The sequence below is a fragment of the Malus sylvestris genome, chromosome 3 (genome assembly GCF_916048215.2).
Source record: "Malus sylvestris chromosome 3, drMalSylv7.2, whole genome shotgun sequence".
NCBI classification, from domain to species: domain Eukaryota; kingdom Viridiplantae; phylum Streptophyta; class Magnoliopsida; order Rosales; family Rosaceae; genus Malus; species Malus sylvestris.
Window position 1 is genome coordinate 27,543,087 of NC_062262.1, and position 72,089 is coordinate 27,615,175.

General features: G+C 37.7%; 3 protein-coding genes and 1 long non-coding RNA gene across 4 annotated transcripts; 2 read left to right on the forward strand and 2 right to left on the reverse strand.

Moving 5' to 3' along the window:
* Window positions 1-20,014: 20,014 nt before the first annotated feature.
* On the reverse strand, window positions 20,015-27,095 carry LOC126614247 (uncharacterized). Its single transcript, XR_007620332.1, has 2 exons — window positions 26,966-27,095; window positions 20,015-20,127 (listed from the first exon to the last, which is right to left on the reverse strand). It is a non-coding gene; the product is annotated as an uncharacterized LOC126614247 (long non-coding RNA).
* Window positions 27,096-28,579: 1,484 nt separating this feature from the next.
* LOC126614246 (glucose-6-phosphate/phosphate translocator 1, chloroplastic-like) lies at window positions 28,580-33,351 on the forward strand. The gene is made up of 6 exons (XM_050281827.1): window positions 28,580-28,890; window positions 28,976-29,531; window positions 29,956-30,181; window positions 30,594-30,816; window positions 31,739-31,952; window positions 33,019-33,351. The coding sequence occupies exons 2-6, from the start codon at window positions 29,010-29,012 to the stop codon at window positions 33,028-33,030; spliced, it is 1,197 nt and encodes a 398-aa protein (XP_050137784.1). The 5' UTR covers window positions 28,580-28,890; window positions 28,976-29,009; the 3' UTR covers window positions 33,031-33,351.
* Window positions 33,352-35,391: 2,040 nt separating this feature from the next.
* LOC126614243 (uncharacterized) lies at window positions 35,392-43,250 on the forward strand. The gene is made up of 16 exons (XM_050281824.1): window positions 35,392-35,562; window positions 35,731-35,871; window positions 36,669-36,760; window positions 37,611-37,707; window positions 38,269-38,312; window positions 38,791-38,879; window positions 39,439-39,530; window positions 39,621-39,767; window positions 40,178-40,325; window positions 40,411-40,487; window positions 41,116-41,187; window positions 41,579-41,626; window positions 41,711-41,838; window positions 41,943-42,102; window positions 42,300-42,510; window positions 42,977-43,250. Exons 1-16 carry the CDS (start codon window positions 35,464-35,466, stop codon window positions 43,024-43,026), a joined length of 1,695 nt encoding a protein of 564 aa, XP_050137781.1. The 5' UTR covers window positions 35,392-35,463; the 3' UTR covers window positions 43,027-43,250.
* Window positions 43,251-56,498: 13,248 nt separating this feature from the next.
* Window positions 56,499-58,308, reverse strand: LOC126614249 (uncharacterized). Its single transcript, XM_050281828.1, has 4 exons — window positions 58,236-58,308; window positions 57,977-58,113; window positions 57,756-57,798; window positions 56,499-56,987 (listed from the first exon to the last, which is right to left on the reverse strand). Exons 2-4 carry the CDS (start codon window positions 58,105-58,107, stop codon window positions 56,640-56,642), a joined length of 522 nt encoding a protein of 173 aa, XP_050137785.1. The 5' UTR covers window positions 58,108-58,113; window positions 58,236-58,308; the 3' UTR covers window positions 56,499-56,639.
* Window positions 58,309-72,089: the final 13,781 nt, after the last annotated feature.

The following is a 72,089-nucleotide window of genomic DNA, read 5'->3' on the forward strand; positions in this document are numbered from 1 at the left end:
AACCGGTATATCCAACTTAGCATAAAATAAAATAAAAGAATCAATAAAGCAAGAAATATATTCGTGGCAAACAAGCAAGCTGGACCTTACCCCAGTAGTATTTGGTAGAAAAACTTGTCGCAGCCATTCAACATTTATCTCTTCTTAGCTAATAACTGTTTATGTTTAGCTAACTCAAAATTCTCTTTCCTCTTTAAAGTTAATTAACAACCGTCCACAAAACATAATAGAGAATGAGATAGAGAGCACATTATTATGTTTATTATTTAACGGTTAAATATGCAATTCAAAAGAGAGAACATCATATTTATCTATATTATGAATGTATTAAGGGTAAATTACATAAAACTACTTCAATTATGGGTCGAATCACAATCACATATCTCATGTTTTAAACATTGCAATGTCATACCTCAACTTATGAATTCGTTGCAATGACAGACTTCCGTTAAATTTTCTATCAATTTGACTGTTAAATGATGATGTGGCAAGACTACAAGGTAGAGTTACAACTAGGGGTTAACAAGACTCAATGAAGAGTTGAAACTAAGGATTGAAAGTAGCTAAATCGCCTGTATAACAGATCTACGAATAGCCAACGCCTCTAACAACGTATTTTAGGGCGGTTCCTTAGGCACCTTCACATCTACATCTACTTATAACAAGCACGTACACACAAGCAAGCTTGAATCCTGTTATCTTAACGGGGAATGCCGTTACTTATAACCGCAGCTACACATTGGTCGAGACTCACACGACAGTCGATACTCAGGATTTCGTTTAGCCTGTAGACTAGAATAGTAAACCTCACCCTAATTTAACATCTGCTTGAACTCCCGATCACTTGGGGCCCACTCCTTGTTCAACTGGATTAAACTATTGATAAAAAAATCTTAATTTATTAATATTAATATTTCTAAGGGAAAATTATTAATATCAATAAAAAAAAGATTTTTTTATATTAGCACCTCACAAACTGTTGAATGCACCATATATTAAAATTTAATATTAAATGATTTATTTAGGGGTGTGCTATCCACACACCCCAAATTACTTCCCACACACCCCTTGTTAATTTATGTCCGTTGATCTTCTTCAATTCATCCGATCCGACGGCTGAAAATTAGAAGGGTGTGTGAGAAGTAAAATGGGGTGTGTGGATATCACACCCCTTTATTTATCCTACTATGCAATGACAATTTTGACCTTATTAGGTTTTTAAAAAAAAAAATTCTAAATACACCAAAAATCATTTTTTAACGTATTATGTATCTTCTTCAACTATCAAAATTTATTCGAACCTCCATTATTGAATAAAACTCTAACCAATGAAACTACAAACATGTTGATTGAGAAATTATTTTTGAAGAATGAAACACGAAATTGATTTTTTGGAAGCTTCAAATGAGGTAAGACTTCATATTTTTTATTGTTTGAATGATTTTGACGACATCGATAATTATTTAATCTTGCTTTTGCTGCGTTATTCAAGTTTCTATGTTCGTATTCATCTTTTAGGGATCACATGTATTACATGAAGAATTAAACATCTAAAATTACCACCAAATATTAAAAACAGACGACATGAGTTTTAATGGTGGAATTGAAAACAACCCACATATACTTTAAATCTGAGGCGGCATCTTTTGTCAAAATTCCAATCCGCATTTTTTTGCCAAATTAAAAGCTTTATAAGATTTGAGAAATATGGGATGCATTTACAAAATGTAAGGTGTATATTGAGAATGTGAGGTGTGAGGGTATTATGGGGAAGTATGTGGGGGTGTATTAAGATAATTTTTTATTGAAAAAGCAAATATGAGGTGTATTAAGTACGTGTGGTTTATTCAACAATTTGTGGGATGATAATATAATAAGCCTAAAAAAACTGAAAAAATATTTTTTTAATATGGGGCTTGAGACTGCTGGAGAAGGGTGGCTGCTAGGGGTGGGTTCAGTTCGGTTTTTTGCCAAAATCGGAAACCGAATTGAAATTACTGTTTCGTTCGGTTCGGTTCGATTTGTTGTCAGTTTGTATTCGGTTCGGTTTGCATTCGGTTCGGTTTCGGCTCGGTTCAGTTTTTTTCTTTTTTTCTTTTTTTTCAGCAGCAAAAAAAAAAGGTTTCTAAGAAAACAACTTGTAGCCATTTTGTAATACATCTTTCAAAGGAGTATAAATAAAATCAAAGTCAACCAAAGTCTCATTTCAACATAAGCATTCCAAATTTCTAATAGAATCATCAAACAAACTAACAAAGATAATGAAAATAAACATTCCATTCAAAGTTCAATTATAATTAAGTCTTCCAAAGTCCAAGTTAAATAAACATCAAAGTTCAAATCAAAGTCCAAACTTAAAATACACATCAAAGTTCAAGTTTTCCACACCTAAAATAATAAGAGGATAGTAGTTAGTACTACAAACTTATACAAAAGTAAATGTTAATTAAAATATGAAGGGTCAATGATACAAAATCAAGACAAAATATGGAAGGCAAGAATCAAACTCCCTTCACAATATATATAACCTGCAGCCAAACTCCCTTCATTAGGGATATTTTTTCAAACACACACATACACAACTTGCAGCCATTATATATATACAACCTGCAACCATTATATATATATATATATATATATAAAATAAAAACTGAATCACACATACACAACCTGCAGCCATTATATATATATATATATATATCTTTAGCTTTAGCTAAAATATAACATTTGAGTGTTAGAGTTTAATGATATTTCTCAAGAAGTCTAACATATTTTACAATATAATTCTCATTAAACAACGTTTTGTGCGAGATAAATTAAACTCATGTGCAAACACACGGATAATCTATCCTTCCTAACTAATTAATCTAACCTATGTCTATTATATCAACTCTTACTCATCCACACGGTACAGTTTGCATATCAACTCTTACTCATCCACACGGTACAGTTTGCTCACTTAATTTCTGACCTATGTCTGTTATATATCTATAGCTTTAGCTAAAGCCTACAGGGGTTCCAAGAAGCAACCACATAGAGCAAAGACAATGTAATGTGCCCCAGTGACATTCCGAAGCATAAAAATACCCAATCTGAAGCACAATCAATCGTGGGAACTCAATTCAATTACTTTATGAAGCATAAAAACACCCAATCTGTTATTACAACTCAATCAATATATTCACTAAAATACAAATCAAATCTCCAAAATTGTATAAGTAGAACTGAAAATTAAACGTGAAACTAACCTTTTACTGTGATTGAGATTTGAGAGTAAGAAGTCGCCGCTGCTGCGGGACAGATGAGGATGCTGCTGCGAGAGAGACAGAGAGAGAGGATGCTGCTGCGAGAGAGACAGATGAGGTGAGGCTACTGCAAGGGGGAATGAGAAAGACAAAGAGAGGCAGCTGCTGTGAGAGAGAGACAGATGAAAGAGGCTGCGTGCGAAGTGCAACTGCGAACTGGGGAGGGCAAGGGAGTGGGAAAATAAGAGAGAGACCGAGAGAGGAGGAGGGCTAGGGTTGGTTACTTACGGGTTGCAGTTTTAGTTTAGGAATAAAATGGTGCCATTTTAGAATTAGGGTTATTAATTAATAAAATATTATAAAACGACATCGTTTTGAAGATGTTCGGTTTCCGAACCCAAGAAACCGAAACCGAACCAACCAGATTCGGTTTGGTTCGGTTCGGTTCAACAGATTCGGTTCGGTTTTCAGTCCGGTTTTTTTCGGTTTTCGGTTTTTCCAACCCACCCCTGGTGGCCGCTCGTCGAAGAAGCAAAACTTGACGCCGATGAAGAGATCCTGCCATTGGAAGCGGTATAGAACCCTAAATTGAAGTGAAGCGAGGACAGAGAAAAGAAGCGAGGAGAGGGAGAAAGGGAGGAGTCTCCCCAAAGTCGTTTGTGAGAAAAAACACTACCCAGATACAAACCCTAAATTGAAGTAATTTTTGAAAAATCGAGTAAATCAAAGAGTTAAATGAGAAGCTAGACTTTAGGACTGGAGGGTTTTTGGTGCGAAGGCATTTAAATCTTGCTGGTGGATTGGAATCTCACTCTCGCAGGCCATCCGTAATGACTCCATCTTCGTCCACCCGAACTCATCTGGTCAGCTGCCAGCGGAGTACCCGAACCCGAACTACCTTCATTCTTCCGTTGATTTCGTCGCCGCCAATTGGGTCTCTCTTCTTTCCGATTCCTCGCAACTTTGATATGCTGAACTGTGATTCGCAATCCTTTTGATTCAATTGTCGACGTCGGCAGTGATGAGCTAAGTCCCGAGATCCGCGGGCGGAAGACAACTGGGTAGGCATGGATTCGTGGAGCTTGCCTGTGCAACTCACGAATAAAAAAATTATTTTTTTCAGTTTTTTTTAGAAAACTAATGAAAATGGACAATAAGGACAAAATAAAAGGTAAAATGAATAATATTAATATTGGCTTTTTAGTGTAAAAATGTGATTTTTCGTTAAAGTAAACAATACCGCAAATTTTTTGTTATTTTTTTTTAACAATTTTCAAATTTTTATTAATATTTTTTAGGGTTTAGGAATATTAGTATTCCTAAACCCTAAAAAATCATACTGTTTTGCTTCTAAGAGATGGTTTCTGATTTTCACAAAGATGGGTTGAAGCTGTGGTTTTTACATAGTGATAGAAATGGAGTTGCTATGCGAGATTAGAAGAAAAATGGAAGGTTTTGAATGTCAGGAAAAAATGGGGGAGAGAATATGAGAGAAATCCACAATGAGGAGAGACTAACGGACAAAAACTTGTCGTTAGGGATAAAATTGTAAACTCAATATTTGGGCCATTTTAATTAGTCTGATTTAGTATTGGGGTTTGTCCTAACTATTAAATAAAAGGAAAACTAATGAAAATGGCTTGAAAACTTTGAGTTTTAACGATAAGGACAAAATAAAAGGTAAAGTGAATAGTACAAGCATTGACTTTTTAATGTAAAAATGTGGTTGTTCGTTAAAGTGAATAGTACCGGGAGCTTTTCGTTAAAGTTCCCTTAAATAAAGTTGTTACATGGTTTTTGGTTAAAACTCAAAATTTTCAAGTCATTTTCATTAATTTTCCTTTTATTTAATACATGGGTAAATTACACACAATCACCTTAATTATGGGTCGAACCATAATTTCATACTTCATATTTTAAATATTGTAATGTCATACCTCAACTTATTAATTCGTTGCAATATCAGACCTTGGTTAAATTTTCTGTCAATTTAACTGTTAAATGATGATGTGGTAGAATGGAGTCCACTCCTTGCCTAACTAGATTAAAATATTGATAAAAAATTCTTAATTTATTAATACTAATATTCCTAAACCCTAAAAAATATTAATATTAATAAAAAATTGAAAATTGTTAAAAAAAAAGAACTTTAACAAAAAAAACTCCCAGTACCGTTCATTTTAACACTAAAAAGCCAATCATAGTATTATTCATTTTAAGAAAAACTAATGAAAAGGGCTTGAAAACTTTGAGTTTTAACCAAAAATCATGTAATAACATTATTTGATGGTTAGGACAAAGCCCAATACAAAATTAGACTTATTAAAATGGCCCAAATATTGAGTTTATGATTTTATCCCTAACGGCAAGCTTTTGTCCGTTAGTCTCTCTTCATTATGGATCTCTCTCATATTCTCTCCCCCATTTTTTCCTGACATTCAAAACCTTCCATTTTTCTTTCTAATCTCGCATAGCAACTCCATTTCTATCACTATGTAAAAACCACAGCTTCGACCCCAAACTTAATTTTGAGCAGTCTCAATCTCTATGAAAATCGGAAACGATCTCTTACAAGCAAAACGATATGATTTTGTCATACTCTCTCTCCCTCCCTCCCAAAATTTCTCTCTCTCTCTTCTTTGTAAAGATGAGCAAGGGATCTGCACTTTCACCAACATCGACAAAAAAGCCAAAGGTGAATTGTGCCATTCCCTCCTCATTCATCTGATTATTAACCTTTCAATTTTTCATAATGTATTCGAGATACTGTTTTTCAAAATTTTTCTTCTTCAGTGTAGTTCATCGTTTGTTTCTTTAGAAAATAAATTTGAAATCTGTTAGCTTTTTGTTCAGTTTTTTTTCAGATACAATGTAATTTTTTTTTTCCAGATACAGTTTTGCCAACATTTTTTTTTCCAGAAACAATGTTATGTTTTTGTTTTCTAGAAACAGTATTATATTTTGGTTTTTTTTTTCATATACAAACAAAACAATCACTGTATCATATTATTTTTCCAAAAACAGTGTTATGTTTTGGTTTTTCCAAAAACAGTTTTATGTTTTAGTTTTTTTTTTTTCAGAGACAATGTTAGTTTTTTCCAGAAACAGTGTTATTTTTTTGTTTTTCCGGAAACAGTTATATATGTATATTTTTTTTTCAGAGACAATGTTAGTTTTTTCAAAAAACAGTGTTATTTTTTTGTTTTTCCAGAAACAGTTTTATATTTTGGTTTTTTTTTCAGAGACAGTGTTAGTTTTTTTTTCTTCCAGAAACAATGTTAGTTTTTCGCTGGTTTGTTCCGACGGTGTCACTTCCTGAGCCCGCTCCACCACCGTAGCACGATATTGTCTGCTTTGGGCCCAGACCATGCCCTCAATGTTTTGCTTCTGGGAACTCACATGAGAACTTCCTAGTGGGTCACCCATCATGGAAGTGCTCTCGCGCGCTACTCGCTTAACTTCGGATTTCCGATGGAACCCGAAGCTAGTGAGCTCTCAAGAGGCCTCGTGCTAAGTAGAGATGAGAATATACATTTAAGGATCACTCCTCTTGACGATGTGGGATGTTACAATCCACCCCCCTTAGGGGCCCGACGTCCTCATCGGCACACTTTCGGCCAGGGATTGGCTCTAATACCATTTGTCACATCCCGGCCAGGGGCATATCACTTCCCGGGCCCGCTCCACCATTGTAGCACGATATTGTCCGCTTTGGGCTCCGACCACGCACTCACGGTTTTGTTTTTGAGAACTCACACGAGAACTTCCTAGTGAGTTCCCAAAATGCCTCGTGCTAGGTAGGGATGTGAATATACATTTAAGGATCACTCTTCTCGACGATGTGAGATGTTACAGACGGTGGTTCTGATTTTTTTCCATAAACAATTTTAGTTTTCTAGAAACAGTGTTATTTGTTTGTTTCCAGAAACAGCGTTATGTTTTGATTTTTCCGGAAACAGTGTTATGTTTTTCCAAAAAAAGTTTTATATTTTGGTTTTTTTTTTTTCCAGAGACAGTGTTAGTTTTTTTTTCTTCTAGAAACAATGTTAGTTTTTCTTTGATTTGCTTCGACGGTAGTTTTGGTGCGTTTTGCACTTCTTTTTCTCTAGTTTGTTCACATGGAGGTTCTAGCACATTTTCCACATCTTTTTCACCGGTTAGTTCCGACGGAGGTTTTAGTACGTTTTGCACTACTTTTTCGCTGGTTTGTTTCAACGAAGTTTCTGCCATTGAACTTCTTTTGAACTTGTTTTGGCGGCTTTGATCCCATGAATGCTTCCTTTTTCAACTTTGATTTGAACTTTGATTTGGTGATTTTTGAAATGGGGGAATTCAATTTGATAGGAAGACAGGGAGTTATTATGGCGGTTTCGTGCTGGTTTGAGGTTGGTGAAGAGTCAGGAAATATCGAATCATTTAGAGGTATTTACGGAAGTGTAGATTTGTAGTGGGTTGGGCTTGTAAGTTTGGCCCATGAACAATAGTTTTGGATGGTTGTTTTATTAAACTTTGAGCCCTTTTGATTAAATAACATTTTGGGATGATTTTTTATTAAATATTTGTTGGTCCAAGCCCTTTTCATTAAGGCTCCCTTAAATAAATGCATGTATCGTTCCAAAGTTCTTCATTTTAAAGAGGTTTTTGGAGATTCTTCATTGAGCTATTTTACTCCACTACAAATCGTACGTACAGAATGACATGGGAAGGTCTGGTTACTACACCCAACCACACCATATCCTAACCTAGAAGTACATTTTAGTTTACACTGTGCTTATTTGTAGCTATGCTCCTTAAAACTTGATTTTGATCTCACTTTGCTTTCTGAAACTCAAAAGTAGTCACTTTACTTCCTGAAACTCAAAATTTGCTCTATTTTGCCCCTTGAAACTCGATTGATCCCATTTTGCCCCTTGAAATTAAAAAATCGTAATAAATCTCAAAATTCGCTCCACATTACCATCGATCTATTAATTTCTTATGTGAATTTGATTTGGGTGCACTAGGCTAATCAATTTCTTTATTTTCTTCATCTTTTCAATTTATTTTAAACTTAACATTTTCTTATTATTGAATGTTAACTCATAATGAAGATTTATAATCAAAACTATTACATAAATGACATAGTTTTATTAGTGTTGGGTTTCACATATGTTTCGAGAGGACCATGAGTTTCAGGAGAAGAAAGAGTCCACAAGTCAAAATAGAACGAATTTTAAGTTTCAGATAATAAAATTGTAACTTTTAAGTTACTTGGACGAAATAAAATCAAATTCGAATTTCAAAAGCAAAGCTAAAAATAAGCATTTATAGAGAAAGTTGATGGAATACCTTAATGCAAAAAGATGCGGACTCACGTGACTGTTTGGTAGCAAATAGCAATAAGCAAGGCAACCTCATAGGCATTGTTCTCTTCTCTGGTAGAAAGACTTGTCGAAGCCATTCGACATTTCTCTCTTCTTAGTTAACAACTTTTTATGTTTAGCTAACTCAAAATTCTCTTTTCCTCTTTAAAGTTAAGGAACAATTGTCCACAAAACTAAAATAGAGAATGAGATAGAGAGTACCATTTTTGTGCACTTTTAGTTAAACCAGCTAAAGAGCTAAGATTGGCTATCGTACGTGCATTTACTTAATATGTTCATTATTTAACAGTTAGACATGCAATTCAAAAAAGATATGCAATTCAAAAGAGAGAATATAATAGTTACCCATATCTGATTGAATTATTAATGTATTAAAAAAAAATGCATATATTGTAGCAAAGTTCTTCATTTTAAAGAGGTTTTTGGAGATGCTTCTTTGAGCTATTTTCCTCCCCTACATGGGAAGCCCTGATTAGTCAAAGCCACCTTGCACAGTACACCCAACTACACCATATCCTAACCGAGAAAAGTACCTTTTAGTTTATATTAGGATTTTAATCTCATTTTATTTATGTAATTAAAAAATTGTCACTTTACTTCTTAAAACTCAAAATTCGTTTCACTTTGCTCCTAGAACTCGATTTTGATTTTATTTTGTCTCCTGAAATTCAAAAGTCGTTTCTATAAATCTCAAAATCCGCTTCACATTGGCTTAGATCTATTAATTTCTTATGTAGGTTTGAATTAGGTGCACCAGGCTAATCCATTTCTTTTTTATTTTTTTTTCATCTCCTCAATTTATTTTAAACTTAATGTTTGTACCATACTTGACCAATCCTGAAACTACCGAACACCGGTCAATGTTATACCGTCAAGGATCCAGAAGAGTTTCCCTCTAACCAGGAGGCTAATCACAGCACGACACGTGTCAACATCAGAAGCCAATCACAACACGACACGTGTCAACATCAGAGGTCAATCACAACACGACACGTGTCAATGTCAGAACAAAGCTAGAAACTCTCTTCTATAAAAGGAGATCATTCTCCCACAATAATCCCTAATGTCATTTGTACTAAATCATTCACTAGTACTCACTAAAGGAAAGCTTCAACCTATGTACTTGTGTAAACCCTTCACAATTAATGAGAACTCCTCTACTCCATGGACGTAGCCAATCTGGGTGAACCACATACATCTTTTGTTTGCTTCCCTGTTTCTGTCCATTTACATACCTATCTATACTAGTGACCGGAGCAATCTAGTGAAGATCACAAACTTAACATTTTTTATTGTACCAAAATCCACTAATTTTGTGCATCAACATTTGGCGCCGTCTGTGGGAAACGCACTTATTCCTACTCTCTTAAGCTTTGTCAAGCTGGTTTCCACCATTCGTACACTCTCTTTTGACCAAGCATCTTTCTCCAACATGAGGAGCGAAGGAAGCCACAACACACATAACGACACCCCCATCGCGCCTAGTGTGAGGCAGCAAAAGAAGGAACGAAAGAAGTTTGCTCTTCAAGCTAAAATCAAAGAGTTGGAGGCTCAGATCAACAAGATAACAATGAAGAACAAGGTCCTCCAGGAGCAGTATGAGAAGCTCTTCGAGATGTTCCATGAGGCTAGGCATACTCAAACATACGAGTTCATCACCCCTGTGAAAGTCAATCATCAACTGGGTGCCCCCCAACACGAAGGGTCACCTGCCTTCGACATGGGTATTCCTGACGAGGAGCGAGCTATTCATTGAAATGTCAATCAACATGAGACTTTTCTCAACCCAGCTGCTTCAACCCGAAGTAGGAGAGGTGGAGGAAGATACCTTCTTGTAGAAGGAATGGAAAGAAGAAGGTGAAGGAGACTCGGGGGACTTCCAAACAGCACATCTAGAAAGCCAATATGGTGAATCTAAGAAAAAGCCACATGCCTTTGACCAAACTTCCATACTTCCAAGGGATGAGGAAAACTTGCGAATGAGAGTTTTAATGATGCCTGACTCCACTCAGGACCCTCTTATCTTGCATCTCCTCAAAGAGGTGAACAGGCTAAAGGCCAAGCGTCATGCCCAAATCCCTGGCTAGGATCAACCAAAGCCTGGCCCCTCTGACAAAGAGAATCGTTGGCACCCCTCTACAAGGAGAAACGAAACAGAAGCTTAGCATGAAATCTTATACTGGGAAGGAAGATCTGATTAAGCATATATACCTCTTTGAATTTACCATGGCATACCGAAGACACAATGATGAGGAACGATGTCTTATATTCCCCTCAACTCTCTCTAGTGGAGCTCTCAATTGGTATTGTCGTCTTCGACCTAATACTATGGATTCCTTCGCTGAGCTAAAGAGACTTTTTGTGGCTCAACACATCTTCCAAGCTGATCGCTTACACTCCGCTGATGAGCTATACATTATTTGTCAGAAATCAAATGAGTCATTGCGTGAATATGCCGGTCGCTTCTGCTATGAGTACTTTCGTTGTGCTGAGGCAGATGATAAAACAACATTCAAGGCCTTCATGGTAGGCATGCATGAATGCTTCTTCAAGTACATGATGAATGCTAACACTTGGAAGACTTACTCTTAGGTAATGATGCAAACTTACAATCATGCATTTGCCGAGGTAAAGACATACCAAGGGAACCCCCATATGGTTAACCCCTATCAACAAGTGGGAAGTGGAAGTCAAGTTCTACCAAGTGAGGAGATCTTGGTCATTCAGACACCCATTGCATCCTCTCCTGCCTCATTTAGCTGCTTGCTAAGTCACCAAACGTATTCGTCTCTTGGTAAGGGGAAAGATTTTTACTCTCAGCAAGCGCATTACAACAAGAGGGATAAAAGTTCATATCAAGACAACCAGGGGTGAACGTACCGTCGACTATTATGACTATGGGGCCAAGCCTCACTCTTTCAAAGTGGAGGACTAGGTACTGAAGGAAATTTTATTATAAAAAGACATACACATTACAAATGTTTTGACCCTCAACCGTTTGAGATCTTTTGTCACACAAGCTATTCGGCAAATATTTAAAGAAGAGATAATTCAGACAACTTCTTCTGAGTTTTTGCATTCCTAACATTGGAACACTTGGTCTACGCTAACCTACCTCTATACTCTAACTCAGAGCTCTAACAAGCGTACTTTGACACAGAGTTAGTGATACTAAGGGTTACAACTAACATGGTTCACATATCGAAATCATGGATTCCTTCATGCATAGCAAAACATTCATAAGCATCATTCATATCAATCAACATAAACATCATACATTCTAACACATTCATACATAAACATCATACATTCCAACACATTCATACATAAGCCAACTGTTCTTTGAAAGGGTTCAACATACTTTGTTTCATTCGACATTTGCTACAATGTGTCTCGCCACCTTGCCCTTATTCTCACCAACTAGGTGATGAAGGAACTCACCTTCGTGCCACCAACCAGGTGATGAAATGTACAACCTGCACTCTAATATTATTTGGCAACTTGCCATTCTTATCACTAACCAGGTGAAGAAGGAACTCATCTTCATGCTACCAACCAGGTGATGAAATGTACAACTCGTACTCTCATTCATGCCACTAACTAAGTGATGAAATGTGATGAAAAGTGATGAAGAAACTCACCTTTGTACCACCAACCAAGTGATGAAAGCAACTCACCATTCATTCCACCAACTAGAAGACGAGTGGTACAACTTGTACATGTGAACTCATAGCATTTACAAATAATAAAAAACCTTCAAGCTTTACAACTCAACTAAGGGAGCACTTATGCCCAACAAGATTTATAGTCACCAACAAAGTCTTATTGCAAGCCAACAATGGCTTCAGTGCATGGTATACGAAGATCAAACTCTTCAGCCCTCTTGCATCTGCTTCAGACATTTCTCCTCTGTAACAATGCAAATACTACAACTCATAGAAAGCTTCACACACTGTTGATTAAGACTGTTCGAAGCAAATTTAATTTATATAGTTCATCCAAACCTTCGACCACTATAAGGTGTGGCTTGCATCACAATCTCTTGCTCAACAGTGTGGAAGCAAAATTTGTATATGTTGTCTCTCCCACATTTTCAAATTAATTTCCAATTTCCCCCAAAAAAAAAAAGGAAAATTGAAAAATTCAACAACTTCAACAAATGGATGACAACTACAATTCTCAAAAGCTTCACATACTATTGATCAAGATAGTGTGAAGCAAAATCAATTTATGGTGCTAACAAAGCTTCATCAAAGCAGTTCAACCCACAATTCTCAAAAGCCTCACACTCTTGATGAAGATAGTGTGAAGCAAAATCAATTTATGGTGTCAACAAAGCTTTAACCTTCAAAGCTTCACCTATAAAGCTTCAACCTCAAAGCTTCATCACAAAGTTTCAACCCTCAAAGCTTCAACCTTCAAAACTTCACCTACAAAGCTTCACCTACAAAGCTTCAACATCAAAGCTTCACCTACAAAGCTTCAACATCAAAGCTTCTCTTACAAAGCTTCAACCTCAAAGTTTCACTTACAAAGCTTCAACCTCAAAGTTTCACCTACAAAGCTTCACCAACAAAAGCTTCAACAAATGAAGGGCAACTACAAATGCCAAAAGCTTCACACACTTTTGATCAAGATAATGTGAAGCAAAATCAATTCATGGTACCCAACAAAGCTTCAACCTCAAAGCTTCACCTACAAAAGTTCAACACAAAAGCTTCACTTACAAAGCTTCAACATTAAAGCTTCACCTATAAAGCTTCACCAACAAAAGCTTCAACATTAAAGCTTCACTTACAAAGCTTCACCACAAAGTTTCACCAACAAAAGCTTCAACAAATGGAGGACAACTACAAATGCCCAAAGCTTCACACTCTTGATCAAGATAATGTGAAGCAAAATCAATTAATGGTACCCAACAAAGCTTCAACCTCAAAGCTTCATCTACAGAGCTTCAACACAAAAACTTCACCTACAAAGCTTCAACCTCATAGCTTCACCTAAAAAGCTTCATCACATACTAAGCTTCACTACAAAGCTTCAACCTCAAAGCTTCACCAACAAAAGCTTCAACAAATGGAGGGCAACTACAAATGCCAAAAGCTTCACACACTCTTGATCAAGATAGTGTGAACAAAATCAATTCATGGTATCCAACAAAGCTTCAACCTCAAAACTTCACCTACAAAGTTTGAACACAAAAGCTTCACCTACAAAACTTCAACCTTAAAGCTTCACCTAAAAAGCTTCAACACAAAAGCTTCACCTACCAAGCTTCACTACAAAGCCTCACCTACTAAGCTTCACTAAAAACCTTCAACCTCAAAGCTTCACCAACAAAAGCTTCAACAAATTGAGGGCAACTATAAATGCCAAAAGCTTCACACACTCTTGATCAAGATAGTGTGAAGCAAAATTAATTCATGGTACCCAAAAAAGCTTCAACCTCAAAGCTTCACCTACAAAGCTTAAACATAAAAACTTCACCACAAAGCTTCACCAACAAAAGCTTCAACAAATGGAAGGCAACTACAAATGCCAAAAGTTTCACACAATCTTGATCAAGATAGTGTGAAGCAAAATCAATTCATGGTACCTAACAATGCTTCAACCACAAAGCTTCACCTATAAGGCTTCAACACAAAAGCTTCACCTACAAAGCTTCACCAACAAAAGCTTCAACAAATGGAGTGCTTGATCAAGATAGTGTGAAGCAAAATCAATTCATGGTACCCAACAAAGCTTCAACCTCAAAGCTTCACTACAAAGCTTTAATATAAAAGATTCACCACAAAGCTTCACCAACAAAAGCTTCAACAAATGGAGGGTAACTACAAATGTCAAAAGCTTCACACACTCTTGATCAAAATAGTATGAAGTAAAATCAATTCATGGTACCCAACAATGCTTCAACCTCAAAGTTTCACCTATAAGGCTTCAACACAAAAGCTTCACCTACAAAGCTTCACCAACGAAAGCTTCAATAAATGGAGGGCAACTACAAATGCCAAAAGCTTCACACACTCTTGATCAAGATAGCATAAAGCAAAATCAATTCATGGTACCAATATATATATATTTTTTTTTAAATTTGAAAATTCAAAATTCAAAAAAAATTGAAAATTCAAAAAAAAAAAAAAAAAAAAAAAGGGGCCTAGGTCTCCCCATCTTTGGGCCTAACAACTTTCATAACAAATATATATGAATGAGGAGTTTTGGGCTACTACTTAGAAAGGAAAATGGTGAAGTTTTGTTACTTTGGAAACTTGGCTACTAGCAAGACACCTATTTCGTCAACTCTCTCGACCGGAGACTTGGAGGACTCCTACCATATACTACTACACCTCGGTACTTGGAAGTTTCAAGACTGCTCAGTAACTTGGATCTTTCAAGTCTCCAACCGAGAAGTTTTCCTCACTCGGGAAATCAAAGGAGAATTATTTCAACCCAAATGCTTTACCCTTGTAAAAGAAAGGGCAACAGGGATGCTTGTTCAAAAATCGAAGAAGCATTGCTCTTTGAATCTCGAGAGCCATATCTTCCTGGATAAAATTTGTCAACACTACCCACACGCAACATCAGCTTTTCGGGTACCATGGGTAGCTTTCTCAAAGATCGTTGACCAAGCTAAGGCATGTGAATTTTGTAGCCCCAACTACCCTAACTATTACCCACAAGAGGTAAATGAACAGCACCACTACTGGCTAATTGGCAAATCCCTAGATGTGTCGACCTCCATCTTTCGTGAAAACCATACTTACAAGAATGCCTAATTTTTCCTCATATCCAATAGCACACATTCAACATATTTGCTTGTTTAAAAATCAAAGAGGCAACACTCTCCGAATTTCGAGAGTCAGATCTTCAACATATCTTCTTGTTCGAAAATCGAAGAGGCACCACTCTCCAAACTTCGAGAGTCAGCATTTGGAATCAAGCTTCCAGTCAGGAACTAACTGCCTAGAACCCCTTGCCTGATTACTTACCTATCATTTCTCTTTAGTACTCATCTTCAACATCTTGTGCTTCCAGAGAAGATACCACATCTGCTTGAGGAACATATAGGGCAAGTGAAAAGGATACAAGGAAGCATGTGAAGACAATCGCAATAGAACACGTGCTGATTCACCTATTACTTCTTCAAAAGCCAAAGTATCTCATATCATCTTTTCTCTATGTTCTTTTCTTTGTCCTTGTTGATGTTTACAGAACAAGGAGAATGAGAACAATCAGCCGGAACACGAGATCAAACTTTCGATCTGAGACTGACTACTTGGAACTTTAATTGCTTACTTTGTTTGTCATTTCTTTTGGCAAATCTCCTCGCTCAGAGACTTGGGAGACTTTTACTATAGAGTTTGTATAGCGCTTGACCAAGCTCGAAACTACAAGTAAGCTTCAAGTGAAATTGATACATTACCTTGTGCATCTCCATCGGTTAAAGATACCACTCCTGGATGGAGGACAAATACCTCTAGAAAAAGATGCCACTTCTACCTATGAGGTAGAGGCAATGAAAATAATACCACGTTTGTCACAGCCCGTCCCGAATAACTAAGTTTCGTTGATGTGAAATGACAATTTTGCCTTTGGACGTTAAAGTGCGTGATGTGTGATTTGTTTTGAAATGTGATTAATTGAGTTTCCCTAAGTTCTTAGAACCACTTAGGAACTAAGAAACCTTGGTTATGACTAAATGTTGACTAGTTGTGGACCATACACAGCACCTCTCCCTTCTTCCCGTGCTCTTTCTCATCTCTCGGACTCTCTCTCTCCTTCTTCTTGTACGGACAAACACTAATGACCTCTCAAACCTCACTGATCGAGGAAGAAAATGGTACTATTATGTTCGTGAAGCCCAGACGAGTCGATTGGTTCCCATTTCAGGTAAGGATACCTTTGAAACCCCTAGTTTTTCATAACCCCCGATTTGTGCACTGTTCATTGATAGGAGCATATTTATGCGACTTAGTTAGCTTGTTTCTTGGCATTTATGTTGTTAGTTTGTAGTTATTTTATTATTTTAAGCTATTTTCGTGTGTTTGTAGGTCCAAAGGGTTAATGTGGCAAAGAGGTGCATTTTGGAGCATTTTTGGGCATAGAATGGATAGCATATGCTTGGAGCAAAAGGAATGGACGAAATTTGAAGTTTGTGCATTATCCTCTCCCTGTAAATAACCATTTTAGCACACTCATCTCACCCAACACATCCACTCATTACAACCACCCAACACATTCACCTACCACTACATCCACTCATTTCACCCAACACATCCACTCATTACAACCACCCAACACATTCACCTACCACTACATCCACTCTTTTCACCCAACACATCCATTCACCTACCACTACATCCACTCATTTCACCCAACACATCCACTCATTTCAACCACCCAACATATTCACCTACCACTACATCCACTCATTACCACCACCCACTACATCCTCTCCCTAGACTATAAATATATCCATCCAAAGACACATATTGGGGGACAATTTAGGGAGAAGGGAGGAAGACATATTCTGCTGCAAGGCAGAGTCTTTTCTTTTTAACCATTCTACACATTCCCACAACAAAAACACAATTCCATGCACCTTCATTTCCCTTTCCTTGCCGTGACCTCCATCCAACCTAAACACATTCAGCCATTCCCTTCCATATATCCATATGCATCCATCAAACCATACCTTGTGCCGCAACAAAGAGAAGAAGGAGGACCATTGGACGTGCTTGCCATTCAAGTTGGATTGTTGGAGCGTTTTTAGGTGTTTTCATTCTTTTGTTTTCAATGTCTAAATTTGTTTATCTTTGCTTTATGAGTATGAGGAACTAAACCCCCCTTAGCTAGGGGGAATTCAAAGCCATGAACATATTTGCAATATGAATTGATTACCTTCAGTTGTGATTTCATAAGTTGTGAATTCAATTTGTTTAACTGCTTGATTAATAACTTATTCGTGTATGTTTATTAAGAGTGCACACTTAGTTTGCATGCATGAATATGATGCTAGAGTATAAAGGAGTTTCACCTAATAGTTACAAACTTATATTCACAAGTAGTGGAGGTCGCTTATAAACGATCGTGTTAAATGAATTCTTGGCAGGAGTTTCATGCTCATCATAGTAACGAATGCCTCGTCAATACTTATAGTTTTCATAATGCTTAATGATCTTTGATTGTATCTTTATTGTGCTGTTCACGAAAAGGACTTTTGAAGAATGCTTGAATTGTTGTATGCGCTTTCCCATCCAATTCAATAACTTAAGGAGAACTTGAAGGTTAATTTAAGCGGACTTAATTAACTTGGGGTGTTGAGTTTCATGATTTATCGAAAGAACAACTGAAAATTGGTTTATGTGCAAGTGTGTCATGTGTGGAGAAGAACCCTCTAGCTAGCCTATCATCCATAGTTTACCCAAATTCGTCCAAAATCTGTTTTAGTTTACAATCTGTTCGTTTTGTTTTCAAATTCGTCAAAATCAAATCCCCCTTTACTTTAAAGTGTTTTATTAGTCAAAATCTGTTTTGATTTGTGTTTTTAAGTGTCTTGAGTCAAGTTAGAACCTAATTTCGTTCAAAACCATCCCTAGAGTCAGTTTAGTGTCTAATTCATTGTTTTAAGCTGTTTTGAGTCTTTTAAACTAGTTTTGAGTCTTTTTAGTTTGTATTGCATCCTTTGAGTCTAGTTTGGTGTTTTAAACTTAATTTTATGTTTTTAAGTCAGTTTAGAGGTTATTAGCAAGCCCTCCTAATCCCCGGTCCAGAACGATCCATACTTACATTCTTTACTACAATTGATACAAGAGGGTTTAATTTGTGTGTTAAGTAAAATTCGCATCATTCATGCACACGTAATTATGGATGTTTTTGGGAATTTGAAGCTTGTAAGAAGCTTAGTGAGGTCCCAAGGAAGCTCGGAGTGCTTCATTTGAAGGTTTTGAACGTCAGGATCGTGTGGACGAAGTTTGGTCGGTTTTCTTGGAATTCTCCGGTGAGATTCCGTGACTTTTAGAACTTTAAATTAGTATGATTGTGTTCTACAAATTAAGAGCTTCATTTTGGTATAAAATACGTGAAAAATGGTGCAAAAACGAGTGAAAAATGGGCAGTTACAGGTTTGCCTAGAATCCGGCGCTGGTGACACAGTTCTGGCGTCTGGAGGTTGAAGGTGATACGGGTGAGGGCGCGTGAGCCATAGGAAAAATTTTCTAAAAATATCACGATGTTTGTGAGGTTGTGTAGATTACTGTGGTATATTCATATACCCAAATTGAGCAATGTATAAGAAGTTATTAGCTAGTTTTGCCTACGTGCTTTAAAATAACGTTTTTATAGTTAATTCGCATATAGGTGAGACTTATCCCGAGGACGAGCATATCCACGGGCGACTCAGGGGCTACGACCTTTCGACATATTAGTGAGTGGGCTTTTGTTTTCAGTATATATTTATATACTTTATATATTTCCCAGAAATGCATTTTTAAGAAAGTATGCTTTGAAATAAAATGCCAAATGCTTTTATAATTTGAATATGCATTCATGGTTGCATATATAAATAAATGTGGTGCTGTGGAGGCATAGGTAAGTTCAGGTAAGTTACGTTTGGTTATGTGAATCATCAATGATGTGATATATGATTAAACAACGTTGAGCTCATAAAACTGCACCTAGGGTGATTGTGATTTAGCCAGAGATATGAAGTACATGCCTGTTTATTTATGTCACCTCCCGCACTATATGCTCATATTGGATCCAACTTAAGTGCATAGTCTTATCGTACAGACCTTATTCATGGTTCCAACTCGTAGATGACTAGCAATTTATCGCCCGGCTATTATGAGAGAATAGAGTTGAGCATAATTATATCTCACACAATCTTGTCGTACAAACCCTTTCTAGGGGATCCGACTTATGTGCGGTATATTGCCGTATAGGTCATAGTAGTGATTCCGGCTAGATTGAGTTTGAGCTATGAATTCAGCCGTATAGAGTACCACAGAAGTTCCGGCTAACATATCATATTTCCATGAAATCATTCTTACCTGGATTGTTTACTTTGTTATATTTTGGCATGGCATACATATGAATATGATTATATAAAGTATGAACTGAATTGATATGATTTCAGATATATATATATATATATGTATATGCTTATATCTTGATTCTGGGAAAAGTATACATGTTTTACAGCGAATGGTTAGTTATGTTTGTTTGTACCATACTTGACCAATCCCGAAACTACTAAGCACCGGTCAACGTTATACCGTCAAAGACCCAGAAGAGTTTCCCTCCAACCAGGAGGCCAATCACAACTCGACACGTGTCAACATCAGAAGCCAATCATAGCGCGACACGTGTCAACATTAGACGCCAATCACAACACGACATGTGTCAATATCAGAATGAAACTAGAAACTCTCTTTTATAAATAGAGATCATTCTCTCACAATATTTCCTAATATCATTTGTACTAAATCATTCACTAGTACTCATAAAAGGAGAGCTTGAACCTATGTACTTATGTAAACCCTTCACAATTAATGAGAACTCCTCTACTCCGTGGACGTAGCCAATCTGGGTGAACCATATACATCTTGTATTTGCTTCCCTGTCTCTACCCATTTGCATACTTATCTACAATAGTGACCGGAGCAATCTAGCGAATGTCACAAAATTGACACTTTCTGTTGTACCAAAGTCCTCACTGATTTTTTGCATCAACATTTGGCGCCGTCTGTGGGAATCGACACGAAAAGCTGTGTCGGCTCTCTTTCATTTTTTTCATCCCTCCACCAAGAATCTGCATAACCCAAGAACCCAGAATCTCCCTCCTTGGGCTTTTCCAAAAAGCCTTCTACTTTTGTCCTCTCACTCCATACTTCCTTTTTCGGTTTTCTGCAAACACAGATTATACAAGCTAACCAAAAGAAGAAAAAAATACCACCATTTTCTTGTGCAGCAAACACAAATGGCAGATAAGGACCTAGATATTTGCTCCCACAAGTTCCCTTCTACTTCTCAAGTGTTGGAAGAGCTTAGAGAGCTATAGGGGATGGCATTTCCCATAATGGCCATGAACTGTTTGGTGTTTATCCGAGCCACGGTGTCGATCATATTCCTGGGCAGGCTTGAAAGTCTAGAGCTAGCCGGTGGCACACTGTCCCTCGGCTTCACCAACATCACCGGATACTCTGTCCTAATGGGACTAGCATATAGCCTTGAACCTGTTTGCAGCCAAGCATACGACAACAAGAATTATGACCTCATCTCCCTCTCCATCCAGCGTATGGTTTTAATCCTACTTCTGGCCGTAATCCTCATCAGCCTCATCTAGATTAATCTCCAGCCCATCATGGTTTTCATGGGAACAGATGACTCTTTGATCTCCGTGGCTCGCCGTGATGCAGTGTTGTGGATGCTCAATCGAAACGCCCATTACGGGTTCACAGCCCTCACTGCAATCCTAGCCGTTAACTACTTCGATCGGTTCATCTCAAGCTTCCATTTCCAGAGAGACAAGTCGTGGATGGTCTAGCTTGTGGCCGTCACTTGCCTCTCTCTGGCTGCCAAAGTGGAAGAAACCGAAGGTCCTTTTAGACCTTCAAGTGGAAGATACGAAGTACTTTTTCGAGGCAGAAACGATTCAGAGAAAAAAGATTTGGTGCCGGAGAGACCGTGCAGGTCGACGGAGGTACGCCGTTTCGGCTTATAAGAAGGGTCTCGAGATCGATCCCAATAACAAGGCTCTAAAGTCTGGTTTGGCTGACATTCAAGCTGGGGGGCTTACTCCGGTTCTGGCTCCGTCTTTCTTCTTGCTTCGGATCTCCATCGCGACGGTCACTATCTTCGCTTTAAAAAACGAGGCCCTCAAGCTTCAGCTCGACCCAGAATTCAAATGGTTCTTGCTCGAAAAGGGCAACCTGAAGTCCCTCCAGACGCTGCTTATGTTCCACATTATTCCCAGCCGCATCGGGTTGGCCCAGTGGAAATCTGACAACATAGGCTATGGGGGAAGATTAGGTTACATGGTAAATTATAGATCATGTAGTGGAGAGGTCAGAGTTGTGGTGCTAGTTGATGTCCATCTCTCTATTGCAATGCTGGCTGGTTGGCAGTTCTTGAGATCAGGTTCCGTTGCCGGAGCTCTATTTCGACATTTGAGTTCTGACTGGGGAGAGAGAAGTGCAATGCTCATCAATGATGATTATCTCAAAACTCAAAAGCTCCCAGTCAGAGTCAGAAGCTCTCGTCTTCCCTCGAAGCATTCATTTTTATTCGTGAGTCCAGGGAATATTCTTAGATAGTGTAACATCTTGTCATCTGGTTCAGGATACCGTCTCCTTTAATCATTGCCTTCAATGCACAGAAGCAAGAAAATCATCAACCAGCTCTGAGAAAGCAAAAGTGGAATAAAAGAAAGAGGAAAGAGCTGGAAAGACATGCAATCCGCTGTCAAGTAGGTCATCCACTACGCCTACTCAAAAAAAAAAAAAGGAGGAGGAAAGAGATCAGAATAAAGAAAAAGAAAAAGATCATGATGTCGGTAAAAGAATATTTCAGGAAACAGAAAGAGAAACCAAAAGCAGATGGCGAGAGCACATGGCGACACTGCAAAAGCAAGGAATAAACACCCCACCAGAATAATGTGTTTTACTTTCCTTATTTTTTAATGATGTAATTTATTTTCCTTATCTTTCGGAAACATCTGTATAAACCCCATCAGAGGGTAATATGTATAAACCCCATTAGAGGGTAACTAAAAAAAAATAAAAATAAAGCCCAAAATAAATGGGCTGGCATGTCGTGGAGGGCGAAAGCCCATAAGCCCAAAATAGCACCAACCAGGTGATCAAAAGTACGCCAAATACTTCCAAAATTATTCGGCAACTTGCTGCTATTATCACCAACCAGGTGACCAAAAGTATGCCCAGTACTCCAAAAATTATTCGGCAACCTGTCGCTATTACCACCAACCAGGTGATGAAATGTACAACTCGTACTCTAATATCATTTGGCAACTAGCCATTCATGCCACCAACCAGGTGATGAAATGTACAACCCGTACTCTCTTTCATGCCACCAACCAGGTGATCAAAAGTACGCCCAGTACTTCAAATCATACATGAGCATTACTCATGTCAATCATACATAAACATACATGAGCATTACTCATGTCAATCATACATAAACATTCATGAGCATCACTCATCCAATCATACATAAACATTCATGAGCATCACTCATGTCAACATCCATGAGCATCACTCATGTCAATCAACATAAACATTCATGAGCATCACTCGTGTCAATCAGCTTCAAAAGCTTCATTTACAAAAGCTCTAGCTTCAAAAGCTTCATTTACAAAGCTCTAGCTTCAAAAGCTTCATTTACAAAAGTTCTAGCTTCAAAAGCTTCATTTACAGAGCTCTAGCTTCAAAAGCTTCATTTACAGAGCTCTAGCTTCAAAGCTTCACTTGCAAATCTTCACCTATAAAGCTTCAGTGCAGGGTATACAAATACCGCATCCGAACAACCGCCACTTTGGCCCATACATGGATTCAATTTGAAGTCTCTAGCTAACAGACTCTATTGACCGAAGACTTGAGGGACTAAATTATACACCATATATTGAGCCTTAACTGGGCCTCATGAAAAATACTTGGGGGACTCTAGCCCATTATTTATGTATTGAGGAGCAAACTCTTATTCTATAAAATGGACTCCATCACTACCATTAGAGAACATCAACTCTAGCCTATTATTCATGTATTGAGGAGCGAGCCCTTATTCTATAAAAGGGACTCCCTCACCATCATTAGAGAGCATCGTCGCCTACTAAGCAACCGCCTCGCCGTGAGCATCAACTCTAACCCATTATTCATATATTAAGGAGCGAGCCCTTATTCTATAAAAGGGACTCCCTCACCATCATTAGAGAGCATCGCCGCCTACTGAGCAACCGCCTCGCCGCGAGCATCAACTCTAACCCATTATTCATGTATTGAGGAGCGAGCCCTTATTCTATAAAAAGGATTCCCTCACCATCATTAGAGAGCATCGCCGCCTATTGAGCAACCACCTCGCCGTGAGCATCAACTCTAGCCCATATTTATGTATTGAGGAGCGAGCCCTTATTCTATAAAAGGGACTCCCTCACTTTCAAACGCCACAAGCTAAGCCAACCAAGGCAACACAAGCCACAAGCCGAGCAGCCTCGCAGCATGTGCTACTTCTAGTTGAGCATCATTTCAGATTAAGCACCGCCTCATATCGAGCATCAGTTCAAGACAACATCTAGTTACTTCGGCCCACACATGGACTGAATTTCAAGTCCCCAACCAAAAGACTCTCTTGACTGAAGACTTGGGGGACTACTGTTTATACCATATTTAGGGTCTCATATTTAGATCTCGTATAAATACTTGGGGGACTTAAATGTAATTATGTGATAAAGGAAATGGCAAATATGTAATAAGTGAGGAGTCCTTATTCTATAAAATGACCCATCACCCTCATAATTAGAGGAGGCCAACATAGAGGCCATTTCTGGAGCCTTCTCACCCTCTCACATCTTCTCTCATTACAGAGGTTATCTCCCTCACTTTTAAGAGAAATACAATACAATCAGTGTGGACGTATCCTAAACCTTGGGGTGAACCATGATACATCTTGTGTTATTTACATTTCTTGCAGATTCACGACTAGATTTACGTTATTCCAAGACTTCCGGTTTTGTGCATCAACATCTCTGAAGTAAGGGGAAAATTCCTACAAGCAATAAACTCTCTGAATGTACTTCTTGCACACAATTGGTGCCCTTATAAAAGAAAGGGTAACAGGGTTATTGGTTCAAGAATCGAATAGGCACCACTCTCCGGATTCCGAAGAGGCACCACTTTCCACACGCAACATCAACTCATCGAGTACCATAGATAACTTTGCCAAAGATCTCTAACAAAGTTTAGACACATAAATTTTGAAGGTCCAACTACCCTACTATTACCCACAAGGGTAAGGGAACAGCACCACTGCTTGATAACTAGAAAATCTCAATGTGTGTCAACCTCCGTGCTCCGTGCTTCGTGGCAAGGCAGACTGGTAAAAATGCCCAACCTTTACTCACATTCGAGAAAACACTCACAACAGGATTACTTTCTCAAAAATAAAAAAGACACTGCTATCCGAATCTCAAGAGACAGACTCCCAACATGATTGCTTTCTCAAAAATTGAAGAGGCATCGTTTTCTGAATCTCGAGAGTCAAATCCCCAACAGGATTGCTTGTTCGAAAACCGAAAAGGCACCACTCTCCGAACTTCGAGAACCAGATTTCCTTGGATAAAACTTGTCTGCAATCTTCACACGCAACATCAGCTTTCCAGATACCACAAACCACTTTTTCAAAGCGCTCTGACAAAGTTAAAACATGTGAAGCTTGCAGCTCCCACTACATTGCTATGACCAAGAAGGGTAAAAGAATAGCATTATTACTTGCTCAAAAATCAAATAGGCACCGCCCTCCGAATCTCGAGAGCCAGACTCCCAACATGATTACTTTCTCAAAAATCGAAGAGGCACCGCTCTTCGAATCTCAAGAGCCAGACTCCCAATAGGATTGCTTTCTAAAAAATCGAAGAGGCACCGTTCTCTGAATCTCGAGAGCCAGATCCCCGACATGATTGCTTGTTCGAAAACCAAAGAGGCATCGCTCTCCGAACTTCAAGAATCAGATTTCCTTGGATAAAGCTTGTCTGCAATCTTCACACGCAACATCAGCTTTCCAGATACCGCATACCACTTTTTCAAAGTGCTCTGACAAAGTTAAAACACGTGAAGCTTGCAGCTCCCACTACATTGCTACGACCAAGAAGGGTAAAGGAATAGCATTACTACTTGTTGTTAGGGAAACTCCTATATATGTCAACCTCCATCCTCCATGGACAGGCAGACCTGCAAAAATGCTCAACCATTCCTCATATCTGAGAGGGCACTCCCAACGAAGCCTCTCGAAATACTCAGCTTTCTTCCTCCCCAATAATACCTACGCAAACTAGCCACACAAGAGCAAAAGTATCTCATATCATCAAGGTCAAAAGCAAGAGTATCTCATATCATGCTTTTTCCCTATCTTTTCCTTTGCCCTTGTTCTTACTTATAAGACGAGGAGAAAGAAAACAATCAGTCAGCACTTGGCATCAAGCTTCCAGTCAGGAACTGACTGCCTGGAACCCCTTGCCTGACTACTTACCTGACATTGCTCTCGAGTACTCATCTTCAACATCTTATGCTTCCAGAACAGATACCACATCTGCCTGAGGAACAGATAGGGCAAGTGAGAAGGATACAAGGAAGCATGTGGAGACAAGCGCAACAGAACACAGGCTTATTCATCCACTACTTCGTCAACAGCAAAAGTATCCCATATCATCAAGGTTGAAGGTACTCTTGATTTGATGGACTTGTTTTGACCCTCAAATTCTTGAGTCGGCCTTATACTCCGGAGGAAACCAGAAAACCCTCCAGCCCAGTTCAAGAATAAGCCTGTGGAAAGTTACTTCTTCAAAAGCAAAAGTACCTCATATCATCTCTTTTCCATTTGCTTTTCCTTATCCTTGTTGCTGTTTACGACACAAGGAGAAGAAGAACAATCAACCAGAAGCCGAAGTCGAACCTCCGATCCAGGTTGCTTGCTTGGAAGTCTGATTGCTTACCTTGTCTGTTACCTCTTTTGGCAAATCTCCTAGCTCGGCGACTTGGGGGACTCCTACTATGGGGTTTTTTATCGCACTTGACCAAGCCCAAAACTACAAGTAAGCTTCAAGTGAAATTGATACATTACCTTGTGCATCTTCATCGGTTAAAGATACCACCCCTGGATGGAGGAAAAGTACTTCCAAAGAAGATGCCACATCTACGTATGAGACAGATAAGGCAAGTGAAAATGATACCACACTTCGGTACTTAGAAGTTTCGTGATTACTCAATGGCTTGGATCTTGCAAGTCCCCAACCGAGGAGCTTTCCTCACTCGGGAACTTAGGGGAGTACTGTTTGTACCATACTTGACCAATCCCGAAACTACTAAGCACCGGTCAACGTTATACAGTCAAGGACCCAGAAGAGTTTCCCTCTAACCAGGAGGCCAATCAGAACGCGACACGTGTCGACATTAGAAGCCAATCATAGCGCGACACGTGTCAACATCAGAAGCCAATCACAACACGACACGTGTCAATATCAGAATGAAACTAGAAACTCCCTTCTATAAATAGAGATCATTCTCTCATAATATTTCCTAATATCATTTGTACTAAATCATTCACTAGTACTCATAAAAGAAGAGCTTGAACCTATGTACTTGTGTAAACCCTTCACAATTAATGAGAACTCCTCTACTCCGTAGACGTAGCCAATCTGGGTGAACCACGTACATCTTGTGTTTGCTTCCCTATCTCTACCCATTTGCATACTTATCCACACTATTGACCGGAGCAATCTAGCGAAGGTCACAAACTTGACACTTTCTGTTGTACCAAAGTTCTCACTGATTTTGTGCATCAACAATGTTGATAAATGAAATGATTTTGTAAAACATTTGTTTTTGCCCACTCACGTTTTCTGTTTTGTGCCCCTCCATGTTTTAAGTAAGCTTGCTGTTGGTGGCTCGAGGACGTCGGCAGTTCTGACTCATTTAAACAATAGTATGACATTTCTAGTATTGTATAACTAGTACTTGTCCCACTAGACTGCACCTAGACTTTATGCTTTGATTAGGAGTGTTCACAGTTGTAACTAACTCCTATCACTTTCTGTTTAGTAGTGCACTCTAGTAATTTAGTTCTTAATTATTCGTATATTTCTTATCTTTATTGCTTCCGCACTGTGCACATGGCTACGTCACTCTCACGTGACGGCCAACATGCCTTGATCTCGGTCGGGGTGTGTCAACGCTTCGGTACTTAGAAGTTTCGTGATTACTCAGTGGCTTGGATCTTGCAAGTCTCCAACCGAGGAGCTTCTTTCACTTGGGAACTTAAGGGAGCACTGTTTGTACCATACTTGACCAATCCCGAAACTACTGAGCATCGGTCAATGTTATACCGTCAATGACCCATAAGAGTTTCCCTCTAACCAGGATGCCAATCACAGTGCGACACGTGTCGACATCAGAAGCCAATCATAGCGCGACACGTGTCAACATCAGAGGCCAATCACAACACGACATATGTCAATGTCAGAACAAAGCTAGAAACTCTCTTCTATAAAAGGAGATCATTCTCCCATAATAATCTCTAATGTCATTTGTACTAAATCATGCATTAGAACTTATAAATAGGAGAGCTTGAACCTATGTACTTGTGTAAACCCTTCACAATTAATGAGAACTTCTCTACTCCGTAGACGTAGCCAATCTAGGTGAATCACGTACATCTTGTGTTTGCTTCCCTGTTTCTATCCATTTACATACTTATCCACATTAGTGACCGGAGCAATCTAGCGAACATCACAAACTTGACACTTTCTGTTGTACCAAAATTCTCACTGATTTTGTGCATCAACACTTAACATTTTCTAATTGTTGAATGTTAACTCATAATGAAGATTTATAATCAAAATCATTTCATATATGACATAGTTTTATTATTGGGTGTCAAATATATTTCAAGAGGCGACTCATGAGTTTCAGAAAAGAGAAAAAGTTCACTAGTTAAAATAAAACGAATTTTAAATTTCAAAGAGTAATTGTAACTTTTGGGAAAGGCAAAGTAAAATTAATATTGAACTTCGGAACCGTAACTAAAAATAAGCTTTTATGCTACTCCCTTCCAAAGTAGAGAAAGTTGATGGAATACTTAAATGCAAAAAGATGCGGACTCACGTGACAGTTTGGTGGCAAATAGGAATTAAGCAAGGCAACCTCATACGCATTGTTCTCTTCTCTGTCGACTGATGTTTCATAGAAGAAAATAAACCCCAACCCCTTTTGCCTTTTGTATATTTCAACGCCACACCCCTCCACAACGCCACCCCTCCACCAAACCCAACCGTCAACAAATTCAATTAAAATATATAAAATATAAATCCTATTTATTTGATTGTTCTGCTTTCTGAGACCTACTTCTACGGTCAACAATCTATGAAAGCAAAAAATAAATAAAAAATAAAAAATAGTTCCTTTGCTTTTTCATATTTTTATTTTTTATTCAAAAAGCTTTGATCTTTCCTATATATTGAAGATCTACCGTTCTGGGTTCAACTTATTCGAACTTTTCAGGTAAAAAAAAATACTAAATTTGCTTCCGTCTTTATATTTTGCTCCACCACCCCAGTGATTTGATCTCTTCTGGGTTTTGTTACAGAAAACCAATTGAATTTTCACCCAAAAGTCCCACCATGATCTGCTCTGTGAAGCAATACACCGGCGTGACAAATGGGTCCGACATCTTTTTACGGCGGAGCACAGGACCGCCGCCGGTGCAACGATCGCTGTTTCTGCCCTCTCTTCCGGCGCACCAGCCTCAGAGATCAGGAATCTCGGTGCAAAAGGCCTTGCACGTATCTGCGATCGCCACCCTCGGAGCTTTGCCGAAGCCGACTCGAATGAGTGTGGTTAAATGTCAGGCGTTCGAGGCTGACCGATCGCAGCCGATCGAGTCCAGCGTCGAGCTTCCCAAAGTCGATGCTAAACTGGAGGCGGCGAAGAAGCTGAAGATCGGCGTGTATTTTGCTATGTGGTGGGCGCTGAACGTGGTGTTCAATATATACAACAAGAAGGTGTTGAATGCTTACCCTTTCCCATGGCTGACCTCCACCCTGTCTCTGGCATGTGGGTCTTTGATCATGCTTGTATCTTGGGCCACCAGGATTGCTGAGGCCCCCAAAGTTGATATGGAGTTCTGGAAAGCTCTGTTTCCTGTAAGTTCAGTTGGTTTTAATTTGGTTTATGTATATATATATATATATATATATATATATATTCATATGCATGTATGTATATATATGCTTTTGGGGTTCTGAGAATGGAGGAATATGAAGGAAAGTGAAGTTTTTAACTTGTTATGTTTGATGGTGTTGAAATTTCGATATGGATATCGAATTAGGATTGTTGGGCGTCTTTTATTCTGTGAAAATAACTATTTTGTTTGGTAGCTGAGAAAATTAAAGGCAAGAAAGTGTAACTTGAGAGGTCTTAATTGTTGAGAAAGTTATAGAGATAAGTTTTTATTTCCAGCCATACAATGACTCAGAGGCTTTGGTGGTTTGTCATCATTTTGCTTGAAAATTCTGTTTCGGTTTTCGCATATGGGTTGTGATTTTATTGTTTGATATCTCTGAACAGGTTGCTGTGGCGCATACGATTGGGCATGTAGCAGCTACTGTTAGTATGTCTAAGGTTGCAGTTTCTTTCACCCATATCATCAAGAGTGGAGAGCCAGCTTTCAGTGTATTGGTTTCGAGGTTCTTGCTGGGCGAGTCCTTCCCTACATCGGTCTACCTGTCCCTCCTTCCAATCATCGGTGGTTGCGGTCTTGCTGCCTTGACAGAGCTTAACTTTAACATGATAGGTAACCATTTTGTTCTTGTCCCGGAGGGAATGGAATTGTAAAATTATTGGTTTGTTGGTATTTGCAACCTTTGTCAGGCTCCGTTGGAAAAGAAAACAAATACATATTAAAATTAAAATACGTCAATACATGTTTTGCCTTTGTATTCTTATGCAACCAAATTGAGGTTCCATTCTTCGTGCTATATGTTTCAATATAACTTATTTGGCCAAAGTTTCGGTTTATTTTCTTTTATCTGAAGTTGGGTGTCGTAGCCAGTTTCTTTCTCCTTCTAGTTTTTCCAAAAAGCAGGATGAGTTTTGGCTAGTTGCAGGATTTTATTCCGTCATTATATTGTAATTATAATGTAATTTTGTTGCTTTTCTTAAGGTTATAGAGACTTAAAATTCCGTCTTTTTACTGGTTGTTTCAGGATTCATGGGGGCCATGATATCAAACTTGGCATTTGTATTTCGGAACATATTTTCAAAGAAGGGAATGAAGGGGAAGTCTGTTAGCGGAATGAACTATTATGCTCTTCTATCCATTATGTCTCTAGTAATTCTCACACCATTTGCGATTGCGGTGGAGGGACCACAGATGTGGAAAGCTGGATTTGATTCAGCATTTGCTCAAATTGGACCCAACTTGATATGGTAATTACATGTCATCTACTAACTGTGATTTCTTGGCCTGTTACTGACTCTGATATGTTTTATAATTTTATTGTGTGGTTCGATATCTGCAGTTCTTAGCATGTATTTGTTTTCATAATAGAAACTAAGGCAGATAACTGATGTTCCGTGTTGGGAACAAGATAATCACTATGCAACTACTCTTGTGCAATTGTTCTACGAGTGTATTATTTATTTGTTCATTTTTTTTATTTTCACTTAATTATATCCTATTTCACAATCTGTCCAAAGTCAATTCTCTTCTATAGATTACTCTAAAAAAATACGAGAAAACAATATAGTCTCTTTTAGAGATGTTTTGAATGTCCTTAGCAGCTTAGCCAAATGCACACGATGAAAGGGATAAGGCACAATGCTATTGGTTGGAAGGTAGTGTGCTAGAAGTACATCTAATCAGATGATCTCGTTCTTATTGATTATGAAATCCTTCTACACGCAAAATAGTAGGTCTTGAGCTTCCTTTGGTATGTTTAACTGATTGTTATAATAGGGTCCTGCGATCTGTTTTCTCGTCTTTTTCTGTAGGTTTTTTTAGCTTCGTTCTTTATGGTACAGGTCTTTTTATCTTGATGTAATTGTGCTGGAGGAGTTTAACCAGTACTAAATCTGTGTGAATTATTGAATGTTGCAGTATTTACAGTCGTGATTATAAGGTGCAGGTTACTTGTTATATTATGAATTCATAGTTAATATTTCGTGTATTGAGCTGGAAACTTATGGCAATGTTGTTGCAGAGACCATGTGGTGTAATAGCTGATTGGAACTTGAATCCCCATAGGAACAATTCTTTGTGTTTGTTCTTGTTTGATACAGTGATACCTTTTTTTTTCTGAATGTTTTTATAAATGCCTTTACTCACGCTGCTGTTGATTACATCCAATAGGTGGATGGCGGCCCAGAGTGTCTTCTATCATCTCTACAACCAAGTGTCATACATGTCCTTGGACGAGATTTCTCCCTTGACATTTAGCATAGGAAACACCATGAAACGTATATCCGTCATAGTATCCTCCATCATCATATTCCGCACACCTGTCCAGCCCGTCAATGCCCTTGGAGCTGCTATTGCAATTTTCGGAACCTTCTTGTATTCCCAGGTATGCCCATGTTCTCTCTATGCATTGAGGTTGATTGTTCATAATTTACTTATGGTCTTTTTGCTAATTTCGCCTATTAGCTTTTTGGACATTCATGATAGATTTTGTTAGTGTGCCATAGTTTCAAAACATCGATTATTATAATGTGCACCAATTATTCTTTATATATTCTAAACATTCTCTTTTACTTGTGGGCTTGTTTAACCCACAACATCTGGAATTCAACAAAATAGGACGGTCAGGGTTTCATGGATTTGAACAAATGATCTCCCATTTTGATACCATGATGAACCTAACACTTCTCCTCTACCTCGAATGTGTCATATTTCCCGCTTTCGTTAAAGGACACAATTGTGGACTTAAAATTAGGGTGGGAGGTTCTAATTAAAGGGATTTGAACTCTGAATGCCCGAATCCCTTGTTTTAACGTCATATGAATTTTTTGTTTGTTTACCCATAATTTCTACAACTTTGAAGTTGTTACAACGTAGGCCAACTGTTAGTATATTACAACACTTGCTCTGATGCAAATTGGCCAACCCTATGGATCCAGACAAAATTATTTGCTTGCATTCTTCGCATGGCTTTTGTTTGTATGTTAAAGATACCAACAAGAAATCTGGTGGATATTTTTGTTGGTTGTGGGTTGTACCACGGTGCTTACGATAGTGATTGCATCGGAACCTCAAACTAGTTATTTACTTTTATGTTATATTTCTAGTTCTTTAACCTACCTTAATGAAGGTTTAGGTGGAGGCAATTGGAGCAATACGGGGGGTAGATGTATATACCGGCAAGGATCATGTTCCTTTGCTACTAATTAGGATGTTGAATGATAGGTGGCCTTCGCCATGCTGTGGTTGGACCATCAAAACCTACCTAATTTTACTTTGATAAGTTTGTTTCATCGCTTATACCATTAATTAAAGTCGAGAACGCCATTAGGCGTCTAAGTTGACTCCGACCGCACAATGTTGGAATATGCTTTGGTTTCTCCCTCTGTGATGCTAAACACAAACATCTACTCTTTTACCCTAAACATCATCTTGTCTCCCTTTTTCTTCAGGCGAAGCAGTGAGAAGCTCGGGCTTGCGGAAATTTACGTTCATGCAACATAAACGACAGGAAAGGGGGAGGAGGTGGAGCGGTTGGCGATCCATGGTTACTGAATTTTTGGTTGTACGAACCAAGAATGTGTAATTGTAGATACCAATAATGGTTGAAACAACATTTCCACCTGTTAAGAAAGGGAACTAGGCAGTTGTGTTTTTTGTTTTTTTCCATATTTTTGTTTGATGAGGTTGGAGAGAGAAATATTTCAATAAAAAGCAGGGATAATAATAATGATACATGAGACTGTATCTATCTTTATATCTATCTATCTATCTGCCTTGAGAAAGCATCAATGTCAATGTGGACCTTATAGAGCATATTCCAATTGGGTTGGTGGTAGGTATGCTTCATTACACATCGTCCACCTGGTGTAGTTTTTGTTTGTTTCATGGGTGCTTAACTTGTGGCCGGAGGAGGCTGAAATACCTTTTAGTTTTTTCGGCCCTTAGAAGGGGGTGGATAACTGTGACTTGTCACCAGTTCTCTCTTTTTTGAAAATAAAAAGAAGGAGGATTTAGTGCCTCTTTTAATTCTATTTTTTTTGGTAATCTGGGGCTTGAACACTGAACACCCCCAAAAACACTAAATATTCCGAGAAGTGCAAACTAGGTGGTTACTAGCAATTCCCAAAAGGGGTGTGCTATCCACACCCCATTTTACTTCTCACACTCCCTGATAATTTATGTCTGTGGATTTTCTTTAATTCATCCGTTCAGACGATCGAAAATTAAAAAGGTGTGTGAGAAGTGAAATGGGGTGTGTGGATATCACACCCCTTCCCAAAATATCGTCTAACAAAAGATCACCAATCCAAACAAGAGGTTCTTCAAGAAAACAAAATCCCAAATCAAGATTGAAGTTCCAATTGGCTAGACAGTCTACAACGGAATTCTTCTTTGTGTAAATATGCGTGAGTTGAGAGTATTCACGGCCGCTCATGTGTATTTGAGACTTAATCAAGTTAATTAAAGTAGTTTGTTTCGACTTTTACACTCCAGTTCGAATATCCTTCTCCATAAACCATCTAATACCGAACTGTTTATTTGGGGTGTTCTTCTTGAGAGCTTTAGTTTTAGGTTAATAAAAGCTTACAATATTTATGAATATTTCAATCATATTTATAGTAGTGCACCTAAATCAAAGAAAAATTACATACCAATGCCAATATATGCAAAGTTAGCAGCTGTGCGCATATCCCACATAGTTCTTATCAAGGTTTTAAAAAATGCTAGGCGTTAGTCGGGCGGCCTACTCGGGCCTAAGCATGCGCCTAAGCGAACTCGACTTTTAACTGTTAAATTTTGGATAAAAAATCCAAATTTATAATTCAACGGTTAAAAAAACAGAGTATTCTATTTAACAGAGCTTCATAAAATTTTTGTTGACCAATTGCTCTTATAGAACATGTTATCCAGTTTAGTAACATGAACTTCACACCAGATATCATTCACTCTAAAAGTTTTTCTTCTCTTTTGACTTCCGCCTATATTGTCGGCTTAATTTTAAATGGGCCCTTTCAATTTTAAAAAGAAAATCAATCCATAGAACATGTTCGTTGACGTCAAATTGTCTCAGTTTAATTACATAATGTCATGCGTAAGTTTCTCTTTACATGATATTATATTATTGGCGCGAGACCTCACCGTATCAATGAACTTGCTCCTCATAAATTGCTCTCGACACAAGACTGACACTCTTTGATAAGAGAAATATGAGACCAACTATCATAACCGGTGTGATTTTTTATGTTTTTTAATAATAAAAAATTGATGTTATAGTAGTATTTTTTTTCATCTGTAGTTGAGTGAGAAGTTTTTCATTGGCAAAGCAAATTCAAACTAAATTATTATGGATAGCTTATTATGATAACTTATTGTGAGGTAACTTACTTACTGTAGTACAAATAATATCAAAGGAAAACTAACGAAAAACCTAAAAAAACTTCTATTTTAACGAAAAACTCTTTTTAAATGTATAGTGAATAGTGCCAATTGAAGGTAAAAATATAATTTTTTATTAAAATTGAACAGTACCGAAAATATTTTAGGGTATTAAAAGAATTACCCTATACAAGTTGTCCAAAAAAAGTTTGGGTTTACACTCATCGGGTTTGTCTCTTTGTCCAACCCAAGAAACACGAGTAGCGGTGGGAAATGATCACCGGGGAGTGGGGACGGATATCTACGGTTACGTTTAAATGAATACCGACATAACTCTTTAGTTTTTAGCCGTTGAGTAATTTCTTAAACAGTTAACGACGTGCCGTTTTTGCTCGGTTGATGAAATTTTTGCTTCAGTCGCAGTAAATAAATAAAAAAAGGGGTTCCATTCGAATTTTGCTACGAACGAAAAGCAACACACTTCGGATTTCGTTCGTTTTCTGAGAAAAACGAAAAAAATGGGCGATTGGGAGTTGCATCTGAGAACCCTTTCAAGCAGTGCCAGAGACTCCAATGTCGCGAACGATCCCGCTTCCGACTCCTCTCTTCTCCAATCCGTCAGTCCCTCTCTCTCTCTGCATCTCATCATTTCCCTAACTTTCTGTTTGTTTCCCGAGAAAATAATTGAAAAGCAGGGAAACCCAGAAATGAGCTTAATTTTCTTTTCATTTTTCTGATTAAAGGGGAAAAATTGGTTCTTTTTTGTTTGATTAAATGTTGAGCAGGTGAAGAAGCTGTATGAATTGTGTAAAGCTGAGAATTCAGAGGATTTGGTGGCGAGAGTTTACACGCAGATTAACAAGCTCTTTCAGCGCTCGGTGGCTTCGCTGTCTCAATCTCGAACCTCCATTGGCCTTCTACTGCTGGTTCGTTTTTTGGTCCCATTCGGATTTTGAGTCGTTTTTTTGTTGCATTGCTATCCTAATTTTGTTTATTATTCACTTAGCTCTATGTTGTTAACTGCAAATTTCGCTATTTTGTTCCGTTTTGTTTAATTGCTGAGAAAGGATTAGGAAAATAAAACAAATGTTGAGCATTATCAACTTATCAAACAGTGTTTTTAGAACTTGTGGGATGGAAAATGGTATATGGAATGTTTACAAAAGTCACAATATAGATTATCCCGGGAATCCTCTTTAACAACTGATTGGAGCGAGCGCACTTTCTAAGTAACATTCTATAGTTGTTTGGGCCAAATCGCAAGAAATGGCACTCGGCAGAGCATTTATTTGATGCTTAAGGTTTCAACTCCATTTAAGTCTTTGACTTTTGTATGCGTAAGCATTCAGTATGATTTGTTTTGGAAGTAAACTGTGGGTGCTTTTTACCGGGTTACCTAAGGTCTGAGCTTTCCCTTGCAGAATGAGAACTGAATGCTTGTTCTCTAGGGCATGTGCTTTTAACGTGATGGATTTTCTGAAGCAGTTTCATAGTTTAAGGAGGGGGGGGGGGGAGTTAAGATGTAAAAGGGAATCTCTTCTTTCGGTGTCTAATAGATTTTGGTTTTTTGAACGAGTGTATGAAAGGCATATAGTTGAAAAATAATTTTATGAAATTTAATGCTGTAAACTAGCTAAGTTGTATTTTCTGTTAGTGTAATAGCTAATTCAGTTTTCCAATCTATTAGTTTTTTTTATTGATATAACCCCTGATTTTCTATCAGGCCATTCTTCAATTTTACCTTGACTTTGGGGAGATGGTTCTACATGATGCTGACCCCAGTCTCAGGACATTTTTCCGTTCATGTTTGAGCCGGTGAGTGATGTATTTCATTTGAGATTAGTGTCTAGGCTGATTAAAAGTATATGATATTGTGTGCCATTTGGGTTTTTTTTTTATCCATATTGATATATACCTAGTCATTAGTTGTGTGATATGGAAAGTTACTTAGCATTTGCTTGGTTTTTACCATAGGAAAAGAAGATAAATTATGGCAAGATTAATGTGCAATGTATGTTATTCTGTAGTTAAAGATGAAATGGAAGTGAGGAAGATTTTTATTTGTTACTTAAGTTGTTTTAAACTCCCCAAACCATGAAACCTGAGGCCCAAGTCTATTTTGAGATCCAATGGTCAATTTACGAGGGAGATGAACTGAAAAATGACGTACTTTTTATTGGTTAACAGAAGTATGACGCACTTTGCTCACCTTGTCCTCCTTTATAAAAACCTTGATCATCTTGTTTTTTTCATAACAGTTTTGATGGTCAACATGTTCTTAACTGTATACTCTATACATGGACTCATGCCAGACTTGTCCAAAATTTTATTACTATCTATCAGCTTAAATGTTAAATCAGACATAAGCCATGGTGTCTTATCAAAGGATATTGTAGGTTGCTTTATGAAATCAACAACAAGAAGCAAGTATATTGACCTGGAAATTATTCTCTAGATTCTTTTGTACGTTGAAGAGAAAGTTACAAATGTTGAACTTCAAAAAGACAGGCTAACTAAGTTTCATTTGCACTACTTGCCATTTTGTGTTGGAATAAGCATTTGTTTTTTTGCTTATATTCTTACATTTGTTTTCATTCTTCTTATATCAAATCTAACTACAAATATGATGGCCATCACATGTCAAATTTTTCTAATCTGGTTGCAGTGAGTTTGCAGATCCTGTTGTCGCAGAATCAACCCTTGAATTTCTGAACGTCAACAAGAAAAAGCTTTTAACTTCTTTCCCTACCTTACTGCCTCAAGTATGACCGATATTCTCAGGGTTTTCTGTTTATGATAAAAATTGTTATGTAGTATACCTATTAGAAATGTACGACATAAGTCTTTATTTTGATATTGTGCAAAGGTTGTGGAGGTACTTAGCAATTGTGGTGGTGTTTTCATGTACTGCAATACACACATTCACTTGTAAATTACAAAGAATCTGTCAGTGAACATGCTGTCTGAGTTAAAATACTGCTTCTACATTTGAAAGCCACAAAATTGAACAGTTGGACCATGCTCATTAATTGTGATGTTATCTGTGGAATGCAAGACTATTGTGTATTTGTACTTGTTTTGCTTCATAGATCTTTTAAGTTCTTGCTGCTTGACAATGTTCTCATCCTTGTGAAGCTCTCAAATATCCGAAGGAATTAAAACAAAATCAGACCCATTGTGGTCAAATATTTCATCTTGAATTTTATATGCTTTTGTTCCCTTCTTGCTTTTTTTTTTGTTCTTTTATGCTTTTGCAGGATCCGACCATAATATTTCTTTCAATAGCTGGATATGTATCTCTAACCTTAACAACTTCTATGCAGTTCTTTCCCTTGATGTTAAAGTTGATTGCATGGAATGGGGAAAAGTGAGTTCTACAGCAAGTATAATTTGACTTAGGGCTCATGTTCAAAGATGTATATACATACATATGATGTTTCTATGTTGTCAGTTCTGAACACACACACACACACACACACACACACACACACACACTGTGACACATGTACGTACATATGATGTTTCTAAGTTGTCAGTTCTGAACTTCTGATGGTAAGCTGAAGACACACATGCACACACACACGTACGTACATACATATGATGTTCTAAGTTGTCAGTTCTGAACTTCTGATGGTACAACTGAAGATAGACACACACACACTCACGTACGTACATATGATGTTTCTAAGTTGTCAGTTCTGAACTTCTGATGGTACAGCTGAAGATAGACACTTGTGGATATGCACATTACAAAGATTTTTTTTATGTTTCTATTGTCATTTAGCTTTAAAGAAAATTGATGAATTTTATTTTAATGAATGTCCACTTCGTTGTTTTCCCTGCAGGTTAGAAAAGTCATATATGAAAGTTTTTCCAGGGTTGATTTCGCCTGGGTCATTTCTTCCATTATTTCCAGCTTTGGTAGACTTGCCAAGTAAGCATGATTATTCAGTTCACCTTTGTCCTCCGTTTTCACCATATTTCTTTGATGTCACATTGTCTCTTGGCTTCTTTTACCTTATAAGGCTTTTACTATGTTGCATGTATATGAGTTTTTCATCTGTTGTTTCTGTTATGTGTGGAGTTAATTGATTCTAGATCCTTATCTTTAAAATATTTCTTGTATATAACTGATCTGAAATATTTATCTAGCCATCATATAAAATTTATAAGTTGTTAAGCTGATATGTCAAGTGCAAAGTCTGAGCATTCAGCTTATGCCTTAACCACTTTTGAACAGACTGTCATTATGCTGAAAAGAAAAGGGTGAAATAATGGGCTTATTAATTTATCTGTTTTTCCCGAACCGAGTTCTTTTATTTCAAATTTGTTTACTCTTTTTGTTTTTTTTCAAAATATAAAAACTATTGGTTCATGGTAGCCCTGTAATTTGGGCTTGGCTGGGTGTGCTTTTAAGCCTTTTTCAATTGGTTTTTCTTAGTTTCCTCTTAAAGTAGCCTGAGATTTATCATTTTTTGTTTCAACTGTGGTAGTTTTGGTAGTGGCATTGGAGAAGGTTGAAAAGAGCTCGGGATCGTTAGTTGGAAACAGCATTGCATCAATGCAGAAGAGTTCGGCTCCCGAGGTTATTTTTTAGACGTTTGAAAATTACACGTGTTAACCTAAAAGTTCAGAAACCATGCAATCAAAGATGTGCGTTGATATGTTGATGCAGATGCTGCTCGCTCTTATGGATGAAGCATATACTGGTTCAACAATAGGAGATGGAGGGGGAGACTCAGAATCAGAGGACAGCAGTTCAATTGATGTTGCTGATCCTCTGTTCCTTGACCTTCTAAAGGATGAAAATGATGGCATTGCTGTAAGGATATTGTTTCTGAATCTCAATTTCCATTTGCATATCCTAATGTAGAACTGTTTTCCTTTTAAGTTATATAAAAGTAATGTTTCACTTACTTGTATTCCTCTTCTTTCTTTTCTTTTGATGTGTCCTTTTTATCATTTCAACCGAATGCAAATGCAAGACAACATAAAACCATTGTTTTCTTGTAATTACAAGTAATTAAGTAGAGATGTGGACTTACTGGTAAACATTTTTTTGTTCCTTTTAAGCATGACTTTAATGTATATGTTTCGGACCACCGACAATTTTCCAAATCAAGATTTGAGCATGTTTCTACAAATGGTTGGGTAGCATTATGTTATGACAAAATTTATTTCAAATTGAACACTGGGAAAATATACTGAGATTTTATTTATGTTGTATTGCAGGAACGCCATTGGACCTCTCCTGCAATGGCTGCAACTTTACAGGCTGTAATTAATACTCCCCAATCTAATAGGCTGAAAAATATACTACGCATGACACCACGGTTTCTTGATGTGTATTTTGCTATAGCACTGCGTGATGTCAATAATTGTATGTGATATAGCTCTTATCCTACATTAGAGTTTGGTATAAACTCTTTTGTTTCTAAAAAGTTATTTTCTCTATTTTATTCCAGCTTTGGTCTGTGCATTGATACCTCTACTCATGTCCAGAAATGCCACAATATTTCCTGACAGAAGTTTTTCTTATGAGGTATGCATTTAAATATATTTTATGTTTTCTTTTGCTGAGGTTTTTGATGTAGTGCCTTTTTGGCTTCCTAGACAGAAAACTATGGGAGATTGATATATTTATGATTTTTTATGCATGAAAGTGGACCACTCTTCACGTGCACTTCATTTGATTTGATATTGTCAAAAGATCATTCTCCAGCATCACACCAACACCCTTAGTGATCTCATTTTCTTTGATCTCGGGTCAGTTGAGTCAGGGACTCAGGGGTCACATGAAATACAGTAATTGTTGGTCTGGATTTAGGGATCAAATGTGATGATTGGAGACTATTTCTTGCTTTTCAATATCCTTGGTTTCTGGTAGCCTAGTATATATTGGTGTTACATTTTGTCTATACTCATTTTCACTATAATTAATATCTGTTGGTATCTTTTGTGCAAAAAATTCATGTCCATATCCTGCAAGATAAGATGCTTTTCGAATTATGAAATGTGTGAAAGTAATTGTGATCAGTTCATATAATGAAATATTATTTATAGCTATATACCATAAGTGTTTCTGGTGAACTTTAAAGTCTGATTGACCCTCTTGTCATCCTTTGTCATGAGTGAATAATCTTATTTCTAAAATTTATTCATTTCTATAGGTTCGTAAGAGGCTATTAGAATTCATGCTTGCCGCATTTCAGCGCTCTCCAGATTTTATTGCACTTTTGAAGGTAGTGCCCAAAAACATTTTGCCTCTATGATCTTTATTGTACTCTTTATTTCAGCTGTGTATGTTTTTAAATCCATTAGAAACAGTTGGTGGCACGGTTCTCAAGGTATTTGATTAGAAATTCTTAGTAAGGTATGTGATTAGAAATTCTTAGTAGAAAAGAGAAATGCGTGAGTTTGAGCAGACAGGAGGTTGAAGGAATGGATTTTGGTTATTGTGGGTCTTGGTTCATTCCTTTCATGTTTTAAAGGGAAAAGTAGCCGAAGTGCAGTATCCAACTCGTTACTTACCTAGTAGAAGACTGACTCATGTTTAATTTTATAAATATCTAGTCGTCAGATCTTTTCTGTTCTTCATTGAAAGAGTTTACAATGTGATTTCGATCTTTGCAGAAGCCTATAATGGACAGGCTAGGGGAAGCTTATGACAGCCCAGAAAAGGTCAGTTGATCACTTCACTGTGTGTTGAAGCTTGTTGGTGTAGTAGTTTGTGTCTGAGTATGTTACAGTTTTCTTTTCCTATAGACAGAGTTGGCATTACAATTGTGCTGGGCCATAGGAGAGCATGGTGGGGGTGGACGATCTCACAAAGATGAAGCTCGCGAGCTTTTTGAGAGTTTAGAGCTACTCTTGTATGAAAACCTTTCATCTAGGTAAGAAATAAACCAGCAGTTTGATTTGTGTCTCATTTACGTCCTTAGCAATGTCGACTAAATGTCTGCTGACTTTTCTATTTTCCTTTTGTTTTCTTGTGAAGTCGTCTAGGCCTGGGACAGGAATCAACCTTTAGCTCTCATAATCAAACTTACCGAAAGTCATCACAATCAAGGCTTCTATGCTTTGTTGTTACAGCCATTGCAAAGTTGGCCACCATCCACCGTGAATTGCTGCCTAGGGCACATTTTTCCTTGGGCAAGGTTTGAGTTTCAGATTTGACCATAAGTGTAGCTATTTTCCTTGCTAGAATAATGTGTGGTTTTTCAGTTGCAATTTTCTTAAGAGAAAATTTAGCTCCTATGTGTCATAGTGAGATTGGTGGAGTTATGTAGAAGTATATTATGCTGTCAAAATTATCTCAGCAGCTCACGTTCACTAAATTGTTTTGTATCCCCAGGTAGCTCGCTCTCGAATATCAGATGAGAGGGTCTGGAGACGGGCTCGTGATTATTTGGGCTTAATGACAGAACCTGCAATTTCCTTGTCTGTATTGGGGCCTTCCCGGCCTTCAAATGGACAAATGCAGAACCGCGGTACTGTCAAGTGGAGTGATGGTGCATCAAAGATGATTGCACATGTTCCATTTTATATTCTTGGTGAACAAGAAGGTCAGGATCCTTATCGAAACCCTTTTTTTTTTTTTCTTTTTTCCTGGCCGAATATTCTTATTTGAACCTGTTTTACTAAAACTCTGAAATAGTTGCACGCGTCCTTAAACATGTCCTCGCGGAGCATTGAACTTAGGTCAACATGTCAATTGATCTGCATCATCACGTGCCGTTGCCTTTTGAAAATGATTTTTCTTATTTATATTCCCAATACTCACTTAGTGGGACGTGGCTTTGTAGTTGTTGACGATGTTGGGCTAGGATTATGAACGTATAAAATAGAGATGGTAAACAACACGCGGAAAATGAATGAGTGCGTGGTTACACTGCCTACGAAATTTGGTTACTCTGGTTCCTTTACGCTATACTTTTACCAAGTGCTGATTAAGTACAACATATACTTCAATGCAATTATGCTATGTTTTGCAGAGATCGGTTCCTAAATTCGAACTTCGCCTTCTTGCAGGTCCACCCTTCCATGATTTTTTGTTCTCAGATATTCTTCCAAGAAGATGATGAATGGCGGCGGATCTTTTTCAGGGTGTATGTACTTTGTAATTTCTGTCAGAAATCTTAATTTACAGATTGTATTCGTTATTTGTTCTCTAGATAGTAGTTCTAGTTTGTACATTGCCTTTGTACAATATGGTTCTATGAATGTGTAAACTTTGTTAGCCACTCTGCTTATAGCTAATTGCTTATATTATTTTTTTGAAAATAGTTAAAAAAACCGTTTCTTATTTTATGATTTCCATTTTTTTTGTTTGTCCGTAAATTTATTGCAAGCACCTGAAATTAGGGGTGGGCACTTGGAACCGAAAACCGAAACCGAAACACGAATCAAATCAAACCGCACCAAACGGTTTGGTTTTGCGGTTTTGAAACGGTTTCGGTTTCAAAACCGAACCGCAGCACACAAAACGGTTTGGTTTCGGTTTTGGGTTTTCAAAATCGCATCGAAACCGAAACCGCACCATTTAATAAATAAATGTTATATAACTTATATTTTCAACTTTTCAACTAGGTTATAACTTATAGGTTTGTATTATGGCAAACTTAACCTTTTAATTGGGTTGTAAAGTATTGTGATTGGTGATCAAGTTCAATTTTAGTAGATGTCATGCATAAGGATTTAAAGTTTAAATCCTTTAATGCATTGGATGTTGTCTCAATTTTAGTAATTGTCATTTGTTGTAGTTTTGGTACAAGTTAGCTGCACTTTTGGTGCAGATTTTTGGTTTTGTTTTGTGCAGTTTTTTGGTGCAGTTTTGGGGCTGTTTTGGTGCAATTTTTGGTGCTGTTTTTTTATGCAGTTTTGCTGCATTATTTTTTGGTGCAATTTTGGTGCAGTTTTGTGCAGTTTTTGCTGCTGTTTTTTATGCAGTTTTGCTGCAATTTTACTGCATATTTATTAATTAATATACGAGGAAAATAAGACCGTCTTATGCATAAATAGGTGTATATTTTAAATTGTACATTTTTTTTCTCAAAAACCAAACCGAAACCGTTTGAAACCGCACCGCACCGAACCGAACGGTTTGGTTACATTTCAGTTTTGGCTTCAAAACCGCACCGCACCGCACCGCAAAATGTTTCGGTTTCGGTTGTGGTTTCATTCGAAACTGCATCAAACCGCACCGCGCCCACCCCTACCTGAAATCATTGGAAGACATAAGGCCTGTTTGGTGGGCAGGATAGGATGGGTTATTTCCAATTAAATTGGAGTTGTAGCTCAGCCAATATTTGGTGAGTAAAACTGTAACACAGACTGGATTGGCTACAAATCTGAAATAAGGGAAAATATGATGGGTTATGTAACCCGACCACACACATAGGCCATATAACCCATCGCTGCCAATCTAATCATGTTCCTAAGGCTCAATCTCATTCAGTCCACAAAATGGGTAGAGTGTGTTTGTTGCACTATACTATTTTGGATTGGCCTAACTTCAGAGACTAAGTTGGACTTGTTTAGAATAGATTAAACTTGACAGGCTTAGTGAAGTGTTCAGTGCAGTGTTAGATTTATTATTAATTCTACTTTTTTTTCCCTCCAAAATACTCTTCCTCTCCCAAAACCTCCATCTTTTTCAACCTCTTTCTCTCTGTCTCACGCTCTGCCTTCCTCCTTTTTCTCCAATTAAATTCTATACCTTTCCTGCAAAACGCATAATCGAGCTTGGTTGTTGGGATTTTTGTTGGGTGGGCATGGAAGCCCAATGGGTGAGCTTGGTTGGTCAAGATCTTTACGATTTTGAGTCTGAGCTTGTCGAAGTGGGGCTTTGTGCTTACAGCAGTCGTCGTTGAAGTGGGGATTTGGGTCACTTTTGGCTGTCGTTGCGCTTGTTGCTGCGCTCCTCTATTGCGACGGGAATGTCGACGTTCTTTAAAAAATTCCGTCTTTTGGGGATTTGGGTTTCAACGGCGATGCAGCTTAGCCGTTGATTGTCTACTTGTTGGAAGGCTACAAGGACGATGCGAAGCAGACTAGAAACCTGGATGAGCTTGAGGCGAGGCGAGGCGACGCAAAGCAAGTGTAGGAGACAATATTAGCATCCTCCTTTTCAGGGGGTCAGACCCCCTAGCGAAGCGCCCGCAAGTCTGATTTAGCCCTGGTTTGGTATCGCTGTTCTTTGAAAAAAAACTGCTGTGAGAACAAGCGATCGTGCTGTGAGAATAAGCGGTTGAAATAAATCAGCAGAGTGTTTGGTAAACTTTTTTGTAAAAGTGCTTTTGGAAAAAAAAAGCAGTCTGATAGTGGGTCTTTTCATTAAAGGAGCACTGTAGCTCCGTGTGCTTTGAAAAAAAGCCAGTTTTCTAAAGCTACAAATAGCAGCTTCAGCTTTTTCCTTTGATTTCAGCTTATTCTCATAGCAGCTTCCAAAATAAGCTATTTTTTTCAGTTTACCAAACACCTAAAACCCTCACAGCTTTTTTTCATGGGTGTTTTTTTTTTAATCACCTCACTCCCAAACCACCTCTTAGTCTCATTAAACTTAGCTCCTTCTTGCACCAAACACGGACTAGGAATCGTAGTCAGTCAAGTGAAACTTAAGGAAGCCAAACAAACACGCCCTAAGGGTTTGTTTGGAAATCTTTTAAAACGGCTTAAAGTAATTTTGTTGAAAATATTTTTATAACAAATCCTTGGTAAAACCACAAGTGAATATTGAAAAAGCATTTTTCACTTGAAGTGCTTTTTGGAAGAAACACATAACTGATGTTTCAAGAAGCACTTCAACTGCTTTAGAACCCAAAAATATTTTCTCTAAAAGTGCTTCGAGTCATTTTAAAAGCACTTCTAAAAAAGCCCCAACTAGTTCATTAATAAGTAATGCTAGAACAATCACATTTGTGGATCACGTTGATCTTTAGTACGTATACTTGTGAGTCTCGCCTTTATTCGAGATGGGGTCTATATGTGCTGCGTGATAGTTTAGTGTTTACTGTACCCATGCGAAGTGTTGCTTTGTGATTTTGTGGGATATACAACCCATTAAAAAGAAGAATTGGATCAAAATGACTAAGAGCACAACTCTTCTAAGGATCTAATCGACTGAAAACATTAAGAAAATTGCTTTTGGACGAAGCATACATCCTGGGAACGCCACTCTCGGATGGATTGAAAATCCTGGGAAGTTAGAGAATAGTGAGACTGAAAATGCTTACGCACTTGACAAAGAACAAGTCCCTTCTTTCCCCATCCTATGAAATACTACATGACGAGACAATCAATCTCTTGAGAATATTTCTAAGGAAAGTCCTGATAGTTGTCAGTTTTGTTTACGATGAAAGCAAAGGAGAAAGAAATTAACACGCTTGATAAGAAACATACATTAAACATGGTTTTATCGCTGAAAGGAAACAAGACGGTGATATACAAATGGTTATTCAGTATCAAACATAAGGTTGATGAATTGATACAACAACACAAGCAAGACTTGTGAAAAATGGGTACACTGACAAAAAGTGAAAAACATTTTTTATGTGAAGAACGTTTTTCTTCACGACGACCTCTTGTTGCTAATTTTGATGTGAAGAACATTTTTCTTCACGGTTATCTCGATGAAAAGTGACTATCTTGATCATTTATGTTGATGGCATGATTCTTACGTCTAATGATAATGAAGAAATACATAAATTGAAAGGAATACATGAAAATCGAGTTTGAGATCAAGGATGTCGGAGGACTCAAATATTTTTGGAAAATAGGGTGAGTTTGTTGATAGAAATATGAACTTGAGTAACATGTATGCTTGATTACAAATTCACAGATTCACTAATTGTTTGAACCATCACTTAAAAGAATATTACGACCAAGTTCTGGCTAATTAAGAACAGTACAAAATGTATGGTGGGAGGGTGATTTATTTGTCACATACAGGACAAAACATTGCATATGTCATAAGTGTGTAAGTTAGTTCATGCATTTTCCTACTAAAGAACACATGAATCTTGTGGTTAGAATTTTTTTTAAGGAAAACTAATGAAAAAGGTTTGAAAACTTTGAGTTTTAATGATAAGGACAAAATAAAGGGTAAAGTGAATAGTACCAGAATTGACTTTTTAGTGTAAAAATATGGTTTTTCGTTAAAGTGAACAGTACCTAGTACTTTTCGTTAAAATTCCTTTTTTTTTATACTTGAAATCAGCTCCAAGTGAGGCTCGTGTTTCAAAGCATTGTTATTTGAATGTGGACGATACACTGATGTTGATTGGACAAGGAATAGAACTCATAAAAAAAATCTATATCTAGTTACTTTATGTTCATTGAGAGTAATACGGTAACTAAGATTGCGATCAACTAGCAAATATTCTAACAAAGATTGTGTAAAACAAAGGGTTTACAACACAATTGACAATTCGGCCCTGAAGACATAAATTATCAACATAACTAAACCTAACGCTCAAACATACAATCTCATAAATCGTTAACTTTACTTCGTATATAAATATTCTTCTTCTATTGAGAAATATTGTTGAATGAAAATTAAATAAGTTTCTTGGCATAGTAAATGTTACGTGTGAATTTATCTATTTTCATAATCTTTAGTACACAAAATAGTAAAATATAAGTACATAAAGTAGAATATAAATTGTGTGAGGTGCACAATACAATATTAAACTTTATTAATTCCATGTTAGACGTACTTCTTTCGAAAATGAGGTTATAGCAATACGTAGTGAGTCCAGCCGGCCCAGATTAGTCATTGGGGAGCACTTCTTGGCCTCAAGCCTGTTATTGGCTATTTTATTCAAATTAATAAATAATTAAATATGAATACATTATATTTAGTTTTCTAGTAATTTTTTTAAGAAGATAAATTCCTTATTTCTCAAGATATTTGTATTTGGATTGACCAAGCTTGATGAGGAATCAAGTTTGACGGTCATTCTTAAAGATATCAAGGCTACTAATGTGTTGCTTGATGAAATTTTAATCCAAATATGTCTAACTTTGGAATGGCCAAACTTGATGTAGGAGTTAAAACCCACATAAGCACCTATATTGCTAGAACATTGTGAGTCTCTATATTTTAACTTATCTTCTTATATTTGTCCTTCCAATATAGTTGTATTACTGCATATATGTACAACTATTGTATTGATGTGAACTTTCAATTAAGAGAAAAATACCCTACTTTTGTAAGATATTTTCTTAAGCTAAACAATTTCATAATTTCATGATTTAATTTGGAGTGAATATATGGCACTGGAATATACCATTCGAGGTTATTTGACCAATAAACAAATGTTTATAGCTTTGGAATTGTTGTATTAGAGGTCATTAGTGAGAAGGATTGAAGTCAGTAGACAAACGAAAAGACTTTTATATTCTTGATTGGGTAACTTCCTAATTGGAAATCTATTTTGATTTTGTTGAAAGTTCTCTTGGTTTTTTTTAAGGGAACTTTAACGAAAAGCACTCGGTACTGTTCACTTTAACGAAAAACCACATTTTTACACTAAAAAGTCAATCATGGTACTATTCACTTTACCCTTTATTTTGTCCTTATCATTAAAACTCAAAGTTTTCAAACCCTTTTTATTAGTTTTCTTTTTTTTTAAAGGTAAATAACTTAGTGTGCTTTTATTCGTTTCATGTTTTAAGGCACATGTACTAAAATCTGACGGGGATTTGATGAACCTAGTGGATCTAAGGTTGGGATCAAACTTCAAAGGAAGAGATGACTGTTACAATCAATGTGGCTCTTCATTACTCTAATGCTACTTCAAAACTTAGGCCCATCATGCCTTTATTTGTGAGCATGCTTGAAGGCATGGCAACTGTTCAAGAGTTTATCTCAGACCCAAATACCTTATCAAGTAATGAGATGGATGCAAAGATGAAGAAATGTTTTCAATCCTATTCATATCGCCGAGACACTAGAAAAGAGAGAACATAGTGTTTGATAGATTATCAACATAACTAAACCTAACGCTCAAACATACAAGCTCATAAATCATTAACTTTACCTATATAAACTTTCTTTTTTCTGTTTAGAAATATTATTGAAAGAAAAGTTAATTGTTTCTTAGCATGGTAATATTTATGTGTGAATTCATCTATTTCCATAATCTTTAGTACATCCAATAGTACAATGCAAGCACATAAGTAGATTACAAATTGTGTGATGTGCACAATACAACATTAAACTTATTAATTTCATTTTCAAGGTACCATTTTCAAAATGAGGTTATAGCAGTACATAGTGGGTTGGACCGGTCCAAATTAGTCATAAGTGAGCACATTTCAGGCTCTAGCCCGGCTATCTTATTTAACTTAATAGATAATTAAATATTAATATATTGTATTTAGTTTTCTAGTACTTTTTTTAGAGACGATAAATTCCTTATTTCCCAAAGACATCTGATTTTGGATTGGCCAAGATTAGTGAGGAATCAAGTTTGAAGGCTGTTTATACCATATTTAGGGCCTCCGTATTTAGATCTCGTATAAATACTCGGAGGACTTAAATGTAATTATATAATAAAGGAAGGGGCAAATATATAATAAGCGAGGAGCCCTTATTCTATAAAAGGACTTATCACCCTCACAATTAGGAGAGACCAATTTCTTAGGCCATGGAAGGGGTCTCTCACCCTCATAAGCTCTCTCCATCTCTCTCCCTCACAAACAGATAAATACATAATCAGTGTGGACGTAGCCCAAACCTTGGGGTGAACCACGATACATCTTGTGTTATTTACATTTCTTACAGATTCACGGTCGGATTTACGTTGTTCCAAGACCTCCAGTTTTGTGCATCAACATTTGGCGCCGTCTGTGGGAAACGATACGAAAAGTTATGTCGGTTCTCTCTCAATTTTTCACCTCCACTGTGAATCTGCAAGAACCATAAAAATTTCAGATCTCCGTGGCTGCTCAAAGCTGTTGCTAAAAAATTCAGATGAGCCAACTTTCTTTTCATATGCTCAAAGCATGAAATTGGATCTCCGTGGTCTTTACAGAAATTTGCAAATTACCTCTTCCCAATTTTGTACCCTATTCATGTCCAACACAACCGTAACACAATCCCTCATAAACCCATCCGCCTAGAATTCCAGAAAGGTCTCATAGCTCTGCCCCACAAAATCCTCGTGGAGACCCTGCCCTCTGATTCTTCCAAATGGGCGAGCTTGATTCGTGAGCAGTGATGGTGGCAACCCAGATAAAGTCGGGTTAGGTTTGGCAACCCAGATCCCGTAGCGACGCCAGATCTACGACACGTCCTTCGCAGCCTTCCATGTCGTCGAGCTCATTTCCTCCACTCGCTTCTCCCACAAGAAGATGCCTAGGAAAGTGAGAGAACTCTTCCGTCGTCACTCTATTTGGTTCGGATCTATCTTGTCTCTCTTAGCTGGCGCAACAAAGGAGTTCGCGGACGAGCTCGGGTTCTTCAGATCCGCCACAAACGGCGCTAAAGACACTGTCGCCGATTTTATGGGCGTCCTAATCGCTCGCTGTTGCTTTATTTTGTCAAGTATGTGACTCGACCCGAGAAGGAGACAGGTCAGATCAGAGAAGTTTCGATGATTTCAAAAGGTGCTTCTTGTTCTGGCTTTGATTGCTCTTTTTGTTTGGCCGAGGAACGCCGAGTTGAAGCGGTTGGCGAACGCAGTGCTGGGGAAGGAGCTGCAGAATCCGTCATAACCGTTGGCTCCCCACGACCACCACATCAGCACGAAGCTGCTCTGCCATCTGCAAATGACATCCCTTGGATCTCCATTCACTACTTTCGTCTCCACCTTAACATCCTGACGGAGGTCCCTGCACGTTTTCTTGGCCTTCTGCATCAGGTAGTCCGCCACATCAGCACGTCTTCTTGGACCAACTCGAGTACTTCTCTGGTGGGATCTCGATCGCAGGTGGGAAGGTAAATATCCCAAAACTGTGGCAATAAAACAACTGAACCCGCATTCGCCACCGGATCCTCCATTCCGATTTACCCTTCCGTTTTTCGATGGCGACTCCTACCGAGTCTCTCCTCTCCATCGCTGGGTCGGTCTCCACCAACTCCACTAAGAAACGGGTTCGGATCTTCCATGATGAAATTCCCGCCGTCCTCAGTAACTTCGAAATTGGTACTGAGTTTGTACTGCCATTGATAGATATAATCTTTCAAACATTGTACATTTACGATGATCGTGGGTCAAGGAAAACTGTTGATGACATCATTACAAAAGGTTTACAAGAGGTTTCCTTTATGAAAAGTTTTGCGTCAGCCCTTGTTCAGGTCATGGAAAAACAAGCGAAGTTGCAATCACATGTTGGCTGTGATAGACTTCCCCAGTGGTCATGCCTTCTATTGAGTAAGAGTAAGTTTGCCACAGTCTCAAAGAATGCATTGTGGTCGTCGGTCCTACGGTGATTGTGGCTGTCGTCACCCCGGAGAAGATAGTCATCTCCAATTGCGGCGATTATCACGCTGTGCTTTGGTGTGAAGAATGGTGCCGTTCGAGTCGGCCAAGGAGAAGGCCCAGATTTGGGACACCGACGGCCAAGAAAGCCATGGGGAAACAGAGAACTTGAGTGCCATCTGCACTCTGCAAAGTAAAAGCAAAAGTAAAGCAAAAAAAGAAAAAAAAGAAAAAAAAGGAGAAAAGAAAAGCAGTGGGAACAGAAAAGCAAAAAGAAAAAGGGAAAAAGAGAAGTGAGAATGGATGGGCACGACAAAAGCAAGTGGGTTTGCAAGCAAAATATACCTTACAAAACAAGGTAGACAAAGAATAAGCAGGGATATCAAGAAAAGCATCAAGAAAAGCAGAAAGCAAAAGCAAGAAATAAATACCCCACTAGAATGATGTGGTTTACTTTTCTTATTTTTGAATGATGTAATTTATTTTTCGTATCTTTCAGAGATATCTGTATAAACCCTATCAGAGGGTAATAAAAAAAAATGACAAAGCCCAAAATAAATGGGTTGGAATGTTGTGTAGAGGGCGCAGGCCCATAAGCCCAAAATAGCTCCAACCAGGTGATCAAAAGTACGCCCAGTACTTCAAAATTATTCAGCAACCTGCCGCTATTACCACCAACCAGGTGATCAAAAGTACGCCTAGTACTTCAAATTATACATGAGCATTACTCATGTCAATCATACATAAACATGCATGAACATTACTCATGTTAATCATACATAAACATTTATGAGCATTACTCATTCAATCATACATAAACATTCTTGAGTATCACTCATATCAACATTCATGAGCATCACTCATGTCAAAATCAATGAGCATCACTCATAACAATCGACATAAACATTCATGAGCATCACTTATGTCAATCAGCTTCAAAAGCTTCATTTACAAAAGCTCCAGCTTTAAAAGCTTCATGTACAGAGCTCCAGCTTCAAAAGCTTCATTTACAAAAGCTCTAGCTTCAAAAGCTTCATTTACAAAAGCTCTAGCTTCAAAAGCTTCATCACTCACGTCAATCAGCTTCAAAAGCTTCATTTACAAAAGCTCCAGCTTCAAAAGCTTCATTTACAGAGCTCCAGCTTCAAAAGCTTCATTTACAAAAGCTCTAGCTTCAAAAGCTTCATTTACAGAGCTCTAGCTTCAAAAGCTTCATTTACAGAGCTCCAGCCTCAAAGCTTCACTTGCAAAGCTTCACCTACAAAGCTTTAGTGCAGGGTATACAAATACCGCATCCGAACAACCGCCACTTCGGCCCATACATGGATTCAATATGAAGTCTCCAGCCAACAGACTCTATTGACTGAAGACTTGGGGGACTACACTATACACCATTTATTGGGCCTCAACTGGGCCTCATGAAAAATACTTGGGGGACTTAGCCCATTATTTATGTATTGAGGAGCGAGCCCTTATTTTATAAAAGGAACTCCCTCACTTTTGTTAGAAAGCACCCATTATTCATGTACTGAGGAGCGAACCCTTATTTTATAAAAGGGACTCCCTCACCATCATTAGAGAGCATCACCGCCAGCTGAGCAACCGCCTCGCCGCGAGCATCACTCTTAACCTATCACTTATGTATTGAGGAACGAGCCCTTATTCTATAAAAGAGACTCCCTCACCATCATTAGAGAGTATCGCCGCTACTGAGCAATCGCCTCGCCGCGAGCATCAACTATAGCCCATCATTTATGTATGGAGGAACAAGCCCTTATTCTATAAAAGGGACTCCCTCACCATCAACGCCACAAGCCAAGCCAACCAAGGCAACATAAGCCACAAGCCGAGTAGCCTCGCAACATGTGCTACTTCTAGTTGAGCATCATTTCAGATTGGGCACCACCTCATGTCGAGTATCAGTGCCAAACGCCATCTAGTTACTTCGGCCCACACATGGACTGAATTTTAAGTCTCCAGCCAAAAGACTCTCTTAACTGAAGACTTGGGGGATTACTGTTTATACCATATTTAGGGCCACCGTATTTAGATCTCGTATAAATACTCGGAGGATTTAAATGTAATTATGTAATAAAGTAAGGGGCAAATATGTAATAAGCGAGGAGCCCTTATTATATAAAAGGACTTCTCACCCTCACAATTAGGAGATGCCAATTTCTTAGGCCATGGAAGGGCTCTCTCACCCTCAGAAGCTCTCTCCATCTCTCTCCCTCACAAACAGATAAATACATAATTAGTGTGGACGTAGCCCAAACCTTGGGGTAAACCACGATACATCTTATGTTTTTTACATTTCTTGCAGATTCACGATCGGATTTACGTTGTTCCAAGACCTCCGGTTTTGTGCATCAACAAAGGCCATTCACAGAGATATCAAGGCTACTAATGTGTTGCTTGATGAAAATCTTAACTCAAAGATATTTGACTTTGGATTGGCCAAGCTTGATGAAGAGGTTAAAAACACATAAGCTCCTGCATTGCTAGAACTTTGTAAGTCTCTATGTTAATTTATTTTCTTATGTTTGTCTTTTCCATGTAGTTGTACTACAATATATCTGTATAACTATTGTATTGATGTGAAACTTTCAATTAGAAGAAAACACCCTGTTTTTTTAATCTTAGTGGTAAATAATTTTTTTTCTTAAGGTAGACGATTGCATTATTTCATGATTTAATTTGCAATGGAAGTATGCACTGCAAAGTGCAATTTGGGGTTGTCTGATTGATAAAGCAGATGTTTATAGCTTTGGAATTACTATACTGGAGGTTATTAGTGAGAAGAACTGAAGTTAATAGATAAACACATAAGGCTTTTATATTCTTGACTGGGTAACTTTCCTAATTGAACTTCAATTTTGATTTCGTTGATGCTGTTTACAAGCTAGATAGAAGGTTTTTATATTCTTTTTTTTTTATCAAAGTTCTCTCAGTTATTTCTAAAGATAAAAAACTTAATTTTCTTTTGTTCCTTTCATGTTTTAAGGCACATGTACTAAAATCGGATGGGAATTTGATGAACTTAGTGGATCCAAGGTTGGGCTCAAACTTCAACAAAGAATAGATGATGGTTACAATCAATGCGGTTGTCCCCTACTCTAATGCCACTTCAAAACTTAGGCCTACCATACCTTCAGTTGTGAGCATGCTTGAAGGCAGGATTACTGTTGAAGAGTTCATCTCAGACCCAAATCCCTCATCATATAATGAGATGAATGCGAGGATGAAGAAATGTTTTCAATCCTATTTGAAATGGGGGAACTAAAGTAATATCGATTTCTTCATGTGCACCTTTTCATGAAATTCATTTAATCAAATCCTTATTCAAAGCGCGGAGACACTAGAAAAGAGAGAAAATGGCATAGTGCTTGATAGATTATCAACATAACTAACCCTAATGCTCAAACATACAAGCTCATAAGTCATTAACTTACCCTATATAAACTTTCTTTTTTCTGTTTAGAAATATTATTGAAAGAAAAGTTAAATAGTTTCTTAGCATGGTAATTGTTATATGTGAATCATCCATTTCCATGATCTTTAGCACATAAAATAGTACAATATAAGCACATAAGTCGAATACAAATTGTGTGATGTGCACAAACAACATTAAACTTTATTAATTCCATTTTAGAGGTACTTTTTCAAAAAAATTAGGTTATAGTAGTACGTAACGAGTCGGGCTGACCCATATTCGTCATAGGTGAGCACATTTTGGGTTCTAGCCTGATATTGACTATCTTATTTAACTTAGTAGATAATAAAATAGTAATATATTATATATAGTTTTCTAGTACTTTTCTTAGAGAAGATAAATTTCTTATTTCCCAAAGATATCTAACTTTGGATTGGCCAAGGTTGGTGAGGAATCAAGTTCGAAAGCCATTTACATAGATATCAAGTTTATTAATGTGTTGCTGGATGAAATCTTGTAAAGGGAGAACACACCAAACCCATTAGGAGTTCTATAATACTAAATAGCCTCATATAGAAATACTCAGTTTCTCGTGATGATTCAGAACTAATACGATTTGGTACAAATTCCTTTGGTTTAATGTCCAAAACTAGGAGAATTTAATAACACGTTTGTTATTCTATTTTAATTCAACTTTTTAAACTGAAAACTAATTTTTGAGATTTAGGTCATGATTTCCTATGGGGTGTGCTATCCACACATCCCTTTTTATTTCTCACACACTCTTTGTTAATTTATGTCCGTTGATCTTTTTCAATTCATCCGATTTGACGGCCGAAAATTAGAAGAGTGTGTGAGATGTAAAAATGGGTATGTGGATATCACACCCCTTTCCTATTTGCGAGAATTTTTTTGAAGATTGAATTCAAGATTGACTTAAAAAATAACTTACTTCTTAAAAATAACAAAAGTGAGTTTTGAGAATTTTTAAATCTAACTCTTATATCTCTCTTTGTCTTATCTATTTCTCCTCACCCTCTTTTTCTACTCTATCCTTTCTCTCTCCTCTCTTTCTTTCTTCTCACTCTTGCTCTCCTCTCTCTCCCTCCTCTAATATGTTACTCTCTCTCTCTCTCTCTCTCCCTCCCACCTTTTTCTCCCTCTTCTAACTCTGACCCTCTGTCTTCATATCTCTTTCCCCTGTTGAATTTTCCCGACTCCACTATGGAGTTGTTGTAGGTTGAAGTTTTTTCCTTTTCTTTTTAAATTGTTAAGATTTATTTATTTTTTAAAATCTTATGCCAAATAAGTTTTTGGATCTCAAAAACAATTGTTCTTAAGAAATGGTTTTAGAAATGATAAATTTTTAAAATAGGATATCCACGGGTCCTAAGATTTAATTGCCTTATGTAGTCGTATATACTTGACATCACTTATAATTTCAGTATTAATGCTTTCTTTGGCAACTTTCCAAAGAGGATCTCAGACCAAAGCCAGTGTCGAGAGCTCTTGCATAGCGTAAGATGCAAGTTCAGTGATTTTGATTGTGTTCAACTGATCAGTTGCTTCCCACAAGTGTATGTGAACCAAAATCGGTGAGTTGGACTTGTGATATGGATGAGTCTTGAGAGGGCCAAAAATCAAAGAGATGGGTAATGACCCACCACAAATGACACTCATATAGTCTTTAACATTCATTTTACTACTTGCACAACACGACATGTAGAATTTTATTACAAGAGACTTCAGTACAATTATGACTAGTATTAAAAAAAAATAAAAAACAGAGATATAGAATCATTCATTATCATATATCAAATTATATTATATTTTTTCAATTTATCCCACTTGGGATATTCTTACATTCTTCAACATGTGAGTCTTGATGGGACCTCAAATCTGAGAGTTTAACTTGTGCTGGTGAACCTTGAGGGGATGCAGTGGGTTGAGGCAATTCGTTAAGATCGAAATCATACTTTGGTATTGAACCTTGAGTTGATGCAGTAGATTGAAGCAAGACCCTATGTTCTAAATCATATTGCATTGATGAGCATTGCGGTGTCACAGTGTGTTGTGGCAAGTCGTTAAGATCTAAATCATATTGTGGTGGTGACCTTTGACGGGGCGCAGTAGGTTGAGGCAAGTCCCCTTCATCTAAATCATCTTTTGGAGTGCTATTTATCTGAAAATTAGCCAAAAGGTTGAATATTGAGTTAAGTAAAACAAAACGAAAACAAACAAAAGCTCAAAGTAAAATGGAACTTGAATATAACGAGAATACAAAATGATGGTAACGGTACACAGTTAATTTGATGAGATTGTCAAACTCTTCATATTCCCATTGAAGTGGTCAAATTGCAAAAGGAAACATGAATATATACCACAAATATATAAACAGTAATGTTAGTGTTATTATTATTTATTTATTTTGCTAATTAATTTTGAGAACGGGGCCTGATTCGTGGCACCATTTTTTTGACACAATTTTTGACACACATTTTTGTAGGGCCTGATTCATAATGTATTTTAACAATCTAAAATGTTTGTGTCCAAAACATATGTAAAAAACTATGTAACAAAAAGTAGTGCCACAGATCCACCCCATTTGAGAAACTACAAGTTGGGTATGCTCTACCAACTGTAGTAATGTGACCTCAACAATATAATTAGTAATATTATTCAGTCACAAAATAAAATAAAACTTGATTGCTAATATATACTCTCTAGAAAATGTGAGTGCTCCTATAGACACACATAAATAAGAGAGTATGCGAACAATGAGGTAAGTCTTGTATGCTTAAATGACATTACTCGTGCATAAAACGATGTATCACAAACCCCAGTATTTTAGTTTTTGTTAAAATTTATTCAATTTTTTTTTGTTTTAAAATTTACTTAATACCTTTAAATCGACCCAAAGGTTTAACCCTGAATCGCTGTAAGCCTCTACCTTAGGAGTACCACTGCTTGAAGCTTCACACACTTTCATGAAGCTGAAGAAAACAAAAACTCTAAAATCCATTAGAAATCATGGTGATAAATAATGACATCAAACTAAACCCCAAAAAAGTACCTAGAAAAGTGAACAACCAAGCTAAGCCTATATACATATAGTATACATAGATATGTGCGTCTCTTTCTTGATCTCTAGCTTAGTGCAAGGAAACTTACTTCAAAACGCGTTGGACCTCATGATCTGATGTTGTTGCTTTAAATTTCGCAGAATAATTTAGATTTTTGAGATACTCATCAGCTTCGGTGCTTGGAATAGGAGTGTGTTTAGTGTTTCTCCTTGCAGCCATTTTCAACTGTAATAACTTGCATACACCAAAGAAAACATGAATCCATGAGTTTAAACCTAAAAACTTGACATAAAAAAATTAAACTTGAAGAAAATAATAATGAAGTGGTTATGAAATACATGACATACGCTTGGAGATGATAACGGTGAGCGAAACTGAGTAGATCTGTTTCCAGGCTTCCTCCAACCAAGGAGAAAGGTACTTACTTAGGGTTTTGGGACAAGGTGTTTGCTGCCACTCTTATAAAAGTGGGCGGCCTCAGGTGCAAAATGATTGTGGTCAACTGATAGCTTAACCAGAAAAGGAATATAATCTAGTGAGACCTAATTTATTTGGCCAGATAATTGATGGATGTTTTACCTAAAAAATTTTGTCCAGGTACAATATTCTCATTGATTTCTCTCTAAATTTGAAATTATATATATAGCATTACAATACTGGCAGCCAAACGTTGTTCAGCATTGCAGTAATGAGGGAGGGTGAGGTTGTTGGTTATGATATTTTACCCAAAAAACATCAAATTACGATACCGAATGGAGAGTATTATTTCATAAGAAGCTAATATAGACCCTTACTTATACACAGTACAAAACACTATAGAATCCGCCCCTAATAAGCCTACTAGGAACCCTTATGCATCTATACTTCCTTAAATTAAGTTCAAATAGAATAAAAAACCCCTTTGCCCTACTCAAATTCACTAAACCTTAGTGGGCACAAGATATGAGAAGTTAATATTCCAAATCCCAGTTGGATTTCCAAACAATCTATAAGTGATAGGAGACCATATTAGGCCCCTAATGAGATTTCTCCCAATATGGTGCGGCATTTTTAGAATAAATATTGCAACAAAAATATCCCCACATTTCTGTTGCGAAAAGTGCTAGCCGATTTTTTGGCAAATATACTTCCATTTCCAATCAAGCGAATCCAACGCACATAAAACTAAAAACTACATACCATTAAACAATGGAATAAGGGTTACAAACGTTGTAGCCTAAACACCATACATGGTATAAGATATGCAAAGACCGAAGCTCATCAACAAAGACTTCAAAAATCAAGAGGGCTTAATTACATGTATTTACCAAGCTTCTGTATATATAATGTCAACACCATTGGGGAAGCTCAATACTGCAACTACTAAAACTGCCTCCCTTTTTTGGCATGTACATGTGTGAGTCTGCAATTTACAACATATAGTTGTTAGATTTCATAATGTAATCTATGTTGAGAAATATTAAATTTAATCTCTAGTGCAATATATGTATATATAGTATATAGTCATGCTCCTTGCCTTATTTTTCTTGTGGGAAGTGAGTTACTCACATTCTTTGTTCTCCATGCACACTCTTAGTCGTGCTTGGCCGATTAATTGAATAAAGTAAAAGAGAAATGAGGGATAAAAATAAACAAAGGTATAAAGAAAGAAGAAAAAAAGTGCAAAATATAATTTCCTTTTCTTATTACGTGGCCTTTTCCCATTATTTTATGAGCTACTTCACCTTGCAGGAGATAAACTATAAAGTAGACATAGCTAGATCATAAACAAAAAGGAATTTAAAGCATAACCTTAAAGAAAATAAATCCTAAAATCATAGAAGTAAAAAAATTAAAGATCAATTCCACCATATAATGGGAAAATCAAATGAAGTTTCTTCGAATTTCTAGCACATCAACTTAAAAACTTCAGAAGTTGAATAACTCACTGACTTTAGATTTGGCAATTAGGTTATAGATTGTAATCCCTTCTCAACTGAAACCACAGTTGATGCCAGAACAAGTACATAAGATTGGCATGTTGATGAGCAGACACATGTTCTTGAGTTAAAGTTCCAACAGCGATGTGGAAGGCAATTGTCAAGAGACTTGCCGCCAGTATCGTCCCGGTGCATTGGCTTATCAGGAAGTATAGAAAACACTGAGGGCAAATAGCCAAATTATCTGGGTTTCCACCATTTATGAGCTCCGTCATGGCATACATATCAATCGGTGCAAAAACAACGTATGAGCCTGTTGCGTCAGTATAACTTGCTTGCAAGTAGAATATATCGACCTCCATTTTATCCTCTAAATTAAATAAAATTTTGTTAACACAAGTTGAAGTCAAGCTTAAAACATTGTTATCTTATAAAAAGGTAACAGAATAAAAGTTAGGGTCCATAATGCAACTCACATTCGATTTAAAGGCTTGCAATATGGAAACACGATTTCCTGGAGTTTCGCCATTAGCAAAATATGCATATTTATCGAAGTCATGGTTTGATGCAAGCATATCCCACTGTATTATATATACACACAAAGTAAATGGAAACCAACACTATATAAATGTATGCAATGTTGGAAATTATATATTATAATATGAAATATTGTAATATATAATTTTAATAATTGAATGAAAAATAGTGTTAACCGTTTTCTTAGAAAGGTTATGTTGTTTAGGTATATTCCCTTGATAAGTGATGTATACTTATAGATGAAAAGTTACATCTCTTTAATAAGTAGAAATTGGATTCTATATAAACCCATGAAACCATTGGTATTAAATATAGAAAATTAGAGTTAATTTTTACTCTTGAGAAATAGGGTTTCCCCACTTTGTTTCTCAAATGATTCGTGTGTTAAATTCCGAGTTGTGTCTTGAGAGTACAAAATATATAAAGTTCGCCAGAATCCGAAGATTGAAGTGCTTTGACTTCGGATTATAGATTGTTGAATCCTGGGAGATGGACGCCTACCGAACTACAAGCACAAGAGTAGGGGCGAAATTCTATCTTTAGGACATTGCATTTATGCAAGCCTCAATCTCCAAGGTTGTCAGTTATTCTAACTTTCATTCTAGTTGTTTATATTAATCTCATATATAATTGATGTTATGAATTTCTTTATGATTATTATCATTGGAATTATATTCCTATTTTTCATATTTTCTAATATTGCTCCAACATGCAAGGTCACCTGAAACCATCGATTTGATTTCTCTTGAATGAAAACAGCCAGATGGTTGTCTTCGAAAGTTTATTGATGGAAGTTGAGACAATTTTTCCAAGGAAACATCCACAACTCCCCACATTCCCCTGCCCAGGTTTTTGCAGTTGACAAAACAAAGCACTATCCCTACCAAATTTATGAGGGGAGTGTTCTAGCAGACAACTGTTTAACCAATTGGAGACTCATTTGTGTGGATTGATACGACCAATATTGCATACATTTTAATGCCCCTTAATTTAGATTCTTGTTATGTTTTTGAGTGAATTTAGTTTGTTTCACTAGTTTTATGTTTTTCTTAGATTTGATGAGTGAAGAGGAAGAAAGAAGAAAAGGGAACACTTTTGCTATTGAAATGAGTTTGGCATGCTGGAAGCAGAAGCTGTTTGTGCAGATCAGTCAACTTTACGGATTAAACTGTATTTCCTCAGAATGAACCAGCTGTTGAGCCTTGTACCATTGGAAAGATATGTAAGTTATCTTTCAGAGGAATTTTACCGTTTGTGATTCCGAGTTTCCTAAATGATGTTATGAAGATTTTTGTAGAAGATGTTGGTCAGCCAAGTCTACGCGGAAATTGCAAGTCTGTTGGGTTTTTCAAGTCTTCATTCAGTCGAAGACCAAAGCCCAAGAGAGAACGTGTTGAGCTGACTTTAATCCTATTTCAAATGGGTTTTAAGTAATTAATTGGGAAGTTGATTCGCCACATCATCAGTCATGCAATACAAAGGATATCACAAGGCCTAATTATGTTAGGATTTGTCTACTATATAAAGGGAGTCCAAGGGGTTCTTCTGGGGGGATTCTCTGCGTGTTTTTGGAAGGAGCAGCCACCGACCATCTTTGTTATTCCATCTTCATCTTACGGAAGTTTTTCATGTTTTTAAGATTCCTAATTATGTTTTCGTATTCTATGAGTAACTAAACTCTTTTTCTAGGGTTAGGATGATGCCCTAGCATGTTTATGGTTTTTAATGTTATTCATTGGATTTCTAGTTTCTTTTAGATGAATGCTTAATCATTGTTTGAATTGTTACTTTTTGTTTGAGTTCTTTGATTGATCACCTTAGGACTTTGCATCTAGTAAGATTGGAAAATGAATTTGAGGCTGAACTAGCAATATAATTCAATTAGCTTCTTTTGGTTAAGTGTGGTAAATTACATTATTGCTTGACAAAGAATAATGGTTTGCTTGGTTCCCTTGTTTTCTAGAGCGTAAAGTATCCTACTTGTTAATTGGGAACTTTAACGAAAAGCACCCGGTACTGTTCACTTTAACGAAAAACCACATTTTTACACTAAAAAGTCAATCCTGATACTATTCACTTTACCCTTTATTTTGTCCTTATCATTAAAACTCAAAGTTTTCAAGCCCTTTTCATTAGTTTTCCTTTAATTTTATGCCTTAACCAGGATAGACTGCATGTTAGGATGTACGATCTCTGCCTGGACTAGGAGAGAATCATTCACTTAAGGAAAACTATGGTCTAATGCACCTGACAAGGACTTAGATATGGGAATTATCATCTAAAGAATCGAAAGATCCATTGAATGCCTTGAAACCTAAACTAGATTGCTTGTGGTTAATTCTGAATCCCTAGACTTTTTCATCACTTGCTTTAAAACACAATGTTTTCTTCTCTTTAATTTTAGTTTTTATTTAAGGTTCTGTTTTTGTTCGTTTAAACTTACACACATTGATTAACTACAATCACTTGAATCAATTAATCAAATTAAAAGAAAGGTAATGCTAGGCAGATCAAATTTTTAGACTAAATTTGCAAACCAAATTGAAGGAAATTTTGTGAAAAACATGTTCATTTGAGCAACATCTATATAGCATGCAATTAACAATTAAAGGCGGAATCATGCTTACATGCACTCAAAAACAAAACATCAACCATGAAATTCAAAGCCTAGTAGATTGGTGAACCTTGACTCAACTTAAAACAACATTTGTTAGTTGAGAAATTATACCTTTGTAGATTCCTCTTTGCATAAGCAAAGGCTAATCACCCAAAGAGAGGGCCTTCATTCCTTGCATCTTAGATCTATGGATTTGGATGGATGAAATGGTTCTCCAAGTTCCCAAAATTGAGAACCTCTAAGTCTCTTCACCAAGGTTAGATTGGAGAAGAAATAAGTGACCTTGGAGTAGTAGGATTGCTAGCTAAACCCTCCAAGGAGGCCGGCCACTTTAGAGAGAAATGAGAGCTTATGTTCTCATCCTTTCCCCAAAAGAAAACCCTAAATGAATTTTGGCTATAAAGTCATATTTATACCTTAATTCATTGGAGTGGCAAACTTGTAAATAAGTCCAAAACTCACTCAATCTCTAAATGGCCGGCCTTAGGGTATTATTGGGCTAATTGGGCCTTTGTGAATCATTATTCATTAAGTTGTGAATTGAAACATACTTTCAATTCTCCCTTTAGTGATTATACACGTTTAGGGCTTCAACAAACCATGAGTGACACCTGGCAGCATATCATGGTTACCCAAGCTAATCAGAAGAGGTGATGAACCTATTCAGTTTAGGATTACAAATGCAATACGGTCTTTCTCTAATACAATACTCTTGACCACATTGTTTGGTTTGATAGTTTATTCATGTCTACTATCCAATGTGATTCGTGTGCTTATATGATTACCTTGAATGTGATTTGGAACGACTTCCTAAATCTCATTCATACTCTGGCCAGAGATTCTTAATCATATCATAGAGTATTCTCCCTCAAACAGTTTGAAGGTTAGAGATCCCTTGTTGCGCATTCACTCGCCTCCATGGCTAAGTGGCTTAACCCCAACTATGCCGTGGACACCCTCGAATGGAGTGACTTTGACATAATCAAAGATCAAGGACTTAACCACAAGACAACTATGATGCCACAAGTCAAAGGACTACTTTACATTATCCCAACCATGAGTTCTCATGTGACATGAGTATGAGAACTCCTCGTTGATCGTGTTCAGTGGACTCATTCATTATTGAGCACCTACATGCTTGTCTTGATGTCACACACACCAATGACTCGAGACTAGTCACTCTCCCTGAGAGAAGACACAGCACGTACTGATCTTAACGGATTGTCAATGCCCAATTGGCAATCCTATGATCAGGAACGTTTAGGATGTGTCTACAAAAGAATGGTCTCATGAATCTAACTTCTTTAGATCGTATTCTCCCAATCACATATTCCTTGGACTTATCGTTTAAGCGTATAACATTTATATGAGACGGCTCAAACAATAATCTTTGCCCTTGATATTAAACTAGATTAGTTTAACATGTGAAATGTCCGTAAAGTATCATCATATGATTGGTTTTAGGGCACATTTCCAACACAAATGATGTGTCACCAATAGTAAATAAGCATATTAATCAACCCTTAAGTAATAATCCAATCATCAACAACCATGTCATATGGTTTACAAAATTTAGTTTGAAAATTTGGTCTCTCTAGCATTAACCTTAAAAGAATCCAAAGTTCTAATAAGGGCTAAATTAACCATAACAGAAAAACTCATATACACTCTTGTTTGTCGAAAAGCTATCCAATAGGCAAGTGTAATTGGATGTAAATTCTATTAAAGCAGGTGGTGTTTTGAGAGATTCTGATGGTAAATGGATTTTTGAGTTTTGCACCAATTTGGGCACAGGTGGCGTTTCCATTGCTGAGCTATAGGGTCTTTACTTAGGCTTACAATTGACATGGAGATTACAGATTGATAAATTATTGGTGGAATCAGACTATGCAGTCACAATTCATTTGGTGTTGCAAGCTGCTAGCAATAATCATCCTTTAGGTCCCCTTGTATTGGCTTGCCAAGATTTGCTTTCAAGATCTTGGCAATGTGAACTTTGGCATGTCTACAGAGAAAAGAATTTATGGCGGACAGTTAGTTTTATTCATGAGGATCAACTTGGGATGTCTTGGTCTAGATTTATTATTGAGTAGGTTTGTTTGGGCTCTTGCTTTTACCCCCGTTTTTCAAACAAAAAAAAGAAGAAGAAAGAGATGGGAGACCTAATTCTTAATTTACATATCTCTACTGGAGCAAAACTACATGTATATCTTCTGAAGATGTAAATGAGATGCGCGGTACCATGGTTTTCAAACTGGAAAATGTGGCACTCAAGATGGTCACAATGATCGGAATGCCTAGTATGTAAGTGGATAGGCTTCGGCTGTCCGAATCTAATTGCCTAAACTCGGGCAATTCTTTGAGCTCCGAGGTTGTAAACAAATCTTATTCTTTTGGGGCGATTTCTTGCCTCCCAAGTATAAGAAACCTAATTTGACATTGATTGGGAAAGAGTCCCAAAGATATTGGGAGTCCAATTTAATTGAGATTGGCTTATTCCATAAGTAATCACATTCCTGGAAAAAAATGAGATCTAAATTTCCTCTTAGATTCTCGGTTACTGAAGCCTACTATCCTCAAAATGACTTTGCGTGAAACACTATGTTGATGCACAAAATCAGCGAAGACTTTGGTACAACAGAAAGTGTTAAGTTTGTGACCTTCGCTAGATTGTTCCAGTTACTAGTGTGGATAAGTAAGTAAATGGATAGGGACAGGGAAGCAAACACAAGATGTACGTGGTTCACCCAGATTGGCTACGTCTACGGAGTAGAGGAGCTCTCATTAATTATGAAGGGTTTACACAAGTACATAGGTTCAAGCTCTCCTTTAGTGAGTATTAGTGAATGATTTAGTACAAATAACATTAGGAAATATTGTGAGAGAATGATCTCTATTTATAGAAGAGAGTTTCTAGTTTCATTCTGACATTGACATGTGTCGTGTTGTGATTGGCTTCTGATGTTGACATGTGTCGCACTATGATTGGTTTCTGATGTCGACACATGTCACGCTGTGATTGGCCTCCTGGTTGGAAGGAAACTCTTCTAGGTCCTTGACGGTATAACGTTGACCGGTGCTCAGTAGTTTCGGGATTGGTCAAGTATGGTACAAACAGTGTTCCCCTAAGTTTCTGAGTGAGGGAAGCTCCTCGATTTGGGACTTGCAAAATCCAAGCTATTGAGTAATCACGAAACTTCTAAGTACCGAAGTGTGGTATCATTTTCACTTGCCTTATCTGTCTCATATGTAGATGTGGCATTTTTTCTGGAAGTACTTTTCCTCCATCTAGGGATGGTATCTTTAATCGATAAAGATGCACAAGGTAATGTATCAATTTCACTTGAAGCTTACATGTAGTTTCGGGCTTCGTTAAGTGCGATACAAACCCTATAGTAGGAGTCCCCCAAGTCGCCGAGCTAGGAGATTTACCGAAGGAGGTAACAGACAAGGTAAGCAATCAGACTTCCAAGCAAGCAACCTGGATCGGAGGTTCGACTTCGGCTTCCAGTTGATTGTTCTCATTCTCCTTGTGTCGTAAATAGCACCAAGGATAAGGAGAAGCAAATGGAGAAGAGATGATATGAGATATTTTTGCTTTTGAAGAAGTAACTTTCCACAAGCTTATTCTTGAACTGGGCTAGAGGGTTTTCTGGTTTCCTCCAGAGTATAAGGCCGACTCAAGAATTTGAGGGTCAAAACAAGTCCATCAAATCTAGAGTATGTTCGACCCTGATGATATGGGATACTTTTGCTTTTGACAAAGTAGTGGATGTATCGGCACGTGTTCTATTACGCTTGTCTCCACATGCTTCATTGTATCCTTCTCACTTGCCCTATCTGTTCCTCAGGCAGATGTGGTATCTTCTCTGAAAGCATAAGATGTTGAAGATGAGTACTCAAGAGCAATGTCAGGTAAGTAATCAGGCAAGGGGTTCCAGGCAGTCAGTTCTTGACTGGAAGCTTAATTCCAAGTGATGACTGATTGCTCTCTTTCTCCTTGTCTTGCAAGAAAGAACAAGGTCAAAGGAAAAGACAGGGAAAATGCATGATATGGGATACTCTTGCTTTTGACCCTGATGATATGAGATACTCTTGCTCTGGTGTGGCTGGTTTGCATAGGTATTATTGGAGGGGGGAGAAAGCTGAGTATTTCGAGAGGCTTCGTTGAGAGTGCCTTCTCAGATATGAGGAAAGGTTGAGCATTTTTGCAAGTCTGCCTGTCCGTGGAGGATGGAGGTCGACATATATAGAAGTCTCCCTAACAACAAGTAGTAATGCTTTTCCTTTACCATTCTTGGTCGTAGCAATGTAGTGGGAACTGCAAGCTTCACATGTTTTAACTTTGTCAGAGAACTTTGAAAAAGTGGTATGTGGTATCTGGAAAGCTGATGTTGCGTGTGAAGATTGCAGACAAGCTTTATCCAAGGAAATCTGGCTTTCGAAGTTCGAAGAGCGATGCCTTTTTAGTTTTCGAACAAGCAATCCTATCGGGGATCTGGCTCTAGAGATTCGGAGAACAGTGCCTCTTCGATTTTTGAGAAAGCAATCATGTTGGGAGTCTGGCTCTTGAGATTTGGAGAGCGGTGCCTCTTCGATTTTTGAGAAAGTAATCCTGTTAGGAGTCTGGCTATCGAGATTCGGAGGGCGGTGCCTATTCGATTTTTGAGCAAGTAATAATGCTATTCCTTTACCCTTCTTGGTTATAGCAATGTAGTGGGAGCTGCAAGCTTCACATGTTTTAACTTTGTCAGAGCGCTTTGAAAAAGTGGTATGTGGTATCTGGAAACTGAAGTTTCGTGTAAAGATTGCAGACAAGCTTTATCCAAGGAAATTTGGCTCTCGAAGTTCGGAGAGCGGTGCCTCTTCGATTTTCGAACAAGCAATCCTGTCGGGGATCTGGCTCTCGAGATTCAGAGAACGGTGCCTCTTCGATTTTTGAGAAAGCAATCCTGTTGTGAGTCTGACTCTTGAGATTCAGATAGCAGTGTCTCTTCGATTTTTGAGAAAGTAATCATGTTGGGAGTCTGACTCTCGAGATTCAGAGAGTGGTGCCTCTTCGATTTTTGAGCAAGCAATCTTGTTGGGAGTGTTTTCTTGAATGTGAGTAAAGGTTAGGCATTTTTGCCAGTCTGCCTTGCCACAGAGCATGGAGGTTGACACACATTGGGACTTTCTTGTTATCAAGTAGTGGTGTTGTTCCTTTACCCTTGTGGGTAATAGTAGGGTAGCTGGATCTTCAAAATTTATGTGTCTAAACTTTGTCAGAGATCTTTGGTAAAGTTATCTGTGGTACCCGAGGAGCTGATGTTGCGTGTGGAAAGTGGTGCCTCTTCGAAATCCGGAAAGTGGTGCCTCTTCGATTTTTGAACCAACGACCCTGTTGCCCTTTCTTTTATAAGGGCACCAATTGTGTGCAAGAAGTACATTCAGAGAGTTATTGCTTGTAGGAATTTTGCCCTTACTTTAGAGATTTATTACACCTCATTTCTCCTTCATCATTTCTGAGAATGTATGGCCATCCAACTGTCTTTTTGACTTGAACTTTGGTGAAGAGGCAGCAATGCCTTCTCAAGACAACATATGGCGCCCATCCTTCTTATCTCCTACTGGTCCTCTTACTGTTGGGGACTCTGTGATGAAGAATGATATGACCGCTGCGGTGGTGGCCAGAAACCTTCTCACTCCCAAAGATAACAGACTACTTTTCAAACGGTCTGATAAGTTGGCTGTTAAGGATTCTTTGGCTCTTAGTGTTCAGTGTGCAGGTTATGTGTCTAATATGGCCCAACGCCTATTTGCTCGAACCCGCCAAGTTGAATCATTAGCGGCTGAAGTGATAAGTCTCAAACAGGAGATCAGAGGGCTCAAGCATGAGAATAAACAGTTGCACAGGCTCGCACATGACTATGCTACAAACATGAAGAGGAAGCTCGACCAGCTGCAGGAATCTGATGGTCAGACTTTACTTGATCATCAGAGGTTTGTGGGTTTGTTCCAAAGGCATTTATTGCCTTCGTCTTCTGGGGTAGTACCGCGTAACGAAGCTCCAAATGATCAACCTTCGGTGCCTCCTTCTTCTGGGGTTCTGCCTAGTACTGAGGCTCCGAATAATCACCCTCTGGTGCCTCATCTTTCTGGGGCTCTGCCGACTGCTCCTGAGCAACCTTTGTGAAGACTCCCTCTTGTTTGTTTATTTTGATTCATGTATATGTACATATTTGTAACTTATCGGAGATATCAATGAACAAGCTTTGCTTCATTTCAACGTATTGTGTTAAATACACCAAGGCCTTCTTCATTAAGTTCTTTGAATTTTTCCTTTTGTTGAAGCTTTGTGAGTGAAGCATGTAGGTTGAGGTAGTGCTCCCTTAATTTCCCGAGTGAGGAAAACTTCTCGTTTGGAGACTTGAAAAATCCAAGTCACTGAGTGGTCGTGAGACTTCCGAGTATCAAGGTGCAGTAGCATATGGTAGGAGTCCCCCAAGTCTCCGGTCGAGGGAGTTGACGAATGAGGCATTTCCTTTCTAAGTGGTAGCCCAAAACTCCTTCTTCATATATATTTGTTATGAAAGTTGTTAGGCCCAAAGAAGAGGAGGCCTAGGCAATTTTATTTATTTTTTTCCGAAATTTTTTTTCGATTTTTTTTTTTCGAATTTTTGAAATTTTGAATTTCCGAATTTTTGAATTTTCAAATTTCTGAAAAAAAATATATATATATATATATATATTAAAGCTTTATAGGTGAAGCTTTGCTGTTGAAGCTTTTGAGAATTTGTAGTTGTCCTTCATTGATGAAGCTTTTGTTGGTGAAGCTTTGGAGTTGAAGCTTTTGTTGAATTTCCCTTTTTTTTTTGTTTTTTTTTTGGGAAACTAGAACTTTGAAAATGTGGGAGAGACAACATATACAAATTTGGCTTCCACACTGTTGAGCAAGAGATTGTGATGCAAGCCACACCTTGTAGTAGTCGAATGTTTGGATGAACTATATAAATTGAATTTGCTTCGAACAGTCTTGAATTTACTTCGAAGGTTTGAGAATTGTAGTTGCCCTCCATTGATGAAGCTTTTGTTGGCACCATAAATTGGTTTTGCTTCACACTGTCTTGATCAATAGTGTGAAACTTTTGAGAATTGCGGTTGCCCTCCTTTGATGAAGCTCTTGTTGGCACCATAAATTGGTTTTGCTTCACACTGTCTTGATCAAGAGTATGTGAAGCTTTTGAGAATTGTGGTTGAACTCCTTTGATGAAGCTCTTGTTGGCACCATAAATTGGTTTTGCTTCACACTGTCTTGATCAAGAGTGTGTGAAGCTTCTACGAGTTGTAGTGTTTGCATTGTTACAGAGGGGAAATGTTTGAAGCAGATGTAAGAAGGCTGAATAGCTTGATCTTCGTATGCCATGCACTGAAGTTGTTGCTGGCTTGCAATAAGACTTTGTTGGTGACTATAACTCTTGTTGGGCATAAGTGCTCCCCTAGTTGAGTTGTCAAGCTTCAGGGTTTTTTATTATTTGTGAATGCTAGGAGTTCACATGTACAAGTTGTAACACTCGTCTTCTAGTAGGTGGAATGAATGGTAAGTTGCTTTCATCACTTGGTTGGTGGTACGAATGTGAGTTCCTTCATCACCTTTCATCACATTCCATCACTTGGTTAATGGCACAAGGATGAGTTCCTTCTTCACCTGGTTGGTGGCATGAATGGCAAGTTGCCAAATGATATTAGAGTACGAGTTGTACATTTCATCACCTAGTTGGTGGCATGAAGGAGAGTACGGGTTGTACATTTCATCACCTGGTTGGTGGCATGAAGATGAGTTCCTTCTTCACCTGGTTGGTGGCTTGAGTGGCAAGTTGCCCAATGATATTAGAGTACGGGTTGTACATTTCATCACCTGGTTGGTGGCATGAAGGAGAGTACGGGTTGTACATTTGATCACCTCGTTGGTGGCATGAAGATGAGTTCATTCTTCACATTTCATCACCTGGTTGGCTAGAATAAGGGCAAGGTGTCTAGGCACATTGTAGCAAGTGTCGAATGACACAAATTATGTTGAATCCTTTCAAAGCACAGTTGGCTTATGTACGAATGTGTTGGAATGTATGATTGAACGAATATACTGTGAAGTTGTTCGTTTATTTGTATAGTCTTGTTGACATGTACTTAGAATTTGTTTCATGTTGGAAGCATTCATTTTGAAGCTTTGAACCAAAGTGTTTCATTGCTAGGAATGTATGATGATTATGACCAAATAGTCTTCATTACATAAGATGCCAAACGGCTGAAGCTTAACACTTGTACAATGTGAGTTTACTTGTAATAGTACTCCAAGTAATCAACGTTCCATGGATGGCCAAGGTTCTTGCCATCGGAGCTTCTAAGCTTGTAGGAGCCAGGGCGACTGATGCCAACAACTTAAAACGGTCCATCCTAGTTTGGACTAAGTGTTCCTTCACTCGGGACTCTGTCGCAGAGTAATCTTTTCTTCAATACCCAGTCCCCTACTTTGAAAGAACGAGGTTTGACCCTGGAGTCATAGTAGTTGGAGACACGCTGCTTGTAGGCGACATTCTTCAAGTGAGCCTAGTTTCTGTGTTCCTCGACTAGATCTAAGTTGAGGGTACGTTGTTTGTCATTTTTGTTTTGCACGTAGTTCTGGACTTGGAACGTTGCTTTCTTAAGCTCAAATGGGGTTTCTCCTGTTGATGTTCGATACGAAGTGCGGTATGACCAAAGAACTTAGGGTACAAATTCTGGCCAACAACCTTTAGCCTTGTCCAAGCTGGTTTTCAAATTTCGCTTGATTATTTTGTTAATGGCTTCAACTTGTCCATTACACTGGGATGAGCTGGGGAGGCAAAACATAAGTTGATGTTGAACTTAGAGCAGAACATCCTAAACTTATTGTTGTCGAACTATTGCCCGTTGTCAGTGACTATCGCATTGGGAATGTTGAATCTGCAAAGGATGTTCTTCCATACAAAGACTTCTATTTTTGCCTCAGTAATGGTTGCCAAGGGTTCTACTTCGGCTCACTTTGTGAAGTAGTCAACTGCAACGATTGCATAGCGAACTTTGCCCTTCCCTGCAGGCATTGGGCCAATCAAATCAAGTCCCCATTGGGC

Coding starts and splice junctions, on each gene's coding strand:
- LOC126614243 (XM_050281824.1), top strand. CDS start 35,464: ATGGGCGATTGGGAGTTGCATCTGAGAACCCTTTCAAGCAGTGCCAGA. Junction 38,880..39,438: donor AGCTTTGGTAGACTTGCCAA/GTAAGCATGATT, acceptor CAACTGTGGTAG/TTTTGGTAGTGGCATTGGAG. Junction 41,839..41,942: donor TATGAAAACCTTTCATCTAG/GTAAGAAATAAA, acceptor TTTCTTGTGAAG/TCGTCTAGGCCTGGGACAGG.
- LOC126614249 (XM_050281828.1), bottom strand. CDS start 58,107: ATGGCTGCAAGGAGAAACACTAAACACACTCCTATTCCAAGCACCGAA. Junction 57,799..57,976: donor GAGGTCCAACGCGTTTTGAA/GTAAGTTTCCTT, acceptor TGTTTTCTTCAG/CTTCATGAAAGTGTGTGAAG. Junction 56,988..57,755: donor CAAGCAGTGGTACTCCTAAG/GTAGAGGCTTAC, acceptor GCTAATTTTCAG/ATAAATAGCACTCCAAAAGA.
- LOC126614246 (XM_050281827.1), top strand. CDS start 29,010: ATGATCTGCTCTGTGAAGCAATACACCGGCGTGACAAATGGGTCCGAC. Junction 29,532..29,955: donor TCTGGAAAGCTCTGTTTCCT/GTAAGTTCAGTT, acceptor ATCTCTGAACAG/GTTGCTGTGGCGCATACGAT. Junction 30,182..30,593: donor GCTTAACTTTAACATGATAG/GTAACCATTTTG, acceptor TGGTTGTTTCAG/GATTCATGGGGGCCATGATA.